Source organism: Hyperolius riggenbachi, chromosome 8, assembly GCF_040937935.1.
Source record: "Hyperolius riggenbachi isolate aHypRig1 chromosome 8, aHypRig1.pri, whole genome shotgun sequence".
NCBI lineage: Eukaryota > Metazoa > Chordata > Amphibia > Anura > Hyperoliidae > Hyperolius > Hyperolius riggenbachi.
In genome coordinates this window covers 284,870,363-284,942,451 of record NC_090653.1, presented here as the reverse complement: position 1 = coordinate 284,942,451, position 72,089 = coordinate 284,870,363, and the positions used below count along the sequence as shown (strand labels likewise).

General features: G+C 46.5%; 1 protein-coding gene across 2 annotated transcripts; it reads left to right on the top strand.

Annotated features, from left to right (window-relative positions):
• Window positions 1-23,946: 23,946 nt before the first annotated feature.
• Window positions 23,947-58,934, top strand: WDR5 (WD repeat domain 5). 2 transcript variants are annotated; one of them, XM_068249939.1, is made up of 14 exons: window positions 23,947-24,093; window positions 35,154-35,295; window positions 36,297-36,405; window positions 42,018-42,091; window positions 42,347-42,436; window positions 43,192-43,281; window positions 45,589-45,672; window positions 47,000-47,055; window positions 48,937-48,983; window positions 49,086-49,161; window positions 51,478-51,511; window positions 52,493-52,567; window positions 54,657-54,744; window positions 57,668-58,934. In XM_068249939.1, exons 2-14 carry the CDS (start codon window positions 35,215-35,217, stop codon window positions 57,766-57,768), a joined length of 1,005 nt encoding a protein of 334 aa, XP_068106040.1. In that variant the 5' UTR covers window positions 23,947-24,093; window positions 35,154-35,214; the 3' UTR covers window positions 57,769-58,934. The 2 variants fall into 2 exon arrangements, with proteins under 2 accessions (XP_068106040.1, XP_068106039.1); XM_068249938.1 differs by having other exon boundaries at window positions 35,151-35,295.
• Window positions 58,935-72,089: the final 13,155 nt, after the last annotated feature.

The window sequence follows — 72,089 nt, the reverse complement described above, 5'->3', positions numbered from 1 at the left end:
GATAAGGAGATGGATGATGGGATTCTAGATAAGGAGATGGATGATGGGATTCTAGATAAGGAGATGGATGATGGGATTCTAGATAAGGAGATGGATGATGGGATTCTAGATAAGTAGATGGATGATGGGATTCTAGATAAGGAGAAGGATGATGGGATTCTAGATAAGGAGATGGATGATGGGATTCTAGATAAGGAGATGGATGATGGGATTCTAGATAAGGAGATGGATGATGGGATTCTAGATAAGGAGATGGATGATGGGATTCTAGATAAGGAGATGGATGATGGGATTCTAGATAAGGAGATGGATGATGGGATTCTAGATAAGGAGATGGATGATGGGATTCTAGATAAGGAGATGGATGATGGGATTCTAGATAAGGAGATGGATGATGGGATTCTAGATAAGGAGATGGATGATGGGATTCTAGATAAGGAGATGGATGATGGGATTCTAGAGATGGAGATGGATGATGGGATGATTCTAGATAAGGAGATGGATGATGGGATTCTAGATAAGTAGCAAAATAGTAGCATAGAAAAGAGTCTCATATTGGCCTCGATTCATAAAAGTGCCTGCGAGCGGGGAAAGTCGAGCGGGGAAACACCGCTGTCGGTATTTCCGCCTTCAGGGTGGTAATTCATAAAAATGTTGCCTGTTGTGACAGGCGTGTGGAGATACTCCGCTGTAGGCAGGCGTTAGGCTGTCAGGAGACATGCGGAAGCCAGAGAAGCAGGCGGAATCCCTCCGTGCGGTGTTCTCTCTGCAGCTGCTTGGGAGGTCTGTCCCATTCACTGCAACGGATTCCGCACGCTTCTCGCCACATCAGAGGTAGCGGTAATACCCGTCTGCATACCGCTACCTCTAATTTTTATGAATTGACCACTTGTTACTTTTGCTGTGATAATCACCGCGCAAGGCGGTGATTTATCACTTTGCTCGCGAATGTCGGCTTTTCATGCGGAAAAGCCTTTATGAATACAGATCTTGCTGTGTGGTCGGTAAAGTGTGCCGTTTTCTGCATTCCCGCATGCGGGAATGCTTTATGAATCGAGGCCATTGTTTTCCAGTACAGGAAGAGTTAAAGCACCCCTGAAGTGAGAGGGATATGTAGGCTGCCATATTTATTTCCTTTTAAACAATACCAGTTGCCTGGCTATCCTGCTGATACTCTGCCTCTAATTCTTTTTAGCCATAGACCCTGAACAAGCATGCAGCAGATCAGGTGGTGCTGACATTATTGTCAGATCTGACGAGATTAGCCGCATGCTTATTTATGGTGTAATTCAGACACTACTGCAGCCAAATAGATCAGCCCGACTACCAGGCAACTGGTATTGTTGCCGCTTTTGTCGCTCCCGATGATCTTGCCGATGTCTCCTCGCCACAGCTCATTCGCTCTGCCGTCTCTATAGCTTATCAGGAGCAGATTTCATTGGCTCCAGACCCTGTATATCAATGTAAGCCGCTCCAAATGGCTTACATTGAAAGACAAGTTTAGGAGCCAATGAAAGCAGCTCCTGACCGGCTCACAGGAACTCTGCTGTCATAGAGACGGCAGAGTGGGTGGCCCAGGTTCCCGACGTGCGATGGTGGCGACAATTGCGGCTGGTATGTGTGGCTATTCGTTAGTATTCGTTACTATTCCACCGTTTTTTGGTACCAGCGGCCTCTGGTCCTTAAAGTGAACCAGAGATGAAGCACCCTCATGTATTTTACCATATATACCAGTGGGAACATTAGAGAAACACCTACCCTGCTCTCTGTTTCATCCTTCACTGCTCAGCCTGCTTGTAATCAGCCTTGATAATATCCCCGACTGAGCATTCAGTCTGGCTTTGCTCAGGGATCATTATAGCCAAGTTTGTCTTCTCTGATGTCTTTTCAAGCCCAAACCTGCCCTCTTCTGGCTCTGCTATAATGACTCAGCTATAATGATTCCTGAGCAAAGCCAGACTGTATGCTCAGTGGGGGATTTTACCAGGGCTGATAACAAGCAGGCCGAGCAGTGAAGGATGAAACAGAGAGCAAGGTGGGTGTTTTCTCTAATGTTCCCACTGATATATATGGTAAAATACATGAGGGTGCTTAGTTTCTGGTTCACTTTAACCTCCTTAGTGGTAAGGAGAAAATCTGTAGCTCAGTGTGGTAGCTCCGTGCCTGAGTGAGTTATATGTAGGAGTTGCTGCAAATCTCTCTGTGGTACTTTTTTTCTCTTGTTTTTAGAGTATAATAGCTTGTGAAAAGACTGCATGGCTTTTAGACCCTAAATCTGGAAATAATTATAACGCCAGGAAGGTTAAACTGCCTTATTCTTTACGGCATTCCTCAGAGCTTTCAGTTCACATTGACATGATAGCATTACACAGTTTCTGCAGATTTATTGTTTGCACCTCCATGATGTGTATCTCCAATTTCACCACATCATGAAGGAAACACTGTTTTTTTATGTGTGTGGGGAACGTTGTCCAACTACCTTTAAGGCAGCCATACACTGGTCGATGTGCCATCAGATCGACCAGCTGACAGATCCCTATCTGATCGAATCTGATCAGATAGGGATCGTATGGCTGCCTTTACTGCAAACAGATTGTGAATCGATTTCAGCCTGAAACCGATCACAATCTGTTCAGCTGCTCCTGCCGCCTGTCCTCCCCCCGCGCATACATTACCTGACGCTGGCTCCCGGGCATCTTCTCCACGCTGCACCGCTCTGTTCTTGCTCCATCTCGGCGCTTCCTGTGTCACTCCGTGACCAGGAAGTTCAAATAGAGCGCCCTCTATTTGAACTTCCTGGTCACTGCAGTGACCCAGGAAGCGCCTGGGATGGAGCGGGTGCAGCGCTGAGAAGATGCGGAGAAGACGCCCGGGAGCCCGCATCAGGTAATGTATATTTCATCGGATCGGCCGCCGCTAGCGACGCGCACTTTACCCGCGGGCGATCGAGGGTAATTTCCCGCACGGCGCGATCGACGGACCGATCCGATTTCGGGAGGAAATCGGATCGTCGGCGGCGTTTACCGCGAACGATTGGCAGCAGATTCGATCCCAGGATCGAATCTGCTGTCGAAATGGCCGGGAATCGGGCCAGTGTATGGCCACCTTTAGGGTAACTTTGCCTGTGTTTTGGGAGAAAACTTGGGACACTGCCTTAACGTTAGACTTCTGGAGTTATTTTAAGGATTGAAGAGTTAACTTAAAGACAGGAGAGTTAACTTTAGGTTTGCCTGAGGTAAAATGTTTCCTGAATACTACATGCCTTGTCGCCATGGTGACAGCTCTAGAAACATTATTAAAGACAGGAGATAAGCTTAGTGAATTGAGGCCAATGTGTGCTGATAAGTGCTCTCTTGCCTTATTATCTTATTATCAGCATGATCTTAGTGAATTGAGCCCTATGTATTTGGTAAAATTGTACAATCAAGATTGAATCATTGGTGAGAACCTTAAAGGATATGTCCGAGAAAAAAAAGAAAAACAAGATCTACTTAACTGGGGCTTCCTCCAGCCCCTAGCAGCCTATCCAGTGGCGGACACAGCCAGCAGCGGGCCCCTGACAGGCAGCTAAAAGTGGGTGTGGCCATAAATTGGGTGTGGTTACACATTGTATATATTTAGCAATACAGCCTATGGCAACCTTCCCTGAGGCCCAGAAATATTTCTTGATGCATACATGTAACATCTGCATTATACTGGTTACTGAACAAAAGCAAAACGTAACCCCAATCCTGCATCAGACAGGGCATGACATGACAGCTCTGTCTTTTATACTTGAAAACACACCTGAGGTGAGAGGGATAGGGAGGCTGACATATTGATTTCCTTTTAAACAATGCACATTGCCCGGCTGTCCTGCTTATTCTCTACCTCTAATACATTTAGCCATAGACCCTGAACAAGCATGCAAATTATATGTTTCTGACTGAAGTGTGGAGTTGACTGGAGAAAATGCAAATCAGTCTAGTGGTGGCCATACATGGTACAATTTTTTCATCCAATCTTACCATTTCTATGTAATATAAGGGAACTGCCTAAATTATTCTTTCAGTATATTCACTTAATTTACCCTTATACTACATAGAAATGGTAAGATTGGATGAAAAAATTGTACCATGTATGGCCACCATAAGACTGACTAGCCAAAGATGGTGCAGTCTGCAGTGGCAGTGTGGAATCTAGACTACCTGGCTGGAACCCAGTACAGAGGGTGAGTGAGCTAGGAGGCAGGAGGTGCACTGGGAAGACAGGACTGTGGATTGTAAACAGGGGTGGCTCCAAGATGTTTTCTTTGTGGTTGCTATGCAAGTGCTAGATCCACTGCAGGGGTAGCTGACCCGCGGCACGCGTAGCTTGTCCGTGCACTGGAAAGTGGGCGCAGTAATGACGGGTCTTGAGCAGGGCCAAATGTTCATTAACTTAGCAGCAGTTAGTAATTCACTGACAGTGGACATCAACAGGAAACTTCGAATGATCCCTCTCTCCTAATAAAAAAATGATGTCCTACTTAATATACATATAGCAGAGATTAGATTGTAAGATCCTCTGAGGACAGTCAGTGACATGACTATGTACTCTGTAATGTGCTGCAGAAGATGTCAGTGCTATATAAATACATAATAATAATATGGTAGGACATTAGACTATGACTATGGTAGGATTAGATTGTGAGCTCCTCTGAGGACAGTAGGTGACATGACTATGTACTCTGTAATGTGCTGCAGAAGATGTCAGTGGCTGTGCTATATAAATACATAATAATAATATGGTAGGACATTAGACTATGACTATAGTAGGATTAGAGTGTGAGCTCCTCTGAGGACAGTCAGTGACATGACTATGTACTCTGTAATGTGCTGCAGAAGATGTCAGTGCTATATAAATACATAATAATAATATGGTAGGACATAAGACTATGACTATGGTAGGATTAGATTGTGAGCCCCTCTGAGGACAGTCAGTGACATGACTATGTACTCTGTAATGTGCTGCAGAAGATGTCAGGGCTATATAAATACATAATAATAATATGGATTAGAGTGTGAGCTCCTCTGAGGACAGTCAGTGACATGACTATGTACTCTGTAATGTGCTGCAGAAGATGTCAGTGCTATATAAATACATAATAATAATATGGTAGGACATAAGACTATGACTATGGTAGGATTAGATTGTGAGCCCCTCTGAGGACAGTCAGTGACATGACTATGTACTCTGTAATGTGCTGCAGAAGATGTCAGGGCTATATAAATACATAATAATAATATGGTAGGACATTAGACTATGACTATGGCAGGATTAGATTGTGAGCTCCTCTGAGGACAGTCAGTGACATGACTATGTACTCTGTACAGTGCTGCAGGAGATGTCAGTGCTATATAAATACATAATAATAATATGGATTAGAGTGTGAGCTCCTCTGAGGACAGTCAGTGACATGACTATGTACTCTGTAATGTGCTGCAGAAGATGTCAGTGCTATATAAATACATAATAATAATATGGTAGGACATTAGACTATGACTATAGTAGGATTAGAGTGTGAGCTCCTCTGAGGACAGTCAGTGACATGACTATGTACTCTGTAATGTGCTGCAGAAGATGTCAGTGGCAGTGCTATATAAATACATAATAATAATATGGTAGGACATTAGACTATGACTATAGTAGGATTAGAGTGTGAGCTCCTCTGAGGACAGTCAGTGACATGACTATGTACTCTGTAATGTGCTGCAGAAGATGTCAGGGCTATATAAATACATAATAATAATATGGTAGGACATTAGACTATGACTATGGCAGGATTAGATTGTGAGCTCCTCTGAGGACAGTCAGTGACATGACTATGTACTCTGTACAGTGCTGCAGGAGATGTCAGTGCTATATAAATACATAATAATAATATGGTAGGACATTAGACTATGACTATAGTAGGATTAGAGTGTGAGCTCCTCTGAGGACAGTCAGTGACATGACTATGTACTCTGTAATGTGCTGCAGAAGATGTCAGTGCTATATAAATACATAATAATAATATGGTAGGACATAAGACTATGACTATGGTAGGATTAGATTGTGAGCCCCTCTGAGGACAGTCAGTGACATGACTATGTACTCTGTAATGTGCTGCAGAAGATGTCAGGGCTATATAAATACATAATAATAATATGGATTAGAGTGTGAGCTCCTCTGAGGACAGTCAGTGACATGACTATGTACTCTGTAATGTGCTGCAGAAGATGTCAGTGCTATATAAATACATAATAATAATATGGTAGGACATAAGACTATGACTATGGTAGGATTAGATTGTGAGCCCCTCTGAGGACAGTCAGTGACATGACTATGTACTCTGTAATGTGCTGCAGAAGATGTCAGGGCTATATAAATACATAATAATAATATGGTAGGACATTAGACTATGACTATGGCAGGATTAGATTGTGAGCTCCTCTGAGGACAGTCAGTGACATGACTATGTACTCTGTACAGTGCTGCAGGAGATGTCAGTGCTATATAAATACATAATAATAATATGGTTGGCAGGGCCGGCCTTAGGTTTTACAGCTCCCTGAGCGAAACCAGATTTTGGTGCCCCCCCCCCCCCATTCATCCCATTTGTGCACACACAGGGCCATTTGCAATTACCCTTTTCTCCTGAGTTATCTCCTAGGAGATAATTTTCATCTTTACTTTAAAATAACTTTTCAGCATTTTACAATTGAAAAAGTACATCAAAGTTGGTGAAACAGTGCTATAAAGACCCCCCTCCTTTAGTGTATATAGGCAGATTCCCCCCTTCAGTGTCTATAGTCAGATCCTCCCTTTAGTGTATATAGGTAGATCCCCCCTTTAGTGTATATAGGTATATCCCCCCTTTAGTGTATACAGGCGGATTCCCCCTTTAGTGTATGTAGGCGGTGTCAGGAATATAGCAGCTAGTTATGATGTTAGGGATAATACAGTAGTATATTTTCATTTTCCCATTTTTATGTCTGCTGTGTACTACTGTATCGTATGGGATTGTCTGCTAGCCAGTCTGGCTTTGAAGGCTGGCAGCTAGCTTCCTGGAGTTCCTTATATAATGGAAATTAACTCTGCATTCAATGGCCAGCAGGGGGAAGCCACTGTCTGCTCCTAATTGGGAAAGAGGTAATTAGATAACGAGCCCCTCTTTTGTCTTTTGTTGCCGTGCTTTGATCATTGTGCATATGTCAACAAGCCAAAATTACAACCCAGACTGGACAGTGGAAGCTAACACAGGAATGTTTGAAGTTTTCAGGTGACAACCTACCTGGAAGCGGGTGAAGTGGTTTGAAGTCCTTTTGATACAATTTTACCTGTGGTCTGAATTGCTTTGAAGTCTGCAAGGTGTGACAGGAAAAGCCTTGAAATTCGCATGTCACAGCTAGCCCAGATGTGACAAGTGGCTCGGCAGACCGTGATGTCACAAATGGGGAAATTGCGTTAGTTTTGGGGATGGAACATTCAATGCCCCAGGCCCCAAATGGGCCTATAAGAACCTGCACAGGTCCTTCACAACTGGTAGCTCTTTGGAGATAGCAAACACTAGGGCTATCCTGGTCTGACCAGAAGTTGCGTTCTCCCGCAAAACGACGTTTAGACCTTCAAGTTGGTAACGTTTTGATTCCCGTTTATTTTTATGCAAATATTCTTGTGTGTATCATTGTAATTTTTACTTTGCTTTTGTAAATCTTTTGTATATATTATTTTCTGCATTGTTCCACTTTCTTCCTGGAATGTTAAATCGTTATTTAATAAGTTTGACTTCTGCTGTACTAAACTAACACTCATAGCCTAGAAGAGACTGAAGTGTAACTGTGTATAAGTCCATGCCTGATTGTATGATTGAGCAATCCTACCATATAAGATTGTAATTGCATTGTGTGTATGGGGCACTTCTGTGCTCGACAGCAGAGTGGGAAGTCCCGGAGTGGCTAATAGTATCGTTCGGAACGACTGTTAGTGGTTTTGCTTCACTACAGTGTAAGATTGCAATTGTGCGTGTGTGTGGGGGCGTTTGTCATACGTTGGCCTAAAGCGCGCAGCTGACCCAATGTACGAAAACGCCAGTGCGAGTAGAAGTGTCTAGCAACAGCTAGTGGTGGCAGTGAGAAGTGTTCTGAGGGGTCACAGCCTTGTTTTAGCTTGACTAAGGCTGCTTCCCCTCTCGATCTGGTCAAACCCGCAGTCAGGAAACGTATACGCAGACGTGCCGCGGGCTGGTTCCTGACAGGCGGATCCCCCCTTCAGTGTATAAAGGTGGATCCCCCCTTCAGTGTCTATAGGTAGATCCCCCCTTCAGTGTATATATAGGCACCCTTGACTGCCCCCCCTCCCCAACCGGGAGGCAGTTGGGGAACCTTACTTTTCTGACTTGTCCACTGTGTAGCTGGGGACAGAAGATGGCCAGGACTGACAAGTATCTGATTTGAGCAGCCTGCATCCCCCACTGAAGCAGGCTGAGCCATCCAATCAGACATCGCCTGTGAGCGAGGGCGGCACGGCTCACACACGCTCCACAAGAGGCAGAAGGAGGTTCCTGGAGTCTTCTCCCCCATCACCCTTAGCGGACAAAGGGAGGGGGGGCAGAGGTGGAGCTACAGCAGCCACAGATGGAATTGGAGCCCACAGCCAGGTAGAAATGCGGTCAGGGCCAGTCCAGAGTAGATGAATGCATGTGCGCCCCCTGGAAGCCGGCGCCCTGAGCGACCGCCCCGGTCTCTCAGGTCAAAGGCCGGCCATGATGGTTGGACATTAGACTATGACTATGGTAGGATTAGATTGTGAACTCACTTGAGGACAGTCAGTGACATGACTATGTACTCTGTAAGGTGCTGCAGAAGATGTCAGTGCTTACCGATACGTCCGACTATGGTGCTTGCTTGATCTGTCCGGATCAATGTCCTCCAGTCTGTCCGCGTGCCTGAACACTTAAAGGATACCCAAAGTGACATGTGACATGATGAGATAGACATGTGTATGTACAGTGCCTAGCACACAAATAACTATGCTGTGTTCCTTTTTTTCTTTCTCTGCTTGAAAGAGTTAAATATCAGGTATGTAAGTGGCTGACTCAGTCCTGACTCTGAAAGGAAGTGACTACAGTGTAACCCTCACTGATAAGATGTTCCCATTTTTATCTCTTTCTTGCTCTCAGAAGCCATTTTCTGCTAAGAAAGTGCTTTATAGTTGGAATTTCTTATCAGTGAGGGTCACACTGTAGTCACTTCCTGTCTGAATCAGGACTGAGTCAGCCACTTACATACCTGATATTTAACTCTTTCAGGCAGAGAAAGAAAAAAAGGAGCAGGGCATAGTTATTTGTGTGCTAGGCATTGTATATGCACATGTCTATCTCATCATTAGAGATGGCTCGAACCTCCGATTTTCGGTTCGCAAACCTTGAACGTGAACCTCCACAAAAAGTTTGGTTCACGCGAACTTCCGCGAACCGCAATAGACTTCAATGGGCAGGCGAACTTCAAAAATTAGAAACATTTATGCTGGCCACAAAAGTGATGGAAAAGATGTTTCAAGGGGTCTAACATCTGAGTTTTTGCATGGGGGAGTGGGATACATGCCAAAAGTCCCGGGGAAAAATCTGGATTTGATGCACAGCAGCGTTTTAAGGGGAGAAATCACATTGAATGCTAAATTGGAGGCCTAAAGTGCTTTAAAACATCTTGCATGTGTATACATCAATCCGGTAGTGTAATTAGAGTACTGCTTCACACTGACAGACTAAACTCACTGTGTAACGCACCGCAAGCAGCTGTTTGTGTAGTGACGGCCGTGCTGGACTGGTGCGCACCATGGCCAGAGTGCAGGCCATGGTGGTTTTCAAGCCCATATGGTCGCCGGGCTGTGGTAGCTCAATTATAGAACAACAGTGACTGTCCAGCTGATCGAATTTAGTCTGTCCACAAAGAAGCAACGACCTTATTATCTTAGGTGTTCCCCCCCCCCCCCCCCCCGAGACACTCATATAGCCATCAGTCATCGCTTCATTGTGATACGCAAGCCCCTTCACCGCGGCAAGGTAATGATCACGAAGGGGAATTGACACATGTACAGTAGTGTGAAAAACTATTTGCCCCCTTCCTGATTTCTTATTCTTTTGCATGTTTGTCACAATTAAATGTTTCTGCTCATCAAAAACCGTTAACTATTAGTCAAAGATAACATAACTGAACACAAAATGCAGTTTTAAATGATGGTTTTTATTATTTAGTGAGAAAAAAAACTCCAAATCTACATGGCCCTGTGTGAAAAAGTGATTGCCCCCCTTGTTAAAAAGTAACTTAACTGTGGTTTATCACACCCAAGTTCAATTTCTGTAGTCACCCCCAGGCCTGATTACTGCCACACCTGTTTCAATCAAGAAATCACTTAAATAGGAGCTATGTGACACGGGGAAGTAGACCAAAAGCACCTCAAAAGCTAGACATCATGCCAAGATCCAAAGAAATTCAGGAACAAATGAGTACAAAAGTACTGTATTTGAGATCTATCAGTCTGGAAAAGGTTATAAAGCCATTTCTAAAGCTTTGGGACTCCAGCGAACCACAGTGAGAGCCATTATCTACAAATGGCAAAAACATGGAACAGTGATGAACCTTCCCAGGAGTGGCCGGCCGACCAATATTACCCCAAGAGCACAGAGAAAACTCATCCGAGAGGCCACAAAAGACCCCAGGACAACATCTAAAGAACTGCAGGCCTCACTTGCCTCAATTAAGGTCAGTGTTCACGACTCCACCATAAGAAAGAGACTGGGCAAAAACGGCCTGCATGGCAGATATCCAAGGCGCAAACCACTTTTAAGCAAAAAGAACATTAAGGCTCGTCTCAATTTTGCTAAAAAACATCTCAATGATTGCCAAGACTTGGGAAAATACCTTATGGACAGACGAGACAAAAGTTGAACTTTTTGGAAGGTACGTGTCCCGTTACATCTGGCGTAGAAGTAACACAGCATGTCAGTAAAAGAACATCATACCAACAGTAAAATATAGTGGCGGTAGTGTGATGGTCTGGGGTTGTTTTGCTGCTTCAGGACCTGGAAGGCTTCCTGTGATAGATGGAACCATAAATTTTACTGTCTACCAAAAAATCCTGAAGGAGTATGTCCGGCCATCTGTTCGTCAACTCAAGCTGAAGCGATCTTGGGTGCTGCAGCAGGACAATGACCCAAAACACACCAGCAAATCCACCTCTGAATGGCTGAAGAAAAACAAAATGAAGACTTTGGAGTGGCCTAGTCAAAGCCCTGACCTAAATCCTATTGAGATGTTGTGGCATGACCTTAAAAAGGTGGTTCATGCTAGAAAACCCTCAAATAAAGCTGAATTACAACAATTCTGCAAAGATGAGTGGGCCAAAATTACTCCAGAGCGCTGTAAAAGACTCGTTGCAAGTTATCGCAAACGCTTGATTACAGTTATTGCTGCTAAGGGTGGCCCAACCAGTTATTAGGTTTAGGGGGCAATTTCTTTTTCACACAGCTCCATGTAGGTTTTGTGTTTTTTTTCTTACTAAATAATAAAAACCATCATTTAAAACTGCATTTTGTGTTCAATTATGTTATCTTTGACTAATAGTTAACGGTTTTTGATGAGCAGAAACATTTAAGTGTGACAAACATGCAAAAGAATAAGAAATCAGGAAGGGGGCAAATCGTTTTTCACACCACTGTACATGCCTTTTGTTTTGTTGTTGCAGCTGCAGTGCAGCCGGAAAAATTAGGCAGGCCGGCGCTAACATAGAGGCAAAGGAGGCAGCTGCCCCAGAGCTTGTAGGGGCCCCCAGCGGCTACAAGAGGAAAAAAATTTTTTTCAAATCGACCTTATAGTTTTTGAGAAAATCGATTTTAAAGTTTCAAAGGAAAAAAAATACACATTTAAAAACCAGCCGACTTTAATGGTTAATAGCAAATCCACCTTAAATTCTAGAAACCCTAAATTTGCAGGATATGTTAAGGAGACCATTGGGAATAAGAGGAAAAAACAATTTTTCAAAAAGACCTTATAGTTTTTGAGAAAATCGATTTTAACGTTTCGAAGGAAAAAAGTATACTTTTAAATGCGGTAAATGTCACTTTTAGTACCTAACGGTAGTGTAATTTTACATGTATCCAAAAAAAACCCTTCCTCATCATCTGAGTCTGACTCCTCTTCCCCACACGATTCTTCCTCCTCCTCCCCCCTCTGTGCTGCCGCAGGTGTTGAGGAAACATCTTGTTCTGATGAGAATTGATCCCACAACTCTTCCTCTTCCTCCTCTTCCTCCTGTTCACGCTCGTCCACAGCTTGATCCACCACTATACGCATGGCACGCTCCAGGAAGAAAGCATACGGGATCAAGTCACTGATGGCGCCTTCACTGCGACTCACCATGTTTGTCACCTTGTCAAACGGCCGCTTGGTCCTGCAGGCATTTTGCATGAGTGTGCAGTTCTTGGGCCAGAACATCCCCATCTCCCCAGAGTGTGTCCTTCTACTGTAGTTGTAGGGATACTGGGTGACGGCTCACCCTGTTGTAGCAGGCGGTCGAACATCAGCAGGGTCGAATTCCAGCGAGTCGGGCTATCGCAAATCAAGCGCCTCACCAGCAAGTTGTTTCTCCGCTGAATATCGGCAAAGTGTGCCATAGCCGTGTAAGACCGCCTGAAATGCCCACACACCTTCCTGGACTGCTTCAGGACGTCCTGTAAGCCTGGGTACTTAGACACAAATCTCTGAGTTATGAGATTCAGCACATGTGCCATGCAGGGTACATGTGTCAACTTTCCCAAATTCAAAGCCGAAATGAGATTGCTGCCATTGTCACACACCACGTTGCCAATCTCCAGTTGGTGCGGGGTCAGCCACTTATCCACCTGTTTGTTAAGAGCAGCCAGGAGAGCTGCTCCAGTGTGACTCTCCGCTTTGAGGCAAGACATGTCTAAGATGACGGGACACCGTAGTACCTGGCATGCAGCGTAGGCCCTGGGGAGCTGGGGCTATGTAGCTGGAGAGGAGATCGCAGCACCAGTAGAGTTAAACTGCGACTCAGCCAAGGAGGAGGAGGATGACGACAGCGAAGAGGATGTAGCAGGAGGAGAGGGCTGCCTGCAAGCCGTGGAGGTGTCACAACTAGGTCCGCTGCACAGCCATGTACTCCCTGCTTGCCAGCGGTCACCAGGTTGACCCAATGTGCTTTATAAGTAATGTACCTGCCCTGACCGTGCTTTCAGACCAGGCGTCCGTGGTCAGATGGACTCTTGACCCAACGCTGTGTGCCAGAGATGACACCACTTGCCTCTCAACTTCATGGTACAGTTTGGGTATCGCCTTTTTGGAGAAATAATTGCGGCCTGGTATCTTCCGCTGCGGTGTCCCAATGGCCACACATTTTCGGAAGGCCTCAGAGTCCACCAGTAGGGATGGTCGGAAATACCAATTTCCAATTCCGCGGAATATCCGCATTCTGCCATTGCCAATTACCGCTACTGCTACAGATTTCGCTTTCCGCTACCAATTTCCGCATTCCGATTTCCGCCGAAAATCCCGGAAATTTCTGCCAAATTTAACATCAATTTACTCAAAAACTATAAGGTATTTTTGAAAACGTTTTCTTTCATCTTGTTCACAAGATTTCGTTTAATAAACCCTTAAAATGTGGTGTTTCTAGGTCTTACGGGGGCTTTGCTATTTACGGCTAAAATCAGCAGATTTTTACTGTAATGCAAAATGCAGAAAATCCGCATTATCCGATATGCGGTAATTTTAAACCAATCATAAGACTCGGAATGAATAAGCCAATCAGAGAATGCGCAAAATTCCACCTAAATCCTCATTCTCTGATTGGTTTATTCATTTTGCGTCTTCTGATTGGCTTAAAATTACCGCATATCGGATAATGCAGATTTTCTGCTTTTTACATTACAGGAAAAAGCCACCGACTTTAGTGGTTAATAGCAAAGCTCCTGTAAGTCCTAGAAGCACCAAATTTTCAGAGATTATTAAACTGAATCTTGTAAACAAGGTGCAAAAAAAGGTTTTCAAAAAGACCTTATAGTTTTTGAGTAAATCGATGTTAAACTTGGCGGAAAGTTCAGCGATTTCCGACGGAAATCCACGAAAATCCGCCTACCGCACTTATATTACCAATTTCCGCATTCCGATACAGCTGGCAAGCTAACAGTTCCGCCAAGCCAGCTGTCAGACACTGGGTAAGGGGGTGACTGGCAGACATTGGCTTTTTCCGCTCAAAGATTTCCCTCACGGACACCTGGCTGCTGCTGTGGGCAGAGGAGCAGGAGCCGCTCGAGGTGAGAAGCGGAGTGGAGGAGGTTGACTGTGATTGTGAAGGTGCAAGGGAGAAAGCGGGTGAAGATGATGCACCTGAAGGAGGAAGAGGAGAAGGAGGGTGGATTTGCTTTTGTGTGCTGCTTTTCCTCAGGTGCTCTTCCCATTGCAGTTTGTGCCTTTTCTCCATGTGCCTTCGTAAGGCAGTTGTCTCTACGTGGCTGTTGGCCTTTCCACGGCCCAATTTTTGGTGGCAGAGAGAACAGATAGCATTGCTCTGATCTAAGGCAGACACAAAAAAAATTTCTAAATCGCTGAGCCCCCTGGGGTGATGGCACTATGGTGGCCTCAGCAGCTGACGTTGAAGGCCATGTTGGCTTGCTGTCAATAGGTGGCGGTATATGGCGCCGGACACTGCCACCAGCTGTTTCTGAAGACGAGCTCCCCCTGCTTTTTTTCAGCAACTCGTCTTCTCCTAGTCCTCTCTGACTCCCCCTCTGAACTGTCCCCTTGGTCATCTTGTCTCTTAGGAACCCACGTGGCATCCGTATCATCATAATCATCATAATCATCCTTCCCAACTTCACTTGCCTCAGACACCTCATAAACTGCACCAACAGCAGGTACTTTATCATCCTCCTTCTCACACGTTACGTCCATAGTGTCGCCTAACTCAGACATATGAGGTGCTGTAACTTGTTTAGCGCCTTCATCTTGTTGTAACATAATGTCTGTGAATCAGTTAATTTCCCACCAAAGAACTCCTGCGAAGTGTCAAATGCAGCGGATGTGGTGCTTGTAGTAGTGCTGGCTACGGAAGATGAGGTGTTCTGTGTTAAATAGTCAACCATGTCCTGACAATCTTGGGAGTGTAACGTTTGCGGAATCGTTTTCGTGGTCAGCGCACAAGATGCGCACTGACACAGCGGAAACCCTCCACAAGCGTATAATTAGGTGAACCCAGGCTAGGTGCAATGCACCAGCAGAGGGCGATTCCCACCGGCAGATGGCGCTGTGGAGTGCAGACGAGCACAGCCTCTGCACAGCCACAGATGCCAGATGGGAATTGTACAGATCTAAAGCAATGCAAGGCTGAACAGCCCTTAAAGAGAAGAGCACAGAGATAGACTAAATGTGTTCCCCAAACTAGTCGCCACCCAGCGACGGTGAACACACATCAGCAGAAGCAAAGCAAGAACGCAATCGCAGAGAATGGCGATTGCCAAAAGATACCAGACAGAGAAGGACAGAGCACGAGAGTAGCAAAGGCACAGCAAACAACAATGAGAAAATAATGAAAATAACAAACGCTAGCTAAACGCGAACATCGCACTCATTCGCAACAGCGAACGCGTTAACGGCGCGGTCTCCGCACGGAAAGCGCAACAGAGACAAGCACGCCACCCTGACTAAACAATGACAGACAAACACAAAAATAGAGAACGTGAACGCTTGCTAAACGGTTACCTCACCGAGCCTACAGCAAGCGTTCGTATCAGACAAGAGACAAACGGAAAACAGGAATATGAGAGATAAGATCCACCGCTCTTCCGCCAGAGCGAGTGCGATCCGGGTTCAGGAACAGGATAGGAAAGATCCACTGCTCTTTCCGCCAGAGCGAGTGCGATCCGGGTTCAGGAACAGGATAGGAAAGATCCACTGCTCTTTCCGCCAGAGCGAGTGCGATCCGGGTTCAGGAACAGGATAGGAAAGATCCACTGCTCTTTCCGCCAGAGCGAGTGCGATCCGGGTTCAGGAACAGGATAGGAAAGATCCACTGCTCTTTCCGCCAGAGCGAGTGCGATCCGGGTTCAGGAACAGGATCACAGATCAGAAGGATCCACAGCCGCTACCGCTAGAGGTTAGTGCGATCCAAAACAGATGAACAGAAGGGGCTACCAGTAGCAACTGCTGCTCTGGTTAGCACCCCCAGACAGACAGAATGATTTCCTGACAACCACCGCTGGCAACAGGACAATCGCAGCAGAGAGGCAATACAGACAAAACAGATAAGCAAGCTAACTGCACTAGAGGAGCTGCCTAGTGCAGTCCCAAGAATTACTCTAAGACAGAAGTGCCCACACTTTTTCGGCTCACGAGCTACTTTAAAATGTGCCAAGTCCAGGAGATCTACCAACATTTAAAGTGTTGCAGACCCCCCCCCCCCCAGGGGCAAACCCAGGATTTTTAAGGGGGGGGGATTCCTGAAAGGTCTCCCTCAGCCACGCACAATACAGTATAATTATATGGTAGGGCATCATCATGCTGGGTACACATAATGCAATTTCTTGTCCGACTGACAGAATCTAAGGATTACTTTAGACATGTCCGATCTGCTCCCAATCAACAACGGGATCAATCAGGAGCAGTATGAATACAAATAATAATGAGGACAGGCAACATTGCTAATGAAGGGGAAAGTGAAGCATTCACACAGCAGGGCACAGGGCTGTGCTCATACCTAGCTTTGTTAAGTGCCCCAGAGCTGCTCCATGCTCTGTACATCCAAAGTCAACTGTAGCAGGGAAAGAAAGGGGGCGGTGCTGTGAGCTGCAGGATGCCTGCAGATATTCTGGTGTCTCAACTTTTGCCTGTCCCCAGACACTACACCAGACCTGGTCTGAGGGGGGATTCTGGGCACCTGTAATCCCCCCCTGCATTTGCCTATGCCCCCCCCCCCCATCACGAATAACCCCCAGGTACAAGTGCCTCCAGTATAGGTAGCTAAGTATAGGTTCCTTCAGCAAAGGTAGCTGGGTACAGGTGCCTTTAGCATAGGTGGGTGGGGATAGGTACCTTCAGCATAGGTAGGTGGGGATGGGTCCCTTTAGCATAGGTAGGTGGGGATGGGTCCCTTTAGCATAGGTAGGTGGGGATAGGTGCCTTCAGCATAGGTAGGTGGGGATGGGTCCCTTTAGCATAGGTAGGTGGGGATGGGTCCCTTTAGCATAGGTAGGTGGGGATGGGTCCCTTTAGTATAGGTAGGTGGGGATGGGTCCCTTTAGCATAGGTAGGTGGGGATGGGTCCCTTTAGCATAGGTAGGTGGGGATGGGTGCCATTAGCATAGGTAGGTGGGGATAGGTGCCATTAGCATAGGTAGGTGGGGATAGGTGCCTTTAGCATAGGTAGGTGGGGATAGGTGCCTTTAGCATAGGTAGGTGGGGATAGGTACCTTCAGCATAGGTAGGTGGGGATAGGTCCCTTTAGCATAGGTAGGTGGGGATAGGTGCCTTTAGCATAGGTAGGTGGGGATGGGTCCCTTTAGTATAGGTAGGTGGGGATGGGTCCCTTTAGCATAGGTAAGTAGGTGGGGATGAGTCCCTTTAGCGTAGGTAGGTGGGGATAGGTGCCTTTAGCATAGGTAGGTGGGGATGGGTCCCTTTAGCATAGGTAGGTGGGGATGGGTCCCTTTAGCATAGGTAGGTGGGGATGGGTCCCTTTAGTATAGGTAGGTGGGGATGGGTCCCTTTAGCATAGGTAGGTGGGGATGGGTCCCTTTAGCATAGGTAGGTGGGGATGGGTCCCTTTAGCATAGGTAGGTGGGGATGGGTCCCTTTAGCATAGGTAGGTGGGGATGGGTGCCATTAGCATAGGTAGGTGGGGATGGGTCCCTTTAGTATAGGTAGGTGGGGATGGGTCCCTTTAGCATAGGTAGGTGGGGATGGGTGCCTCTAGCATAGGTAGGTGGGGATGGGTCCCTTTAGTATAAGTAGGTGGGGATGGGTCCCTTTAGTATAGGTAGGTGGGGATGGGTCCCTTTAGCATAGGTAGGTGGGGATGGGTCCCTTTAGCATAGGTAGGTGGGGATGGGTCCCTTTAGCATAGGTAGGTGGGGATGGGTCCCTTTAGCATAGGTAGGTGGGGATGGGTGCCATTAGCATAGGTAGGTGGGGATGGGTGCCTTTAGCATAGGTAGGTGGGGATAGGTGCCTTTAGCATAGGTAGGTGGGGATGGGTCCCTTTAGCATAGGTAGGTGGGGATGGGTCCCTTTAGCATAGGTAGGTGGGGATGGGTCCCTTTAGCATAGGTAGGTGGGGATGGGTCCCTTTAGCATAGGTAGGTGGGGATGGGTCCCTTTAGCATAGGTAGGTGGGGATGGGTGCCTTTAGCATAGGTGGGCGGGGATAGGTACCTTCAGCATAGGTAGGTGGGGATAGGTCCCTTTAGCATAGGTAGGTGGGGATAGGTGCCTTTAGCATAGGTAGGTGGGGATGGGTCCCTTTAGCATAGGTAGGTGGGGATAGGTGCCTTTAGCATAGGTAGGTGGGGATGGGTCCCTTTAGTATAGGTAGGTGGGGATGGGTCCCTTTAGCATAGGTAAGTAGGTGGGGATGGGTCCCTTTAGCATAGGTAGGTAGGTGGGGATGGGTCCCTTTAGCATAGGTAGGTAGGTGGGGGATGGGTCCCTTTAGCATAGGTAGGTAGGTGGGGATGGGTCCCTTTAGCATAGGTAGGTAGGTGGGGATGGGTCCCTTCAGCATAGGTAGGTGGGGATGGGTCCCTTTAGCATAGGTAGGTGGGGATGGGTCCCTTTAGCATAGGTAGGTGGGGATGGGTCCCTTTAGCATAGGTAGGTGGGGATGGGTCCCTTTAGCATAGGTAGGTGGGGATGGGTCCCTTTAGCATAGGTAGGTGGGGATGGGTCCCTTTAGCATAGGTAGGTGGGGATGGGTCCCTGTCACTGGAGCCCTCGTGGCTGACCGCACTTAGCCTTCTAAACGGTGCCAGCGCACAGATCGTGCGAACTCTGGTCGCAGTCAATGCGCAGGAACCGTTAAGAATTAGCCGCAGACAACTCAGAAGGAAGCCTGTGAGACACGGGTGATTACCACTTCACCCACTGGTTCAGAGTAAACTGCCACCACCGCGGTTATCATGGGACCGTGGGGCCCACTAACTGACTGACTAATCCTGCGAATAAAACGGTTAAACACACGATATTCTGTCTAGCCAACAACAAACAAACAGTAGCGTATCTTCAGAGACCCGGGATCATTTCTGTGTGTGCTGATAAGCAGGGTAGCGAAACAGTGAATGACTTGGAGGAAGTCTTTTATTCACAGCAATATAAATAATTAATATATACCGACAATTATTAAAATCAACAATTATTAAAACAGTAATAGCCAGTATGAAAAATAAAAGAAGGGAGAAAAATACTTAGTTCCTGGAAAGATGTCCTTATTGTGGGAAGAATCATAAAGTTCTTGGTTTCAAAGTCCAGAGTTCAGAGTTCAGACCAGGTGGATCTACCAAATAGGCGGTCGCGATCTACCGGTAGATCGCGATCGACCTATTGGGCATTCCCGCTCTAAGATAACCTCAACAAACCAACAGGGAAGGCTGACACTCAAGGAGTGTTTCTCAGTAACAAACCATGAAAGGATGACCAGCCAAGGATTCTGGGAAAACATGGCTTTTATACTGCCAGCCTTCAAAGGAGGCAGCTAGGTGATTTGCATAACAAATGTATGCAAATTCCTCAGCAGCAGAGCAGGTCAGAAAGTTGCAAAGGAAAGACAGGTCTCTCTTCCAGAGACCTGCAGCCCACAGACTAGAGGAATGGTCAAACAGCTGTCTGCCTGTGCAGCCAGCTGAGCGGATCATTACAGGGAGTTGATGGGACATGCCTTCTTCTGAGCACTGTACTTTGGGCCAGGGCCGCACGAAATCACGTCAGCACGACCTCGAACAGACCTGTCCGGTGGCCTGCCTCTGAGTCTGCCCCTGCCTCTACCTGTTTTGTCCATATCAGGGGGGAAGTGAAAGGTATGCACTGACTTGACTAATACAATGTGCAGTCACACAGGTGCAGTAAAAGGTATGCAATGACTGGTATTACAATACAATGTGCAATTCTGTGCGTCATCTGTGCTCCACATCGTGGGTCACATGGTCCGTCTGACGTTATCAGGACGGTACTGCGCAGTACCGTCCTGATGACGTAGGCCGAACCACGTGACCCGCGCGGTGGAGCGCAGAAGACGCCGACCCGGAACCCGACCTGGTGAGGTCAGCATCTGCAGCGGAGAAGCCCGGGAGCCACCGGTGTTGCGGCTAGGGCAAAGGACGGCTGCCACGGGCTGGAGGAAGCCCCAGGTTTGGATCTTTTTTTTTCTTGGACCTTTACTTTAAGCCCCATCTACACCATACAATTTTTTGTCTGATTCGAATCAATTCGATTCATTGATTCGATTCAATTCGACATGTCCGATCGGGATGTCGGATTGAATCAAATCAATGAATCAAATTGAATTGAATCGAATCGGACAAAAAATGGTATGGTGTAGATGGGGCTTTAAGGTGGCCACACACCATACAATTAAAAGATGCAATTTTTCAACAATTCAATAATTACGATCGGTTGTCCTGAAAAATCGAGAGCTTTTCTTTGTTTTCGATTGGATTTCCCATTTTATTTTTGGAGAATTGTATGGTGTGTGTGATGGATTGTCAGTTATTTGATGTATAGTTCCAATCAATTTTTTTCTGAGCATTCAATAATTTTATTAATGATTGGAGAAAATTTGAGCGAAATTGATTGCCATTCTTGAATTGAACAGATATTTAAAAATTGTATGGTGTGTGGCCCCCTTAGGCCTCTTTTTCACAGACAGTTGATAGTAGTGATGGGTCGTTCGCAAACGAGCCGGCTCTAAGAGCTGGCTCTTTGCTGCGAACGATAAGAGCCGGTTCTCGGTCTTGAAAGAGCCGATGCCTCAGCCGCCCCACACAGCTCTGACTTGCTGTGTACTGAGGCATGCTGGGAGATGTAGTCCTCCTCTTGCAGCTTGTAGGAGTGTATGGGTTGGAGCAAAGCAGTAGCAGGAGGGATTGCCCCAGTCAGAGAGGCAGTCTGGAGTTGTCATGGAGACGGGGCAGGGCTTTTACTCCGATTCTGAGTGGCGTCTAGTGATATTTAATGAAGAGCCGATTCAGAGCCGGCTCTTTAACGGGAGCCGATTCAGAAGAGCCGATTCTCCGAGAAGAGCCGGAATTCCCATCACTAGTCTATAGGCAATGACATGCCTCTTACAACTGCTTGCTGCTGCCTGGTAACTGCTTATTGCTGCCTGGTAACTGCTAGCTGAGTGAGCACACAGTTCAACTGCTCGGGGAAAAGAGGCCTAAGGGCCTGTACACACTGCTGCGCTTTTAAAATCGCATGCCTTCATGAGAATAGAAAAAGCACATTGCACCAGTGTGTACAGGTCTTCACGATTTTCATTATTTTTCAAAAGACCTTGCGATTAAAAAGCGCAGCAGTGTGTACAGGCCCTAAGGCCTTCTTTCCACTGACTGTTGAGCTGTGTGCTCAGCAGGCAGTAGTGAGCAGTTACCAGGCAGCAACAAGCAGTTACCAAGCAGCAGTCACCAGGCAGTAGTGAGCAGTTACCAGGCAGCAACAAGCAGTTACCAGGCAGCAGTGAGCAGTTGAGAGGCATTTCACTGCCTATAAACAGTTCGTGGAAAAGAGGCCTTACACCCTAGCTTAGAAATTCTGATGACGTCTGACGTCCTCTGTCACTACATTACTTTCAGTTAATACTGAGAGAACAAATTCACTGACTGACACCCGACAACCCGCCAAAACTAGTGTTGTCCGGATCATGAACGATTCGGATCTTTGATCCGAATCTATTTTATGAGTCGATCATCCGAATCATCAAAATGAGTGATTCGGATCGCAAAAGGGGCGGGGCCAGGAGCGACACGCCCCCTCTCAGCGGGCAGCGGGGTCCTGGAAGCAGAGCAGAGATGGAACGCTCTGTTGGAGGGGACTCAGGGGAGCCAGCCTTGCACAGGGACAGGTAGAGGGGACATGGGTGCCACTGCCAGATATGTGTAGAGCACACATACTGGCTATAACGTGCTGCTCATTACAGGCTGGCTGTTCCGTAGTGCTGCACAGTGAACACATGGGAAGCTTTTGGCTCAGCACAGCTCAGTAACTTTGCAGACAGTGTGATTGAAAGGCAATATGATCCTCCTGCACTCGGCACAGCTGCACTTATCTTCTGGGAATGCTTTCTTTCACTGTGCGACCTTTTCTTTCAAACTGTACAGATGAGCATATAGGTGAAATATATGTAAAGCATATGATTGCAGCATGTGGGTATTACGTGCAAACATTTCGTGCTACCATTGGGAAAACTAATCCAAAAACATGGCCTGACATACCACTGCTACGCAGACGACACCCAACTATATCTTTCCTTCAAGCCTGGTGTGACAGACCCAACTCTAACTATAAACGCCTGCTTACGTGAACTACAGCAATGGATGAATGACAACTGGCTGAAACTAAATGCAGACAAAACTGAAGTCCTTCTGATTGGAGGGCAGAGCATGATAACAAAACAACTTAACTTGCAGTCTTCACCACTGGGAATAGGAGGCACGGATCTACGCAGCTCTGATCATGTGCGTAGCCTGGGAGTTCTAATTGATGGGGATTTAAACTTCAGAACTCAAATCTCTGCGGTGGTGAAATCATCCTATTTTCACCTGAAGAACATTGCAAAAATCAAGCACCTCATACCCCCAGAAGATCTGCCAACCTTAGTCCACGCCTTCATCACATCCCGACTGGACTACTGCAATGCTCTCTACACTGGCCTTCCAAAAAAGGTCTTGTACCGACTACAGCTGATACAGAATACTGCTGCCAGACTGCTAACCAACCAACCCCGTCACTGCCACATAATGCCAGTCCTGCATTCCCTTCACTGGCTACCTATAGAATGGAGGGTCCTATTCAAGATCGGCCTACTGACATTTAAATCCCTGAATAATCTAGGCCCTGGATACTTGAAAGATATGTCACAGCTGCGTAGCAATCCCCGCATTCTCAGATCCACAGGTTCTAATAATCTAGTCATACCCAGAGTCCACTTGGAAACTTTTGGTCCCAGAGCCTTCTGTCATGCTGCCCCTATGTTTTGGAACTCCTTACCTCAACAGATCAGGACAGCCCCATCCCTGGATGTGTTTAAATCCAGACTGAAAACCCACCTGTTCAGTCTGGCATTTGCAGAAATATAACTTTTGTTGTGTGAATACTTCATCCTACTAACTACTGAATCTGAGAGAGCCTAAGCGCTTTGAGTCCTATGGGAGAAAAGCGCTATAGAAATGTTTATGTATTGTATTGTATAAACATTTCTGCTCTCTGCTCGTCCCTCCTCCCTTCTCTGTCCACCCCCTGCCCTCTGTCCATCTTCTCCCCTTCTCTGTGTGTCTACTCCCTCCCCTTCTCCTGTCCACAGACCTGTCCTGCTGTTCATTTCACCCCCGAATGCTTCCGGTAGTAAAATGATCCGAGATTCGAATCAAAGATCCGGATCTCTTCAATGATCCGATTCGAATCATCCGGATCATTGAAAAGATCCGAACTTCCCATCTCTAGCCAAAACCAGTAGCCGAGCCGCATGCGCATTATGCTAGGGAACGTATTGTACTGCGCAAGCGCAGTGGGTGGCCGAATCTGGGGAATACGCAGACGCAGTGGGTGCCGCGTCTGAGCATTACGCAGGCGCAGTGGGTAGCCGGGTCTAGGGAGTACGCAGGCGCAATGGGTGACTGGGTCTGGGGGAACACGCATGCGCAGCAAGTGGCCGGGTCTGGGCAGTACGCAGGCGCCTGTCTGGAAGCACTGCACATGCGCAGTCGGTGCTCCGCTCCCTGGCCTGGCGCGCTGCCTCCTTGCTTGTGGTTGCGGCGGATTCAATGAGCGGCCGGCGGGGGAGCTGAGAGCGAGGCCTGAGCACGAGGAACAGGTAACCGTGGAGCCTACCATTTCCGGCGGGGCCCTGGGTGGCTCCTGTATGCTTGTTCCGGGGCCCCTGTGTAGCCCTGTAGATATCCGGGGCCCATTCTGTGCAGCATGGGGGATCCTGACCCCCCTCCATGGCTGCCTGTTGTCCCCTGTGTATAAAGGCTGGGAGCCTCTCATCCCCCTATAGCTTCCTCGTGTCCCCTGGGTGTGCATGCCGGGCCCTGGTCTCCTCCTCTAGCTGCATGTGGTCCCTTGTGTGTGCATGCTGGGCCTTGCCCCCCCCTTCATAGCTTTACTGGGGTCTTTATGTATACATGGTGGGCACCCCTCTCCACAGCTGCCTAGTATCTCTCTCTATTTATATTATTTCCTGATCCTTTCTATATCTGCCTGGTGTTTCCTATGGATACATGCTGGGACCCTGATGTCCCTCTGTTGCTGCCTTCTTTCTCCTTTGTATGCATTCTGGCTGCATAATCTCTGTCTGTAGGTGTATGGTGTCCCCATGTACACATTCCAGGGCCCTGACCCTTCTCTATAGCTGCTTAGTATCCCCTATACTCTGATCTTTTCCCTATTTGCCTGGTGTCCCCCATGGATACATGCTAGGGCCCTGATGTCCCTCTGTTGCTGCCTTGTCTCTCCTTTGTATGCATTCTGGGGACATAATCCCCGTCTGTAGGTGTATGGTGTCCCCTATGTACACATTCTAGGGCCCTGACCCTTCTCCATAGCTGCCTGGTATCCCCTATACTCTGATCTTTTCCCTATCTGCCTGGTGTCCCCCCACGGATACATGCTAGGGCCCTGATGTCCCTCTGTTGCTGCCTTGTCTCTCCTTTGTATGCATTCTGGGGACATAATCCCCGTCTGTAGGTGTATGGTGTCCCCATGTACACATTCCAGGGCCCTGACCCTTCTCTATAGCTGCCTAGTATCCCCTATACTCTGATCTTATCCCTATCTGCCTGGTGTCCCCCACGGATACATACTAGGGCCCTGATGTCCCTCTGTTGCTGCCTTGTCTCTCCTTTGTATGCATTGTGGGGGCATAATCCCCGTCTGTAGGTGTATGGTGTCCCCTATGTACACATTCCAGGGCCCTGACACTTCTCTATAAAGTTGCCTGGTATCCCCTATACCCTGATCTTTTCCCTATCTGCCTGGTGTCCCCCACGGATACATGCTAGGGCCCTGATGTCCCTCTGTTGCTGCCTTGTCTCTCCTTTGTATGCATTCTGGCTGCATAATCCCCGTCTGTAGGTGTATGGTGTCCCCTATGTATACATTCCAGGGCCCTGACCCTTCTCTATAGCTTCCTGATATTCCCTCATACCCTGATCCTTTCCATATCTGCCTGGTGTCTCCTATGGATACATGCTGGGGTCCTGATGGAGTACATTTGAAATCGGCAGCGGTAGACTTGGGCGCAGGATACAGCGGTATATGGCTGATCCTGGTTCTGCACAAGTCCGGGCCGTTTTAATTACTATTCCCCCTCCAGGCCGCCATGGATAGTGGGGGAATGAAATAATTCGGCTTCCAGCGATTGCTGGAGGCCGAATTATTGTGTTTTTTTTTAAGCAACTTCGGCTCCGTCTTCTGACGAAGCCGACGTTACTCACTGAGCGCCGCTATAGACTGATTCCCATTACAGTCTATGACGGCGCTGGCTGCGCCCAAATCTAGCAGTGCTGAAAAGCACTGCTCCGCCTGATGACCCTCTGTTGCTGCCTCTTTTGTATGCATTCTGGCTGCATAATCCCCGTCTGTAGGTGTATGGTGTCCCCTATGTATACATTCAAGGGCCCTGACCCTTCTCTATAGCTGCCTGATATTCCCTCATACCCTGATCCTTTCCATAACTGCCTGGTGTCTCCTATGGATACATGCTGGGGTCCTGATGACCCTCTGTTGCTGCCTTGTGTCTCTTTTGTACGCATTGTGGGGGCATAATCCCCATCTGTAGGTGTATGGTATCCCCTATGTGTATATTCCGGGGCCCTGACCCTTCTCTATAGTTGCCTGGTATACCCCATACCCCCTATTTATTCTTAATCTGCCTTGTGTTCCCCTCTGTATACTTGCTGGGGCCCTGACCCCACTTAGTAGCTGCCTGGAGGCTGTTTTTGGATTAATCGTCGTGGGCGCTAGTCTTGTTTAGGGGACCCAGCAGGTAATCTCATATGCAACAGCTCTCCAATCACAGTACTCTCTTATAGCACAAAGTGTTGTGATTGGTGAATAGTGTGGGCATAGTTTACTACAACCTATTGGAAACCTAGCAGGCCGAGAGGGTGCCGCCCACCCAATCATGTTAGCTGGATTTCGCTATGATGTTTCCTGCTGGGTCCTCCTAAAGTAGACTAACACCGCAATGTGACCCTTCTCCATAGCTGTATGCAGTCCCTTTATGGATACATGCTGGGCCATAACCTGACATTGTGGCTGCATGTGTCTCCTGCGTATACTAGATGGCACTTCACTTGCCTCCACAGCTCTTTATGGTTCCCTATCCTTTCATGACGACTATTGACCTCAGCCCCCCTTCCCCATCTCCCCCCATGTAGCTTCCCGGGGTGTATACATGCTGGCCTGTTACCACAGCTGACTAAGGTCATGTGAATGTAGCTAAGAGCAGTGCTGGTCGTAATGGAAAAATCTACGCTTACGGGTCATTACGCGTAATCCTACGCATTACGCAATTACGGTTACGGCGTACTAAATTATCTACGGGTCATCACTGTAATTACGCGTAAACTTACGCAGTTACGCGTAAGGATATTGTAATGTAGGCACTTACGCTACGATGTTACGCGTAGTGCCGTAATACCCATTAATGCGTATTTTTTTACGCATACGGATGATGTGTACGCAATAGCCGTCAATGTACGCTTATATACTGAAGGCGGGAGAAGATACTATTGGTTGCTTAGGATGTTGCCTGATTGGCTACTCTTAGAAAAGGGGAGTTTTTACATTAGTAATTACGCGTAAGTCTTCGTAAAATTACGCGTAAATTTGCATTGAATTACGGTGCGTAATTACGCTCATGCGTAATTTCGGCCCAGCACTGGCTAAGAGTCCAGAAGGGCCCTTGTCTGCACTATGGGTCCCCTGACCCCATCTACTTACTAAAGGTCCCCCGGCTCACAAAGTATGCAGTGTTCTCCCCAGGCTCTTTTAGCCGGGTGCTCCACCCGGCTAGTTTTGGTGAGCACCCGGCTGTCATCAGCTCACCTCCTCCCCTGCTGTAAGCAGAGTTGAGCAGAGGAGGGCCGGCCCTGTATTCTCTCATCTTGCCCGACCCCCGCTACTTTATCATGCCACCCGGCTGGAAACATTTTCTAGGGAAAACACTGGTATGGATTTACATGGCTCTTTGCTGAGATGAAAAACTGCACTTAAAGTGGATCCGAGATACTTTTACTCATTGCATAATTGTGTTCCTTTCTTATAGTTTATAGGGCGTTCCTCAAGCCAAATACTTTTTTGTTTTAATACTCCAATTCCCTATAAACTAAACAAGGTAAGCCCACAGGTTTTCACAGTGCCTTGGCAGTGTAGCAAGGGCTTATGGGAGCTCAGTCTGGGGAGGAGGAGGAGGCTACTAGCCAGAAATTTCAGAGGCAGAGGGGAGGAGGAGAGGGGACTGAATTTACACACAGGCAAGCTCATAGCATCTCCAGCCCTCAGCCTGTGACAATCAGAACATGACTGCCCTCTTTGGCCTCAATTCACTAAGCTTTATCAAACACTTTATCAAACGTTTGATAATTTACCTCATGGGTAAAATCTAATTTTGAATTCACTAAAGTGTTATAGATTTATTGAACGTTTTATCAATAAAACATTCAGGCAGGGAACACACTTGACTTTCAGTTTTCCGCGCGCGTTTTCCTGCATACTTTTTCTGCACACCAAGTGTGTTTCCATGCAGGAAAACGCGCACGTTTTTTCACAGCAGCTGATGTAATTGATACAGAAAACTGCCAAAATGTGCAGAATCAGGATGCAGAATGTCAGTTTTTTTCCTGCGTGCGAACAACACAGTAAGTGTGTACTAGCCCATTGATTAACATGAGTTCTCGGTTTTTCTGTGCAGAAAACGCGTACGAAAACTGTCAAGTGTGTTCCCTGCCTCAATAAACCTATAACACCTTAGTGATTTCAAAATTAGATTTTACCCATGAGATAAATTATCAAACATTTGATAAAGTGTTTGATAAAGCTTAGTGAATTGAGGCCATTGTATCACAGGAAGAAATAATTATATACTGTTGAAGCTGTATGCAGCTAGATATGCTGTGTAAACCATCTAAACTTTAGATAAGATATATGGACAAGTTACTTGTTATAGTTCGTTTTTCATCTCGGATCCACTTAAAGGTATTTTCTTTGTACAGAGCAAAGCGCTAGTTTACTGTACTTAGAGGTTGGATAACACAATGGCGTAGTGGTTAGCGCTCTCGCCTTGCAGCGCTGGGTTCTCAGTTCGTATCCCAGCCAGGGCACTATCTGCATGGAGTTTGTATGTTCTTCCCGTGTCTGCGTGGGGTTCCTTCAGCAACTCTGGTTTCCTCCCACATCCCAAAAACATTCAGATAAGTTATCTGGCTTTTCCCTAAACTGTTCCTAGACCAGTGATCTGCAAACTCGGCTCTCCAGCTATTAAGGAACTACAAGTCCCACAATGCATTGCAGGAGTCTGACAGTCATAATTAATTATAAAGGCAAATGCATTGTGGGACTATTAGTTCCTTAAAGGGGAACTTCAGCCTAAACAAACATACTGTCATTAAGTTACATTAGTTATGTTAATTAGAATAGATAGGTAATATAATTTTTTACCCACCCTGTTTTAAAAGAACAGGCAAATGTTTGTGATTCACGGGGGCTGCCATCTTTGTCATGGGGGCAGCCATCTTTTTGGTTGAAAGGAGGTGACAAGGAGCAGGAGACACAGTTCCAACTGTCCTGTGTCCTGATTACCCCTCCCAGCTGCACACGCTAGGAAATGTAAAAAAAGAAAACTTTGCACCAAAACAGCAGAACGAGGGCAACAACATCAGAAATCCCATCATGCTTTGCACAGCATCAGGGGAAAAAAGCCCGGGCAGTTTTCTTCTATGCAGCTAAAAATGAGGCTTGAAACAAAGTTCTGATGCTGTGAAACTGTTAAAGAAACACCAGGCCTTTTCAGTGCTGCTTAGTCGATTTTTAGTCCGGACGTTTACTTTAACCTCCCTGGCAGTTAATTTTTTTTTCAACTCTGCAAAAAACCTTTTTTTTAATTAATTTTTTTTTGTTTCATGTTAAGCTACCAGAGTGGTAGCTACATGAAACACCACTAGAGGGCGCATGTGGCCCTCTAGTGCGATCGTCGCCGGCATCAATAGCAAACAGGGGAGCGCGTATATAACGCGTTCCCCTGTTTGGCTTCTCCTGTCGCCATGGCGACGATCGGCATGACGTCAGGCGCACTCGATCCAGCCCATAGCGCTGCCCGGAACTCATTGGTCCGGGCAGCGCAGGGCTCTGGCAGGGGGGGCCCTCTTCTGCCGCTGCGTGCGGGCGATCGTCGCAGAGCGGCGGCGATCAAGCTGTGCGCGCAGCTGGCAAAGTGCTAGCTGCGCGCACAGCACTTTACATGGTCAAAATCGCCCCACCAGGGGCTGAGATATCTCCCTGTGCGGCATAGCCCGAGCTCAGCTCGGGCTTACCGCCAGGGAGGTTAACAGCTGGAGAGCCAAGTTTACAGACCACTGCCCTAGACTATGATACATACATTGACATATGACTATGGTAGGGAGTAGATTGTGAGCTCCTCTGAGGGACAGTTAGTGACAAGGCAATATATAATTTGAACAGCACTGCGGAAGATGTCGGCGCTATATATATACTAAATAATAATAATGAAGGGGACCCAACAGCAAGACTCGTAGGGAAATTATGCTAACATAATTGGGCGGCACCCTCTCAAGCTGCTAGGTTTCTGATAGGTTATAGTAAGCTACGCCCAGTCGCCCACACTATTCATCCAATCAGACCGCTTCATGCTGTGGAGGGTGCTGTGATTGGATTACTGTTTACTAGCGTCCAAAGCTGATGTGATGCAGACACAACCATTTCACTGAGTAGGTCTCCAGGGCTCATGTTGTCTTCTATTTGCTCTATATATCCCCAGACCCCCTTCATAGCTTCCTCAGGTTCTCATGTGTCAGTGCTGGAGCTCACTAAAGGGGCCCATACACCTAACGATTTTCCCGCCGATATAAGCAGATTCGATCACTGTGATCGAATTTGCTGTAAAATCGTTGCGCAAACGCTGACAGAACGATCGATTTCCGTTCGAAATCAATCGTTTTCGTTGATCCGCCCGTGCGGAAGATTTCGGTCGATCGCCCGCGGGTCAGGAGTGCGTCCATAGCGGCGTTAGAATGCCCGACAACCGACGCTAGTGGCAATACATTACCTGATCCGCCGGCGCGTGTCCTCGCTCCCTCCGCAGTCACTTCTCCGTTCTCGGCTCCTCAATGCAATGCAATCACCCCTGAAACGCTGCATGCAGTGCGTTTGCGATTGATCGAAATCGCAACCGCTGCAGTGTGAACGCGTCTATAGGGATACATTAGTAGCAGCGCTTTGCTGATCACTGGCGATCAGCGTTACATCAGCAAAGTGCTGAAGAATCGCCAAGTGCTAACCAGCTCTAAGCGCGTTTCTGAGCGCTTTTTGACCAACAGAGCTTCCTGAGAGCTTTTTAAAAAACGCTCCCATTGGCTTACAGTAAAATCCCAAGCGTGAATTACCGCAATTTTTATGTAAGTCAATTGGAGCGTATTTTAAAGCGCTCTCAGAAAGCTCTGATGGCCAAAAAGCGCTTATAGTGTATCTGGGCCCTTAGTATGGTTGAGGTGAGCAAGCGTGAAAGTCCAATCGCACCAACGTCTACAACTTGAATTTTAATTGGTCGGATAATGTGAGGGCGTATTATTACTGAGAGGGGTGTTCGAGAGGGTGCTGTCCACCAATCACGTTAGTGGAATTTGCTGGCTCACTCAAATTGTAGTAGTGCCTCAGTTTAAAGAGAACCTGAACTGAAAATAAATAGTCAAAATAACCATTCACAGGTCATGCTTGCCTCAAGTGTAGTCTACTCCTCAATCTCTTTCTCCTCTCCTGCGTCCTGTTTGCCCACTCTGATCAATGGAATTCTCCGTCCTCCATTTTAGAAATGGCCATTATACCATAACAGCTTCCTCGTCAGCACACTGTTAAACTGTAATATCACCCACTTGAGCCGTAGGGAAACATGGACATTACCTTGCATATTCAGTTGTAACTGACAGCTGCTGATATATAACTGACAGCAACTGGTATATTTCAGTTCTGCCAGAACTGTAAGGGATCACTGTAAGAAGAAAATGGTGAGGTTCTGAGAGGAACTGACGGTGAAGTTAGTATGTAATATTCATTTGCAGCTACGTCATGTTTATTTTACATAATTTTACTCACTTCAGGTTCCCTTTTTAAACCTGTAAGAAGCAGTGGGGATAGCTTCTAAGGACGTTAAACAGTTCAGCATAGAAATATTTATTTCCTTTTAAACAATACCACTTGCCCAGCATTCCTGCTGTTCTATTTGGCCGCAGTAGTGTCTGAATCATACACCAGAAACAAGCATGCAGCTAATCATGTCAGATCTGACAATAATGTCAGAAACACCTGATCTGCTGCATGCTTGTTCAGGGTCTGTGGGTAGAAGTATTAGAGGCAGACGATAGGCAGGGTAGCCAGGCAACTGGTATTACATAAAAGAAAATAAATATGGCAGCCTCTGTATCCCTCTCATTACAGTTGTCTTCTAATGGTTGCCACATTTTGAAATCCCATCTTATTGAGAGGTGAACAATGCCTTTAGTAAAGGGTATTTCTAAATGCGTGTCTGGTATATTTGAATTCAAACACCCGGCTACTCCACGCTGCTCCGAACAGACTGTCGAGACTGGGAGTGTCAGAGCTTCCTGCCAGTCAGTTTGTGCAGATGTGGAAAATAAGCTGTAGCTCAATGCAACCGATTGCTCATGAGGGAAAGAGAATGGCCCATATGCAATTCACTTTTTCACCTGAGTTTTCACCTAGGAGATAATTTTTAATCTTCAATTTAAAATAGCTTTCCAGCACTTTTTTAACTATAAAAGTACCAAAAAGTAGGTGAAAAAGGACTATCAAACTTATTTTGAGTATTTTCTTGCATGCTGGTGGCTTAGCATGCATTTTATTGACAAGTTTAAAATGATCACCTAGGAGAAAACTCAGGTGAAAAAGTGAATTGCATATGGCCCATATGTCTTATGACTAAACTGAAAAGCAGCACAGAGGCCATGTTCACATTGCGTTCCGTTCGCGTAGCGGTTTTTTTTGCCATTACCTGCACGTTTTTTTTTAAGCGGTTTTGCAGAGTGATTGCGGTTTTTTACTTCCTGACGTTAGTCAGGAAGTGAACTCTTTGAACCGGAAAATAATAAATACAATGTATTTATTCTTAAAAACGCAATTTTGTGAGCGTTTTGCGTCTCTCCTGTACCTTCTATTTTAGGCGAAATCGCCACAAAAATGGTCCAGGCACCGCTTTACTGACCGCACAGCGCACGACCCGCGCTGATAGGAACCTTCTCATAGACATTCATTGCACAAGCGTTTGTGGGGTGATTTTAAAAATCGTCTGTGCGTGAAAAAAGGATGAAAACGCCTCCAGTGTGAACGAACCCAGCGTACGGATTCTAGACTAGAAAAGTAATCCAACTACGGGTTTACAGCCAGTTACAGCCAGGTGCTTTTTAAAAAGACAAAATCGTAAAAAACTTTTTTTTGTGTGTGTGTGTGTGTATATAGCAAATTAGTAAAAGTGGAAACTCGCCTTTTAACTTCCTTGCCGGTTATCCCGAACTCAGTTCGGGGTAACCTGCGCAGGAGGATTTCTCAGGCCCCGCTGGGCCGATTTGCATAATTTTTTTTTTGTTACAAGCAGCTAGCACTTTGCTAGCTGCTTGTAGCTTCCGATCGCCGCCGCAATCCGCCGCGCCGAGTCGCAACCCCCCCCCCCCCCCCACCCCAGACCCCTGCACTGCCTGGCCAATCAGTGCCAGGCAGCGTTGAGGGGCGGATCGGGATTCCCCATGACGTCGGTGACGTCATCCCGCCCGGTCGCCATGGCGACCGGGGAAGCCCTGCAGGAAATCCCGTTCTGAACGGGATTTCCTGCTTACTCTGATCGCCGAAGGCGATCGGAGTGGGTGGGGGGATGCCGCCGCTCAGCGGCTATTATGTAGCGAGCCCTAGGCTCGCTACATGATTTAAAAAAAAAAAACCTCCTGCGTTGCCTCCTTGCCGGAGGAATTGAACCGGCAAGGAGGTTAAAGTGAGCCCGAGGTGAGAGGGATATGGAGGCTGACCTGTTTATTTCCATTTAAATAAAACACATTGCCTGGCTGTCCTGCTAATCAACTCTGCCTTTAATACTTTAACCCACAGATCCTAAACAAGCATGCAGAAGATCAGATGTCTATGACAAATCTGACAAGATTAGCTGCATGCTTGTTTCAGGTGTGTGATTTAGACCCAACTGACCAGAAAGATCAGCAGCACTGCCGGGCAACTGGTATTGTTTGAAAGGAAATAAATATGGCAGCTTCCATAAGTTTCACACCTCAGGTTCCTTTTACTTTGCCAGGGAAGAAAACCTATATATATGTCGATAAATACTTGATCTACTTACATAACACATGTATTGTACTGTCCACGTTTTGATTTCAGTGAATTTTATATAGTAAATGAAGAGAATACTATTCTTGGTCTTTTGCCCACAGTTTTAGGCTAAATCCTGATGTCATTTCTTCCCTTAACTTTTTTCTTTTCTCCTCCAATCGCTGAGTCACCTCAGCCTTGCTTGTATACACAAGTGAGCAGAGGATTATCTTTCAGCTAGGCAGGGAAATAAAGGGAAAGGGAAGAGGAGGAATAGACTAGGGCTAGTTCACACTGGGTGATTTTTCAGCGATTTGCTGATCACTGGCGTCCAGCAAAGCACTGCTGCTAATGCAAGTCAATGGTAGTGTTCACACTGCAGCGATCGCCAGTGATTAGTGATTTGCTGATGGCGCATGCAGCCTTTTTGGAGCGATTGCGTTTCAGTGTAATAGAATCACAAAACCCAATCACTCCTAAATCACTTTCCTGTACAGTGAAAAAACAGCTTTTTGCTGATCACCGGCGAACAGCAAAACGCGACTAAAGCACTCAGTGTGAGCTAGCCCTTATAGATAAAAAGAACCCCCAGCATGCAACTGTTTGGCAATGGCTATTAAAGAGAACCAGAGCTCTGGATGAAAAAAATGTTATACATACCTGGGGCTTCCTCCAGCCCCATAAGCCTGGATTGCTCCCACGCCGCCGTCCTCCGCTACCTCTATCTGCCGGTACCAGGTCCCGTAGTTTCGGCCAGTTGACGTACGCGTAGTGCGGCACTGCCGGCAGGGGCGGCCAATTTTCCGCATCACAAGGGCTCCCTCCATATACTTACGCATGCACCTCCATACTACGCAGACGCATGCGTAAGGATATGGAGGGAGCCCCTGTTTATGCGGAAAATTGGCCGCGTCCGCCGGAAGTGACGGGACCCGGTACCGGCGATAGAGGCAGTGGAGGATAGTGGCGTGGGAGCGATCCAGGCTTATGGGGCTGGAGGAAAGCCCAGGTATGTATAAAAACGTATCCTTTTTTTACATATAGGTCGTCTCTGGTTCCCTTTAAAGGGCCAGTGCTCCTAAAGCATATGATAACTCCAAACCATAACAGCAGAAAAAGTTTTGAATGCAGGATTAGCATCTTTATCACTTAATACACTCAGACCAGTTGCTGTTGAAATTTGATTTTTATGGTGACGATACTGCTTTAAACTTCCAGCTCAGTTTATCTAGGGGTGCCTTCTGGTTCATACAGTAAGATTTTCTGACTTGTGTGCTGGATGTAATTCTTGTGATTCTGTTTTTGCAGCAGCAGCCTGCGCAAAGGGAGATAACACTACTGTGCGCGACGTGACGTGTCCCCTTTATGTACCATGGCGACCGAAGAGAAGAAACCAGAGACAGAAGCTTCCAAAACCCAGTCCACTCCGTCTTCCTCCACAAACCAGAGCAAGGTCTGTCCTGCCTGCTATTGCTCTGAAACGGTCATGTTATTATAGAACAGTACTCAAGAGTTAGACGTCCTTAAAGAACACCCGAGGTGACATGATGAGATAGACATGTGTATGTACAGTGCCTAGCACACTAATTACTATCCTGTGTTCCTTTTTTACTTTCTCTGCCTGAAAGCTAAAAATCAGTTTCTGTCCGGGTCGGACTATAGCATAACCCTCACTGATAAGGAATTAAAACCATAAATGCTTTCCTGTCAGAAAATGGCTTCTGAGAGCAGAAAAGAGATACAACGGGGCAACTGTTCATAGATTTTACCTCTGGCATACTTCAATGAGCGTGTCATTAAGAGGCCATGAAACAGTAAAAACTTAAAGGATACAGCATTTAAAAAAAAAAAAGATCAACCTGCCTGGGGCTTCCTCCAGCCCGTGGCAGCCGTCCTGTGCCCTCGCCGCAGCTCCGGAGGCTCCCGGTCTTCTTCGCTGGCTTGGATCACTCCTTTAGTAATTAGATGTATTTTATATTTACAACTGTGGGATAGCTAAGAGAGTCATTTTTTAGGATGAGGAGGAAAGATGCAATTGTTTATCTCATCATTTTAATTTTTATATATATATATATATATATATATATATATATATATATATATATATATATATATATATATATATATATATATATATATATATATATATATATATATATATATATATATATATATATATATATATATTTTTTTTTTTCACCTCGGATGTTCTTTAATGGGAATGATAATCCCATTGGCGATCCAATGGTTTGTTATTAATTGGCACCATCCATAGTATCGATCTGATTCTATCGATTGGAAGGTAAAATTGGGTCATTAGTGGGCACCTGCCATGGGGGAGGGGGGGGGGGGTCAAATCAGAATGGCATGTAAAATCGTGTCAGATTGGAATGGCATGTAGTTCGCAAGATAACTGACACACATTCACTCCCGATCTCTTTATCTTTCTTGCAGCCCGCTCCTGTCAAGCCTAATTATACTCTAAAGTTCACATTAGCCGGGCATACCAAGGCTGTGTCGTCTGTCAAGTTCAGCCCTAACGGGGAGTGGCTAGCCAGCTCATGTGAGTACTGCACTGAAAGCTACAATAACCAACGTGGATTACATTTCAGAATGTGTGACATTTATACACCTCAATTTAATATTATAGGACCGCTATGGTGAAAAATCATAAAATTTAAAACACATGCGTATGCACTTGCCTAAAATGTACGTTTCCTAGAGAAAGATGAAGTATAAATTTGTTTACCTGTAAAGATATGACAGATCTAACGGTATTGGACTAGTCCATTTCCTCATGGGTGATCCTTGGGTTTTCTTTGTTCAGAAGCCCTTATTGAATGCTGGTTGTGCCAGTCCAACTGCCAGAATAGTGTGCAAGTGATTACGGAGACTGGCTAGCATCGTTGTATAGATCCATTTCTTAAAGAGCTTTTGTAATGAATAAAGGAAATACCGTATACACTCGCATATAAGCCTAATTTTTTAGCACAAAAAATGTGCTCAAAAGTCCCCCTCTCGGCCTATATGCGAGTCACCAACTTTGTATGACCATTTTCACATTGGGCTGGAGCTCCTCCACTTGCAGTGGTGATGCTGTATGCTGTATGCAGGCTGTGCGGTCAGGAGGGGATGCCGGTGCCCGAAGGATCGGAAGTCTGCAAAGCGGGACAAGAGCTCCTCCACTTTCAGCCACTTGTGTGTCCTACTTTCCCTGCACAGGGGGTGGCCATATTGTCTTACCGATCAGGGCATCTGGTGCTGGCAGTGACATGTGACAGAGCCTGCACCATCATCAGTGTAATTATCGGGGATTCCCTCTTCCGTCTAGTGCTCGCTGTGTCTCATACTGATGATGCCATCAACGAGTACTGGACGGAAGAGGGAATAGAGGACCTCTTGTCCCGCTTTGCAGACATCCGATCCTGCGGACACCGGCATCCTCTCCTGACCGCACACCCTGCATACAACATCACCGCTGCAAGTGGAGGAGCTCCTGTCCCACGTCACTGCCAGCACCGGACACCCCGCTCGTTACCACATTCTGCTGCAGGGACTCTCCCCCATCCAGGACGTCAGTTTTCTTCAAACAATACAGACTCCCTGTACAGCATGTCTCATCCGTATTCCCGCGGCACTCCCGCCCTCTCCTCCTTCACTCCACAGCTGACAAACTCTCCCTGGCAGCCTCATTCCAGGTATTAGAATCTAAAAGTTGCTATATGTGACATGAGGGGGGAGGATGAGGTTTCCTACTGGGTGCACATTTGGCTATGGGGATGGGACTGCCTCACACTGGGAGCACATCTGGTTATTTCTATTGGGGGGAGGCCTTATATGCGACAATTTTTCCTGATTTCTGAGGTAAAAGTGGGTACCTCGGCTTATATGCGGGTCGGCTGATATGCAAGTATATATGGTGCTGAGAATCCTGCATGAGGAGTTGGGCTACTCCAAAACCTGTCGGATCTTTCACATTTTTACTGCCTAGCGTAAGTGTCCATCCTGCACCAATTTTTAGTGATCATCATCTCCTTAGCAATGTCCAGCTATCTGCTCACGTCCTCTTATGATGGTTGACCATTCACTGGTGAGGGGCGTGGCTACAACTGACAGCAACCACTCCCCCTGCCTCACGCTTATGTGACTACAGGCATGTGAAAATAATTTGTGTGATGCATAGCTAGAAAGTTAGAGCCCTTCTTGATAAGGAACCTGAAGCAAGAGGAACATGGAGACGGACATATTTATTTTCTGTCAATAAATGACAATGCCAGTTGCCTGGCAGCCCTGCTGCTCATTCTTGCATCGGTAGTGTCTGAATCGCACAAACAAGCATGCAGCTAATCTTGTCAGAAACACGTGGTCGGCATGCTTGTTTAGAGTCTATGGATAGAGGTATTAGGGCCTATTTCAACTAGCCGCCAAACACACTCGTTTTCCACATGCAATTTCGGATTCGGGTCACGTGCGGGTGAAAAAAAAAAGATACATGCCGCAGTTTTCCACAGGACACATCCAAGTTACCATAGCCGTGCATGGCGCAGCAAAGGGATGCTGATGCCAATCCGCATTACCATGGGTGCTGCGTCCATTTCCGGAAGCCCGGGGAAATGGGCCCTAAGAGGGATAAACGGCACTGCCCGGCATCTGGTAATGTTTAACCACTTGATGACCCACCCTTTACCCCCCCTTAAGGACCAGCGCTGTGTTTAGTGATCTGTGCTGGGTGGGCTGTGCAGCCCCCAGCACAGATCAGGTAGCAGGCAGAGAGATCAGATTGGCCCCCTTTTTTCCCCACTAGGGGGATGATGTGCTGGGGGGGGTCTGATCACTTCTGCCTGCTGGGTGATGCGGGGGGGGGGGGGGGGGCACCTCAAAGCCCCCCTCCGCGGCGAAATTCCCCCCTCCCTCTCCTACCTGCTGCCCCCCCCCCCGGCGATCGAGGCTGCACAGGACGCTATCCGTCCTGTGCAGCCAGTGACAGGACGTCCCCTGTCACATGGCGGCGATCCCCGGCCGCTGATTGGCCGGGGATCGCCGATCTGCCTTACGGCGCTGCTGCGCAGCAGCGCCGTACAAATGTAAACAAAGCGGATTATTTCCGCTTGTGTTTACATTTAGCCTGCGAGCCGCCATCGGCTTTGTGTCCCTGCTTGTCCTCTGTGTCCTCCTTTGTGTCCCTGCTTGTCCCCTCTGTCCTCCTTTGTGTCCGTTTGTCCCGTGTCCTCCTTTGTGTGTCCCCATTGTCCCAATCACACGTTCAGAATCTATGGATCATCCTGATTTCACTACACTAAAGGGCATTCTTTTATCATGTAGAATTGTAGATGACCCATTCTAGGCTGTTTTGGGGAAGTGGAGGTGCTGAGATTCCCATATTTAGGGCTTTTTTATACAAAGGTGGCATGTTGCGATCTGTTTGCGTAGTCTGGAAAAACGCAAGAGAAACAAAAAGGAATAGAAAACCAAGGCTGTGGAGTCAGTCGGAGTCGAGGAGTCGGAGCAGTTTTGGGTCCCTGGAGTCGGAGGATTTGTAAACTGTACTGTCTCCACAGCCCTGTAGAAAACGCAGGGCATATTGCTATACTGGGGCGATCTGTTTGTGATCCAATTTTGACTGTCCGTTTCTCCTTATATCCCTAGTCTCCGGTAAAATTTGCAGAACTCAATTGCAGTAAAACTCATAATGTAAAATTGCGGAGAGATTGGGGTTTGTGATTTGCAGTGTAAAACATTCCTTAGCCATAGACCCTGAACAAGCATGCAGATCAGGTGCTGTGACTTAAAGGGGGAACTGAAGTAAGAGGTATATGGAGGCTGCCATATTTATTTCCTTTTAATCAATACCAGTTGCCTGGCAGCCCTGCTGGTCTATTTCTCTGCAGTAGTATCTGAATAACACCAGGAACAAGCATGCAGCTAGTCTTGTCAGATCTGACTTTAAAGTCTGAAACATCTGATCTGCTGCATGCTTGTTCAGGGGCTACGGCTAATAGTATTAGAGGCAGAGGATCAGCAGGGCTGCCAGGCAACTGGTATTGATTGAAAGGAAATAAACATGGCAGCCTCTGTATACCTCTCTCTTCAGTTCCCCTTGAAGTGTGACTGGATTAGCTGCATGCTGGTTCCAGGTGTGTGATTCAGACACTACTGCAGCCAATGAGATCAGCAGGACTGCCAGGCAACTGGGATTGCTGAAAAGGAAATGCATATGGCAGTCTCCATATCCCTCTCGCTTCATGTGCCGTTTAAAGGACAGGTGCGAGGTCTAAAAGTAGAAACCAAAAAACACAAGATCTACTTACCTGGTCCTTCCTTCCGGCCCCTGGCAGCCTATCTGTCCCTCGCCGCAGCTCCAGTGTCCTGGGCTCCCCTTTGTTGCAGATGCCGACCTCGCCAGGTCAGCATGCTCTGCTCCTGCAAGCGGCCGTGATCACGCTCACGTGGACTGGAGCATTCTGCACAGAAGTACTGAGCCTGTGCAGAACGCTCCAGTCCACACGAGCGGCCTGCTTACGCAGGAGCAGAACATGCTGACTTGGCGAGGTCGCCATCTGCAACGGAGGGGATCTGCGGACACGAGCTGCGGCGAGGGACAGATAGGTTGCCTGGGCCTTTTTTTATAACTGCATCATTTTCTAATATTTGCAGTTTACACAATACTCTGCATTCTAAATGATTTCACAGAGCAGGCTAATGACCTTTTGAACTTTCCTCTGCAGAAAAAACAAAATACAGTGACACACTTGAGATAATAAGCTTCAGAAGATAGAGCTCTCTGCAACTTTGAAAGTGGAGAGATCAGTGAAACTCTTTTGCATAGATAACTGGAGTTTCTTAACCTCCTGTACTGGAAACAATATTAGACTTATATCTCTGCTCCTAATGTTTTATTTCTTAGCTGTACTACACAAACAAATCATTATCATACGTTTATTTTCACTTCAGATTCCCTTTAAAGAGAACCTGAAGCGAGGAAAATTATTTAAAATAAACGCATGACGTAGCTGCAAATGAATATTACATCCTAACCTCACCGTCAGTTCCTCTCAGAAGGTCACCATTTTCTTCTTATAGTGATCCCTTCCAGTTCTGACAATATTTTGTCAGAAATGAAATATACCAGTTGCTGTCAGTTATATATCAGGAGCTGTATGTGCAAGGTAATGTCCATGTTTCCCTATGGCTCAAGTGGGCGATAATACAGTGTAACAGTGTGCTGACCAGGAAGCTGTTATGGGGTAATGGCCATTTTTAGTGTAGGAGATTCATAAAATGGTATAGCAGGCATCTTCCTTTTTTTTTTTTTTGTAATTTAAGAATACAATCTATCTCTTCCCAACTTTTTTTTTTTTTTTTTGCACAATTTTTTTTAAACTGAAAAGCAAAACTATCCTTGAGCGCGGGATTTGGGCTTCTTTTACACTGTAAATCGCAATTCCAATTTGTGATTCAACTGGATAGCAACTAGCAACACGGAGAAAAAAGCAGGACTTTTTTTTTTTTTTTAAATCACATGTAAAGTCGTAACAAAATCAGAATCGCTTGTAAAGTTTCATCGGAATCGCATGTAGTGTAAGGGCTGGTGCACACCAAAACCCGCAAGCAGATCCGCAAAACGCTAGCAGATTTTTAAACGCTTTTTTTTATTTTTATGAGGCGTTTTGCTAGCGTTTTGCGGATTGCTGCTGCGGTTTTCAGTATAGTAGATTTCATATATTGGTACAGTAAAGCTGTTACTGAACAGCTTCTGTAACAAAAACGCCTGCAAAACCGCTCTGAACAGGCGTTTTTCAGAGCGGTTTGCGTTTTTCCTATACTTAACATTGAGGCAGAAACGCATCCGAAATCCAAAAAATGCCTCACCCCGGGAGTATGCGTTTCTGCAAAACGCCTGCCGCTCTGGTGTGCACCACCCCATTGAGATACATTGACCAAGCAGATCCGCAGCCGCAAGCGGATCTGAAAACGCCCAAAAAGCCGCTCGGTGTGCACCAGCCCTCAAAGAGCCTTTCAACTTAGTATTGTGCTACTATGAATTAACGTAGGTGTCTGCAGGTATTTATACATCTTTATATTCCCATTGTTGGTACATGAAGCGGGGTTTATTTTAGATCAGCCATCCTTGCATGTATTTGTAAAGTTATGTTGTTTTTTTGTTTTTTTTTAAAGCGGCGGACAAACTTATCAAAATCTGGGGAGCGTACGATGGAAAGTTTGAGAAGACCATATCAGGGCACAAGCTGGTAAGTGTCCCCCCCCCATCCCCCTGCTTGTGTTGTAGAAGCCCATTTAGGCAAGGTTTCATTACAATGCAGGGATAGGAGTCAGGGGGATTCTTCTTCATGTAAATAATCATTTTAATGTTTAGAGCTGTATTCCCCACCAGACCACCAATTACAGGTTGGGCTTCCCCCGGAGACCCCCTGAGCTTAGCTTGTGGATAAATGAGTAATGGTTGTTTTGTTTCGCCGGATGACGTGTCTTTGTGTTTATTTCAGGGCATATCGGATGTCGCCTGGTCCTCCGACTCCAACCTCCTGGTATCCGCATCTGATGATAAAACGCTAAAGATCTGGGACGTCAGTTCGGTGGGTCCCTTCACTCTGTGTTTTGGGTCTGCGCAGAAATACGATTAATGATCAGCCCACCACGCAGCCCCCACCCACGTCTGATAATGCAGTTCTGTTGTCGCAGCTCTTATTAGTTGGCAGTTTGTGATTATTCTAGAAAGACTGGTAACAACGCTGGACCTAAAACCTCATTCGCATGCTTGAGGAAACGCGGGCGATAAGATCCGCCGCAGTATCCAATCGATAAGATCACACACCAGTGTGATTGAGCGGTTGCAGGTGTGGAAACCCAATTGGCAGTGGTATTAGTCGATTGTGAAGAAGGTTCCGCACACAGGCAATTTTGTTGTCTCATCCAATACAAATGACAGTATCTGGATTATCGCAAATTCTTTCTGTTTTAAGAAAGCAAACCTTTGTTTTTCTTAGGCATACTCCGTAACTGTGTGCGAAGGCTCGCCGTACATTCCCTTGCACTTTTAATCAACAAAAAATTACTTGTTTCAGTTTAATATGTAACTTAATTTTTAGTCTCCAAAACTTACTATAATTGACTGGTACAAGTTCATGCGCTCCAGAAGCCGGCTTCAGTAGCCCCCGGGGTACGCATGCCGCATGTTGTGCAGAGGAGGGAGGAGTTGGCACCGGAGACAGACTCCCCCGGGGCTGTACGGCTGGTTTGGGGCCTGATTTATTATTATATTCCATTATACAGCCATGTTCTGTGTTAGATGCTCTGCAATCTCTGGTGACTCTTCCGCTTCTCCCTGCAGGGGAAATGTCTGAAAACGCTGAAGGGCCACAGCAACTACGTCTTCTGCTGCAACTTCAACCCACAATCCAACCTCATCGTGTCCGGCTCTGTAAGTCTCCTCTTAAAAATCCTTTAGCAGCCAATTTAATTAGAGGCTTGCAAGTGCTCTGGGTCAATTTATTATTTCTTGTTCGTTACATTTCCCTGCTTCTAATTAGTGCTGCTGTAATGTGTATTTATGAGCACTTGTCACTCTGGGGCAGTGTGAGACAATAACAGATGACTTCTGCTTTCTATAGTTTCTGCTAATAGAGAGAGATCAAAGCATTCCAAGAAGTTACAGCACAAGTTCTGCCGGCTGAGGTCAAAAGCAGCACACTTATCTCATACGAGATAACGCTATTGAAGCTGCTAATGTGTTAATGCTATGTTTAGACTAAAGCTGGCCATACACTGGCCCGATTTGCCGCCGTTTCGACAGCAGATTAGATCACTGGGATCGAATCTGCTGCCAATCGTTCGCGCTACACGCCGAATTTCGATCCATTCCGTCCGATCCCGCCGATCGCGCCGTGCGGAAAATAACCGTCGCTCGCCCGCGGGTAAAGAGCGCATCGCTAGCGGCGTTCGAGTGCCCGACGACCGACGCAATAGAGCCGCATACATTACCTGCTCCGCCGGCGAGACTCCCGGGTCTCCGCTCTTCATTCCCTGCTCTGCTCTGGTCTGGTCTCCGGCATGCTTCCCTTCTGTCCCGGCAGGAAGTTTAAACAGTAGAGGGCACTCTACTGTTTAAACTTCATCCAGACAGGAAGAAGGGAAGCCTGCCGGAGACCAGAGCAGACCAGAGCGGAGAAGAAGAGCGGAGATCCGGGAGTCTCGCCGGCGGAGCAGGTAATGTATGCGGGATGGGGGGAAGCGGCGGCAGCACCACCACCACCACAGATTGTGAACGGTTTCAGGCTGAAATCGGTTCACAATCTGTTTGCAGTAAAGGTGGCCATACGATCCCTCTCTGATCAGATTCGATCAGATAGGGATCTGTCTGTTGGTCGAATCTGATGGCAAATCGACCAGTGTATGGCTACCTTAAAGACATGGTTGTAAAGTCAACCTGAAGTGCAAATAAAATAATTTTACCAACATAAATAAGCAAAAGACCGGACTTTCCTGGAGTCCCACATTCTTGTTTTGGTTGTGTTAAAACATTCGGGATTAAAGCGTTCCATTGCACTTCATGTTTATTCAGCACCCGTACAGAGTAATTATTGCCTGATAGAGGCACTGTAGTGACACATAGTAGAGTGCAGTAAATTAGGATCAGGATAGCCTCTTTTATGATAATTTTCCAGGTTTCTGCATCAGAAAAACTTCCAATATGTATATAAGCTGTATGTAGCCCCACCCTCCCACTGATGCTTAGCCTAGGCTGATTAGTTATGCAGAATTCTCTCCCCTCTTGTCTAGTGCATTCTGGGAGCTCAGGTGCCAACAAACAGCTAATTGGTAGCCTTACAGGGAATGGGCGTCTTGAGCAGGAAAGGCACTCCTTTCGAACGCCTCTACCCTGCTTCTCCATGCTGCTGTCTGCCCTGCCCCCCTCTCTCTCCATCTCTCCATGCCCCTGTACCACCTCTTCCCGCCCCTACTGAGCTTCTCCCCTGCCTTTCCATGCCCCTGTACTGCCTCTCCCCTATGTCAGCTTTGCCCCTCTCCCTCCATCTTTCCATGCCCCTGTACCACTTCTTCCCGGCCCCCCCTGAGGCTCTCCATGCCCCTGTACCGCCTCTCCATGCCCCTTTACTGCCTCTCCCCTCTGTCTGCCCTGCCCCTCTCTCTCCATCTCTCCATGCCCCTGTACTACCTCTTCCCGCCCCTACTGAGCCTCTCCCCTGCCTTTCCACGCCCCTGTACTGCCTCTCCCCTATGTCAGCTTTGCCCCTCTCCCTCCATCTTTCCATGCCCCTGTACCACTTCTTCCCGCCCCCCTGAGGCTCTCCATGCCCCTGTACCGCCTCTCCCCCGCCTCTCCATGCCCCTTTACTGCCTCTCCCCTATGTCTGCCCTGCCCCTCTCTCTTCATCTCTCCATGCCCCTGTACCACTTCTTTCCGCCCCCCCCCCTGAGGCTCTCCATGCCCCTGTTCCGCCTCTCCCCTTTGTCTGCCCTGCCCCTCTCTACCCTGCTTTTCCATGCCCCTGTACCACTTCTCCCCCGCCTCTCTGTGCTATCAGGGGAGACTTGCTCTAGGTGTGATTTTTTTTTTTTTTTTTTTTTTTTTTTTTTATATATATATATAAAGGCGGGAATGCTGGGGTGTAGGGGAGGTAGATGTACCATGTGATGTACCATGTGTTCTTGACGTGAGTCGGCAGGGCTGGGATAATGACGTGTTTCTCATGCCGTGTGTCTGCAGTTTGATGAGAGCGTGCGGATATGGGACGTAAAGACCGGGAAGTGCTTGAAGACGTTGCCGGCCCACTCGGACCCAGTCTCTGCTGTAAGTCCCTTCACCTTTCTCTTTACCCTTATCTATCATAGTGTCATTAGGCAAAATATTCTGTTTATTAAATACTACCTCCTGTTTAATTCAGGTCAATCTTAGTTATTATAAATCTGTTCTTTATTGTACCCTATCGGGATCAGACGGGTAACTCTCTCATTGGCCGTAAAATGTTTATTTATTGTAAACCCCGCCTCTATCACTTGCCTGAAGCCTCGTCAAGAAGCTCTGAGGCTACCACCATCCGTGTTGCCGTAGCCCGCCTTAAAGGAGAACTGTAGTGAGAGGTATATAAAGGCTGCCATATTTATTTCCTTTTAAGCAATACCAGTTGCCTGGCTATCCTGCTGATCCTCTGCCTCCAATACTTTTTGCCCTAGACACTGAACAAGCATGCCACAGATCAGGTGTTTCTGACATTTTTGTCAGATCTGACAAGATTAGCCCCATGCTTGTTTCTGGTGTGATTCTGCAGGCCGATAGCTCAGCAGGGCTGCCAGGTAACCAGTATTGTTTAAAAGGAAATCAATATGGCAGCCTCCATATTCATCTCACTACAGTTCTCCTTTAAGCTTGGCGGCCACCTGTCTGGCTTCCCGGATTTTTTTTTCAGCAGGTGTCGGGGTGGAAAATTAACAAAAGGATGAGCTCTTCACATGCTGTTGGGGGCACAATACCGCTAAGATCGATTGGGAAAGGCCATAGCTTTTAAAGGAAACCGTCTGGCTCCTCCTCGCCATTCCTCCACTGTCGCTTCCAAAAAAAGCTTGTTGACGGCTTGTGCAGTAGCAGGAACCCAAGAGGCCTTCCTTAGAAAACGCTGAGCCTGATCAGGTCTGTGCCAGTGCGCGAGCCGCCTGTGCAGTAGCACAGACCCAATCGGGCTCAGCCTTTAAGCCTGTACGGGTCCATGGTACTGGCAGCGCCCCGTGGAGGCGCTGCTCTCTAAAGGCTTTGTGGAGGAAGACAAGGGAAGCCTCTCGGGGATCTGAAGGCTTTCCCCTCCTGAAGTAAGGATCTCTTTTTCCCCTCCCCACACCTCAGGTTTACCAGTTTTCTTTTTATTGAATTGAACATCTAACCTGTAGCTTGGGGTGGTATTACTCCATGTGCAGAGACTGGATCCAGGCATCTCTGGGTGTTTACTCTGCGCCGGGCGAGGTTGCATCAGGTGGTGACATTGGGGAGAGCTGACTGATCCGTGACATGTTCTCATGTTTCCCCATCTGGGAATCTCTGCCGATGGACGTGTCACACAATAGCTGCCGCCAGCATCTGTCATCTTCCTTTGTTTTGGTTTTGTGACTCCGCCCTTCTTTTGCAGGTACATTTTAACCGTGACGGCTCCCTCATTGTGTCCAGCAGCTACGACGGACTCTGGTGAGTTTCCTGTTGTCCTGCCAGTTGCTCCATTGAAGTAGTAACACTGGTCTGTCTGATACTATATGGCTATAGCAGAACCGAGGGGAAAGTGTGAAAAATTAGGTTAATAGTAATGTGGTTGTGTATAAAGGGACAAACCTACCTATAAAGGATAAAGTAACAGTCATGTGACACTGCTGTCACATATAGCCCTGGACTGACCTGTATGGCTATGCATGCTGTCAGTCTGGGACACGCCCCCTGTCCTATGTCCACTGCAACAATATGATTGTGTAGCATCATCAGCAAGGATGCAGCATCCTTTTCCCAACGTGTGTGTGTGTGTGTGTGTGTGTGTACAGTGTGTGTGTGTGTGTGTGTGTGTGTGTGTGTAGAAATGTTATGTTTACGCCGTCTCGCTGCGGCCAAATTTATGACAACTTGCTTAATTTAATGAAATATAGCCGTCGGCAATGTAATAGATGAAGCCGCCGGCTTTCGCACTGCCTCTCTCCTCCCCCCCGCCTCTCTCCTCTCCCCGCTTCCCATACAATATACGTAGCAGCTGGGGACATGCAGCCGGAGAGTCGTTCGTCGCAGCAGGGGCAGCAGAGCGGGGAGGCTGCAGACATTGCTTCTGCCAGCACCCGCTCTGCAGGAACGGCATAAACATAACTTTTCTAACATTGGCCGCTGCGCTGCGGCCACTTCGCACATTGGCCGGCCAGAACCCGAAGTGGCTGGCCAGAACGCGAAGTGGCCACACTACGGGTTCTGGCCGTAACATACATAATGATTGTAAAAATGAAGCATTTTTTTTTATTACATTATTTACACTGGAGTTCCTCTTTAAGCCATAGACCCTGAACAAGCATGCAGCAGATCAGATGTCTATGACAAATCTGACAAGATTAGCTGCATGCTGGTTTCAGGTGTGGTATTTAGAACCTATTAACCAGAAAGATCAGCAGGACAGCCAGGCAACTGGTATTGTTTAAGAGGAAATAAGTATGGCAGCTTCCATAGGTCTCACATTTCGGGTTCCTTTTCAAGAGAAAAATGCAGACATTATTTTCATACCATCAAAAAAGTATAGAAACATGCCTTTTCTGGACAGTGTATATGGGTTTCTTTTAGATGCATTGCGCTGCTTCTGAAACTGCACAGGTTTTTGTGCATACATACAGGCAAGTTGTACATGCATGCTAATGCACTACCGTGTCATAGAACCTTACTACTATCACCAATAGGACCATTATTGGGAACGATTGTAAAATATACCAGTATGTATAAAATGTATATTTGTTCCAGATGAAAATGAACTATAAATGATCTTTTTTTTTAAATTAATTTATTTTTCTACTTATGTTACTGTGATAGGTTGTAAAAATCTGACAGGTTTTGGACTAGTCCATCTCCTTATGAGGGCTTTTTAGGTTCCATTATTTTGAAAAGCACTTACTGATGGCGGTTGCTCAGTTCAACTGCTAAAATAGTGTGTAAGCCAGTATGGAGGGTGGCATCTTTGTAAAGATCCTTTTCACAGAGTGCTTGTATAAAGAATGAAGGAAATGCAGAGAATCCCCCATGAGGAGATGGACTAGTACAAAACCTGTCAGATTTTTACTTCCTATTGTAAGCGACAGCGACATAGGAAAAAGTAATTTATAGTTCATTTTACTCCGTGGCTAATGTAATTTTTACATGTATGCGCACCCATGTATTTTAAATGTTAGGTGATAGTGGTCCTTTACCTTTATCAACCCCTGTAAAACACGTTTTAATAAGTAGCTCATTTGTGGGTGGTAATTTATGCCGCATGTCACTATTTTCTGGGTGACACTTTGTACCCTTTTACCCCGCCTCTATTTATGCCTGTTTGTTTTTCTCGCCATTTAGTCGGATCTGGGACACGGCATCTGGCCAGTGCTTAAAAACGCTCATCGGTAAGAAAAATCACCTTTTTTTGGGGAGGCGTTCAGCGTATTTTTCCCTCTTTGCAGGTATAGTAATTTTTTGTGTGTGTTTTTGTTTGTTTTTTATTTCAGATGACGACAACCCTCCAGTGTCCTTCGTGAAATTCTCTCCTAACGGCAAATACATCCTAGCAGCCACTCTAGACAAGTAAGGAGCGGCCCACCTGCTGATCGTAGTTTTTACTTAACTTCTTTTGCTTTAGATCTTTTAAATTTGTAATTTTGACTTTGGTAGTTTATGGGCTTGTCAATTAATATAAGATGTTTGCTGCTGGCCACACACAGGTCACTAGCAGAGATGGTTACACAACCGCTTGATTCCTCTCAACAGATGTACTTTTCTAGCTGTAGCAAATGATAAGTTTGTCTGTGCAGGTGTGTTTTCAGAGCACGTTTTGAAGGTTTCCAGGCTTGGAGAATCACGCAAAGACTGTGGTTCCAAAAGAAAGGTGACGCTCGTGAGAAGTCTTGGAGAAGCCCTTATCTCATGCTCCGATTACTGCAACACCCTTCTGTCAGGCACTATATTGCCCCTCCCACCCAGTCCATCATGAATGTGGCAGCCAGACACCTTCATTTTCCCATTGCTCTGCCTCCATGACTCCGCCCCCAGCCCATAAATCCCTCCACTGGCTTCCCTACCGCTTCAAGATCCTGTGTCTGGCTACAAAACCTGCCTGGCCTCCATTCTGAACTCATTCGCAGATAAGCATCTGTCCGCCCTCTCTGATTCTCCAATGACCTACTTTTAACCTCCCCACGCATCACCAACTCCCATGCTCGACTTCAGGACTTCTCTAGAGCTGCACACACTCTCTGGAATTCCCACCTGCTAAAAGGCTCGCTCCCTTTTTCACTGGTTTCAAGCACACCCTCCATGCCCTGGTGTTTGCGGTCTGTTATGATAAAAATGCTGCAGATTGGGACTGCATTCTGTTTACTGCAATGCAGTAAATGGATCCATTTTTAAAAGGAAGGGAAAGCAGACCGCGTGTCTTACATAGGATCTGTTTGTTGCATTTCTATGCGCTGCAGAAAACCTACCAAGCGTGTTAAAGAGACTCTGTAACATTAAAAAGATCCCCTGGGGGGTACTCACCTCGGGTGGGGGAAGCCTCCGGATCCTAATGAGGCTTCCCACGCCGTCCTCTGTCCCACGGGGGTCTCGCTGCAGCCCTCCGAACAGCCGGCGACTGTGCCGACTGTAGCTTCAATATTTACCTTTGCTGGCTCCAGCGGGGGCTCTGTGGCGGCTTTCCGTTCCGAACTACACGGAAATACCCGATCTCATTCGGGTCCGCTCTACTGCGCAGGCGCCGGAAACTTGCGCCTGCGCAGTAGAGCAGATCCGACGGCGATCGGGTATTTCCGTGTAGTTCGGAGCCGACAGCTGTCAGAGCGCCTGCGCAGGAGCCAGGAAGGTAAATATTGACGTCACCGCTGCAGGGACTCCATGGAGGGCTGCAGCGAGACCCCTGACGGATGGAGGACGGCGTGGGAAGCCTCATTAGGATCCGGAGGCTTCCCCCACCCGAGGTGAGTACCCCCCAGGGGATCTTTTCATGTTACAGATCCTCTTTAAGACTTTGGCCTCCATACAGAAGGAATTACCGCATGCTGTACCAAAGTTACCAACCAAAGTATGACTATTTTAACATTCACAATGTTAACATTCGCGCAGTTTTTTACGCCACATCCAATTGCATGTAGTCTAGAGCCTTTTGTGCTGTTTGCTGGTCTTTGGAATTTTTTCACAGAATATCTTACGCACTTTTAATGACGGGTTAACGACCTTTTATACTATTATCGCCTTGTTACCGCACTTTTTTTTTTACACCAACCTTTACTCGCAATCGGCAAAAAAAATTGTGTATGTGGATAAGAAAACTGTAATAACCGCTGTTGGTAATTTTCCATAAAAAATGTCCTTGCCCACGTGTATTGTGAATTAAAGACAAAGACAAAACTCCGACCAAGAATTGACCTTTATCCCAATCAGTAGCTGATACCCCCTTTTACATGAGAAATCTATTCCTTTTCACAAACAGACCATCAGGGGGCGCTGTATGACTGATATTGTAGTGAAACCCCTCCCACAAGAAACTCTGAGGACTGTGGTACTCCTGGCAGTTTCCTGTCTGAACCTTGTTGCATTGTGGGAAATAGCTGTTTACAGCTGTTTCCAACTGCCAAAAAAGAATGCAGCAGCTAAATCACCTGCCCACAGTAAAAATGTCATCATGTAATGTCAGAATGTAAATCAGCAATTTAAAAGATTTTACAATGGGCAAACACTGACTAAATCATTTATACGTAATTATTGTAAAAATGAAGCACTTTTATTTATTACATTATTTTCACTGGAGTTCCTCTTTAAGGCTATTAACTGATTAACCAGAAATGTCATTTTACTATCCGAGAATGACATTAGTTATTGTAACAGTTTTCCCTCTCCTCCTTGCAGCACGTTGAAGTTGTGGGACTACAGCAAAGGGAAGGTAGGTGTCGGCGAGATGTCAGATTGTGTTTGTGTCTCTGGCACTGTTGTGTCAATAGCATCTGTCATGTTTGTAACTCAATATCTCGGCAGTATTCCCAGCCCGCAGCCTATGGGAGGGATACATGGAGGGGCTGTTATTGTGCCCTGTTCCCATAATCACACACATTACTCCCGAGGACTCTGATTAGCGTGCAGAAATACCTACACGGGTTCCCAGGGGGCCACGTGACCCCCGCTGATAATTACAGCAGGTCTCTAGGTACCATTAAACACTAATTTGTCTGCAGCCTTGTGTATCGAGAATGGCGTGTAAACGGGGCTGCTTAAACTGGTTTTCATTTGAGAATTTTTATTTAATTGTTTTATTTGCCCAGAAATGTAATCCCGGGTTCTGGGACAGTAGTGGTTTCCGAGTACTTAAAGGACACACAAGGTGAACATTTTAAATCTATCGTTACCTACATGGGGCTTTTTCCAGCCCCTAGAACTCTTCTGGGTCCCTCGCCTCAGCTCCGGTGTCCCTCTGGCCCCCCGTAAGGCTTTCAGACCCGTCAGCGGTTCTGTGCATGAGTGCCGTCATTGGGCACAGTACACACTCTGTGATGTGGGCGTGTCTGCATGAGGCGCTCACCCACACATGTGTAGAAGGGTTGTCGAGCATTAGGGGAGGCCAGCAGGACACCGGAGCTGCGATGAGGGACCCAGAAGACTTCTAAGGACTGGAAGAAGCCCCAGGAATTTAAAGATAATTTACATTTTCCCCTCAGGAGTCCTTTAAAGGGAACATGAAATGACAGTAAGTTACCTGGGGCGTCTTCTAGCCCCCTGTAGTCGTTCTGGTCCTCGTTGTCTTTTCGATCTCCTTCAGCCACTGTGCCCTTCTGAAATCTGGTTCCTCTGAAAATCCTTTTTGAGTTATTCGGTGCTTGTTCTCTATGCTGCAGCATCCAACAACCATAATCATGTCTTTCATCCACAGTGCCTGAAAACCTACACATGTCACAAGAATGAGAAGTACTGCATATTCGCCAACTTCTCCGTCACCGGTGGGAAGGTACGTCCTGCTCGCATTATGAGAAACCTCTGTCTTCTGAGCCGGCCTCCTCTGTCTTCTGTGCCCGCCTCCTCTGTCTTCTGTGCCCGCCTCCTCTGTCTTCTGTGCCCGCCTCCTCTGTCTTCTGTGCCCGCCTCCTCTGTCTTCTGTGCCCGCCTCCTCTGTCTTCTGTGCCCGCCTCCTCTGTGCCCGCCTCCTCTGTCTTCTGTGCCGTGTGCCCACCTCTGTCTTCTGTGCCCTGTGCCCGCCTCCTCTGTCTTCTATGCCCACCTCCTCTGTTGATTAGAGACGGTCAATGAGATGCTAGTAATTCTGAGTTGATGCAAACTTTATGCAAATGTATGCAGCTTTGAAATGGACCAACCAAGTGCAGTAAGCTACTGCATTCAATTGGTCAATTTGCGATCTGCATAAAGTTTGCATCAGCTCTGAATAATTAGCATCTCATTAACCATCCCTGCACAGACATGACATAGAGATCTGACCGTTTTTTGGTTGTTTACAAAACATCTTTGTCTGATGCCCGTGTTGTTGCCCTTCGCCCTAGAGACAAGCAGATGCTCGTATTTACCATCCAGGCTTCATTCTTCCCCTTTCTGTAGCAATAAATGCAGCCTTTTCATCGCATCTCAAATTTGTGTAACTATTTGAATATACTGTATTTTTCGGACTATAAGACGCTCCTGATCATAAGACGCACCTAGGTTTACAGGACAAAAACCAGGGAAAAAATATACACTAAACCTGGTGCATCCATGGTGAAGGGGAATCGTGTGGATTATGCCCCCTTGTACCTCTTGTGTCCTCCTGTGCCCCCCTTGTGTCCTCCTCTGCATGGGCACAGTACAGGGAGTCCCCGACATTGCGGCGGTTCGGAGGTTCATATTGGCAGGCATTCACAAGTCAGGAACTCCCTGCATTTGGACTATAAGACGCAGTGACTACCCCCCCCCCCCCCAATTATCTTCTCATGGGACAGCACTGTAGAGGTGACACGTTGATACAATGTTACGCAGTCAGTGTACAGCTAGTATAACGGGGTAAACGGTGCCCCATCAATATAACTCAACACACAACCAGGGCTGGCACTTCCATAGAGGCAAAGGAGGCAGAACCTGTAGGGGCCCCCCTTTAACTGGGCTTCCCGGGTCCCCTGCAATGCCTTTGGCAGGGTAGCGTCTCACCTCTCACGGCGGGTGCACTCCTCTGTCAGTCTGGTGGCTCGGTGGACTCCCTGACTTCATCCTCACAGGGGCGACTCTCCTCCATGACCTGGCAGCTTAGTATTATGTGGAGGGGAGGCAAAACTCTGCCGAAGACATTGTGGGGGAGCACAGATTAAGAAAATCTAAAGTTCTGTGTTTTTTGTTTTTAATAAAGCACTTTAACTTACCCGGGCCCTCTTGCAGCCTCCCACTGTCATCCTGTGCCCGCGCCATCCTTCCAAGACCCTCCAACCAGCAGGTATGACCCCCCTCAAAGCGGTCCAGCCACGCCCCTTCTCGCTGTGTCCCTGTGCACAGTGGCGTTCTGAGCATGGCAGTACTGTTAAATGCGCAAAGCACTCCCGGCAGTGGGAGCACGACCAGGGTGCGCGTGGCTCGGGGCCACGTACGCGCAGTAGCCTACGACTGCCCACGACCAGCCAGCTTTGAGGGAGTCACCACTGCTGGCCGGAGGGTCTCGGAAGGACGGTGCGGGCCGAGGACCACTGCAAGGGTGCAGCAAGAAGCTCCAGGTAAGTTAAACTGCTGTTTTATTTTCACTTAAGTAACCCTTTAATTTGGGGAGTGATCTGGGAGGGAGGGGGTGGCATCTCAGAGGCCCAGGGAGAGAATTTGGCTGCAATACAGGGCCCCCCTAATGCTGTATGTTGGCTGGAGGGCGGGAAGTGTCAGGTGGGTCTCTGGTTTAATAGTGCACAGGGGCCCAATTGTTACTAAAACCTGCCTTGCACACAGCTATTAATGTCTAAACTTGGCTGGCAACAAAAGTGAGTACACCCCTAAGTGAAGAATTGCTTGTGTTATGAGCTGCCCCTCAGCCCTCTCCTACATTTGCTGAAGTTTTTGTTGCATCTGTTTTTTAGTGGATTGTCTCCGGCTCGGAGGATAATCTCGTCTACATCTGGAACCTTCAGACCAAGGAGGTGGTGCAGAAACTACAGGGGCACACAGGTAGGGGAGGAGTTCACTCTGTACAGCGCTGTAGACTATGTCAGAGTTATTTAAATGTAAAATAGTGTGTGACTGGGGTGAGGGGATTAGAGTGTAAGCTCCTCTGGTGCAGAGACTGATGGGAATGGATCAGGGATCTCTGTACAGCGCTGTGGAATATGTCACAGCTATATAAATGTATAATAATAATAATAGTGTGTGACTGTGGTGAGGACAGAGTGTAAGCTCCTCTGGTGCAGAGACTGATGGGAATGGATCAGTGATCTCTGTACAGCGCTGTGGAATATGTCAGAGCTATATACAGTGGCTTGCAAAAGTATTCGGCCCCCTTGAAGTTTTCCACATTTTGTCACATTACTGCCACAAACATGAATCAATTTTATTGGAATTCCACGTGAAAGACCAATACAAAGTGATGTACACCTGAGAAGTGGAAGGAAACTCATACATGATTCCAAACATTTTTTACAAATCAATAACTGCAAAGTGGGGTGTGCGTAATTATTCAGCCCTCTGAGTCAATACTTTGTAGAACCACCTTTTGCTGCGATTACAGCTGCCAGTCTTTTAGGGTATGTCTCTACCAGCTTTGCACATCTAGAGACTGAAATCCTTGCCCATTCTTCTTTGAAAAACGGCTCCACCTCAGTCAGATTAGATGGACAGCGTTTGTGAACAGCAGTTTTCAGATCTTGCTACAGATTCTTGATTGGATTTAGATCTGGACTTTGACTGGTCCATTCGAACACATGGATATGTTTTGTTTTAAACCATTCCATTGTTGCCCTGGCTTTATTTTTAGGGTCGTTGTCCTGCTGGAAGGTGAACCTCCGGCCCAGTCTCAAGTCTTTTGCAGACTCCAAGAGGTTTTCTTCCAAGATTGCCCTGTATTTGGCTCCATCCATCTTCCCATCAACTCTGACCAGCTTCCCTGTCCCTGCTGAAGAGAAGCACCCCCAAAGCATGATGCTGCCACCATCATATTTGACAGTGGGGATTGTGTGTTCAGAGTGATGTGCAGTGTTAGTTTTCCGCCATACATAGCGTTTTGCATTTTGGCCAAAAAGTTCAATTTTGGTCTCATCTGACCAGAGCACCTTCTTCCACATGTTTGCTGTGTCCCCCACATGGCTTGTGGCAAACTGCAAACAGGACTTCTTATGCTTTTCTGTTAACAATGGCTTTCTTCTTCCCACTCTTCCATAAAGGCCGACTTTGTGCAGTGCACGACTAATAGTTGTCCTATGGACAGATTCCCCCACCTGAGCTGTAGATCTCTGCAGCTCGTTCAGAGTCACCATGGGCCTCCTGCATTTCTGATCAGCGCTCTCCTTGTTTGGCCTGTGAGTTTAGATGGATGGCCTTGTCTTGGTAGGTTTACAGTTGTGCCATACTCCTTCCATTTCTGAATGATCGCTTGAACAGTGCTCCGTGGGATTTTCAAGGCTTTGGAAATCTTAAAGAGAATCTGTACTCTAATATTCTTACAATAAAAAGCATACCATTCTATTCATTATTTTCTCCTGTGCCCCTCTGTGCTGTTTCTGCCACTCTCTGCTGCAATCCTGGCTTGTAATTAACAGTTTTAGGCAGTGTTTACAAACAAACTAACCAGCTTCTAAGGGCTCTTTCACATCAGAGCTGGCGTTGGAGAACGCTCAAAGCATACGTTTTGTTGTATGCGTTTTAATATGCGTTGCACTGCAGTGAGTGTGCGTTTTTAATCCGTTTTCAATGCGTTACAGCACATAGGAAAACGCAGGTAATTTTTTTTTTCTTTTAGTTTTCAACTTTCTACATTGTTCCTCTGTTGCATTCTGGGACTGATTGCCTGCGTTAACGGATTAAAAACGCGCATAGTGTGCGTTTTACATTGACTAACATTGTAACGCATAAAGCTAGCGTCGGCCGAAAAACTGCGCCTGGGTGCAGTGTAACGCAACGCACAAAAAGGCTGCGTTATATGTGAAAGCTAAAATGAAAGTCTATGGACTTTCATTTCACCTTGGGTAACGCAAACTTTACCCTTTGCGTTGAAACGCAGAAAATCTGCCCTAATGTGAAAGAGCCCTAATAGGCTCAGCTAAGCATAGTGTGTGAGTCATTCACAGTGTGCAGGGGGCCTGCAGAGGGTGTGTATCGCTTCTATCCAATGACAAGCAGCCCTGCACATTCCACACAATCAAGCTTTAGCCTGACAAACAGGACAGAGGAAAGATACATTGATTTATTACAGAGACAGTGCAGTTAGGAAAGAGTGCAGTAAGCCAGAGCAGATTAGAACAGGCATAGGAACTTATAGGATAGAAGAACGAAGGCTGAAAAATTTGTTAGAGTCTCTTTAAGGTAGCCTAAGCCTGCTTTAAATTTCTCAATAACTTGATCCCTCACCTGTCTTGTGTGTTCTTTGGACCTCATGGTGTTGTTGCTCCCAATATTCTCTTGGACAACCTCTGAGGCCCTCACAGAGCAGCTGTATTTGTACTGACATTAGATTACACACAGGTGCACTCTATTTAGTCATTAGCACTCATCAGGCAATGTCTATAGGCAACTGACTGCACTCAGATCAAAGAAGGGCGGATAATTACGCACACCCCACTTTGTAGTTATTTATTTGAAAAAAAATGTTTGGAATCATGTAGGATTTGCGTTCCACTTCTCACGTGTACACCACTTTGTATTGGTCTTTCACGTGGAATTCCAATAAAATTGATTCATGTTTGTGGCAGTAATGTGACAAAATGTGGAAAACTTTAAGGGGGCCGAATACTTTTGCAAGCCACTGTACATGTATAATAAGAATAGTGTGTGACTGTGGTGAGGACATTTAGAGTGTAAGCTCCTCTGGTGCAGAGACTGGTGGGAATGGATCCCACTAGCAGTTGAAAGTCTATTTACTCTGTGTTTTTTCTCCCACCAGATGTCGTCATTTCTACAGCCTGTCACCCGACAGAGAACATCATTGCTTCAGCTGCACTAGAGAACGACAAGACCATCAAACTGTGGAAGAGCGATTGCTAAGCGCCCTCTTCCTCCCCCTTTTATTAGACTGTGTCCTCTGAGGCCTCTAGCCCCGCCCCCGGGATGTCATCCTGCACAGTGTGAATCCATCGGGAATCAGTCCGTTTATAAGGAGCGCCAATCTTTTCATCCAGCCAGAAACTTCAGTTTTAAAATTAGAAGAGGAGAAATCGGAGCCGCCTCCAGAGTTTTGCAGCGAATCAGCCGCCGTCTGAACTTGCCAACATTTTCCCCCATCTCCCCCCCTATTCCAAACCGACAGTCGCACCAAAGTTAGTTCGTCCTGTCCTCCCTCTCAGCATCAATTCTTCCTGCTCCAAAGATACTGACCAGCAGTGAGTGATCTTACCACGCGGGGTTATTCATCTTCACTTCCTTCGGTTTTTCCTACTTTATTTTAAATTATGAATTCCACCCATCTGTTTTTTTTACGGTGGGGAAAGTTTAGTTTGCTCGAATTTTAATTACCACTAATTTCAGAAATCCGTGAAGTCTCCGCCCTCTTATGAGGGGCGTTTATGGTGTCTCATGTGTGCTTGTGGTCCTGCAAGTATCACCGTAGAGGCTTATTTCCTGCTTTTTTGCCTCCCCAATCTTCTCCAATCCCGTCGATTTCAGTTCAGCTTTTTTGTGACCAAATGAGGGTGCTGGTTTTACCGTCGGGGTCCTTTCTTGTTGCCGGACAGAAACCGCCGTGCGTTCAGATACTACCCCTCTTCAGTTCTGTGTTTTGTATGGTTATGTGTTTTCGTTGCCGAGTGTCACGACTAGAAGTTACTTACAGAGCCAATTGCGGAGCAGCCTACTGCCCTGCCCCGCCCCCCTTACGGCCAGCGGAGTTTGGCTTCGGAGGGGCGTTTCCCGTCACCTCTGTCTCCGCCTTCACACCCTTCCCCCATTTCTCCATCTTGTTTATGCTGTGGATCACTTTGGGGACGGGAATGGGAGGGCGAAACGTCACCCATCCCATTGTACAAATCTTTTCAGTGTAAAAAGCAGCGCTGTTTTTGTATTTTGGAAATTCATAGTATTGTACTGCTTATGGCATGACTCTGTATTCAGAATTTTTTTTTTTTTATATTTTTGTCAAAATTTAGTTTTTTTGTTTTGTTTTTCTTTCTGACAACATACAGAACCATAAGCTGAAATAAAGAGGTGGGTTTTTACGTGACTTGTCGGAGGTGAAAATTTCTCTCACATGTGCTTTGCAGATCAGTCTTCCGATGGAATTTTACGGTTTTTCGTTATCGAGGTTGGCCTTGTCACAGTGATACAAATTTAAATTTAATTTAATTGATTTAAAGTGATATCCCACTTTTTTTTTAGTTTAAAGGACCATGATAACGAAAAAAATCGTAATATTCAAAATGTATTTTTATAAGAAGTGCTTTTTTTTCCAGAGTAAAATGCACCAAAAATGTTTTACCTCTTCATGTTACTGTCACTTACAAGTAAGCAGTTAAAACTGATCATCTCCTCACGGGGTATTCTCAGTTTTTCCTTTATTCTTTACTCTATGGACAGGATCTATGTAAAGATGTTGGCCAGACTTCCTACTTGTCCAACTGCTATTTTGGCAGTTGGGTTGAACAACTGACATTCAGTGAGGGCTGGAACCCACTAGGGCAATTTTTGCAGCGTTTTGGGATCACCGGCGATTCCTAAAAACGCTTTGCAAATGGTTGTGATTACGATTGGGGGTAATCGCAGGACATGTAGCATTTTCAGTGCGTTAGCACTCAATGCAAAGTATATAAAGAAAACAGGGACCCCCTTTAAATACGTATATTTCCACTATCTGAGAACAAAACAATCGGTGAAAAGGCCTAGAGTAAATGCAAAAAGTCATTATTAACCTCCCTGGCGTTCTATTAAGATCGCCAGGGCGGCTGCGGGAGGGTTTTTTTTTAATAAAAAAAAAACTATTTCATGCAGCCAACTGAAAGTTGGCTGCATGAAAGCCCACTAGAGGGCGCTCCTGAATCGTAATTCTGATCGCCTCCGGCGATCAGAATTAACAAGGAAGGCTGCAATGAGCAGCCTCCCTTGTTTCTTACCTCATCGCCATAGCGACGAGCGGAGTGACGTCATGGACGTCAGCCGCCTCCGATCCAGCCCTCAGCGCTGGCCAGAACTATTTGTTCCGGCTGCGCAGGGCTCGGGCGGCTGGGGGGACCCTCTTTCGCCGCTGCTCGCGGCGGCGATCAGGCAGCACACGCGGCTGGCAAAGTGCCGGCTGTGTGTGCTGCTTTTTATATGATAAAAAACGGCCCAGCAGGGCCTGAGCGGCACCCTCCGGCGGTAATGGACGTATATAGTCCATACCGCTAAGGAGGTTAATGCCAACTCCAAAAATGAAAAACAATACAGCCGTGCCTATGCCATAGGCCCTGGTATAATAAGTAAGACGCCTGAGCCCTGCATGAATAAAGGTCCACAAAATAAATATTTCAATTGTTACGTTTCTCTCAGGAGATCGCGGTCTCAAAATCTTCCAGTGTAAGGAAACCTATAATAAACTGCCACTGTGCCGCAATCAAATCAGGGGAGAAGCGCACAAAAACCTTTCCTATACACAATTTTGTCTTTCAGGCTTCCAGAGTCTGCACCCAAAATTAAAGTGCTATAAGTGCAATATCATTGTGCAATTGTGCATGCTCGTTTTGCTTTTGTTTCACAATGCAAAGTATATAAGCGGTGCATAAATCACTTATTAAAGCGTTTATGCAGCGCTTTGGGGGGCCGGACGATTAGCCTTTTAAAAAACTTTATTATAATTACCGGGTCCCTGTATTTCCTTCTTCCATCCATAGCTCCGCCCCCTAAAAAGGAAGACGTCACGTGCGCTTCTCCGATTGGTTATAGAGAAACCTATAACCTCTTCCTTTAGGGAGCAGGGCTATGGACAGAAGGAAGATGCCTGGCAAGTATAATAACATTTTACAAACGCAAATCGGAAGCGATGAACAGTTTACTGTCCAGCGCTTCCAAGCATCGGGTAATCGCGATCGCAAAGTCCCTAGGAATCGCACACGGCGCTATGGTGATTTTTAAACCGCTACAGCAATTTCTAGTGGGTTCCTAGGCTAAGTACTTATGAAAATAAAGACGACCCTGAGAATCCCCCATAAGGAGATGGATTAGTTTAAAACCTGTCAGATTTTTTTACTGCCTATTGTAAATCACAGCGACATAAGAAAAAAGTATTTCCAGTATAAGATGTTCTTCAAATTCATGCTTATTTTATACACATGCATACACAGGTATTTTAAATTGTACAATTTTTCACGATAGTGGGCCTATAAAGTAAACCAGAAATGGCGCAAGAAAAAAGTGAACTACTTAAAGTGGACCCAAATTAAAAATACAAGATTTCAGAATTAAAATATATTTTCTAAATTATAATAATAAATAGCAGCCTTTTTTCAGCTGCATGATGACAAATATAAAATATTTTACATTTATTGGAGGAACCCCTCCCTTCCTTTCAAATTGCCGGGACAGAATCCGGCAGACTGGTGGAGTAGATGGTGTCCGGCAATGGAGGAATTGCTAATGGCTGCCCCCAGTATAACCCTAGCTATGAAAAGAGAAGGGTGAAAAGCATGCACTGAAATGCTCATAGGCTTCAAGTAGTGTTTATTTATCTTTGTATGTGTCAGAGTGGTGCAACTAAATATTTTTAATTAAAAAAAAGTTTGGTTTGGGTCCGCTTTAAGAAGAGGGAGGATCTACATCACATAGAGCCTTTCTGATCCTTTCTCCTTCCGTCATTCCACCATCGTGCCCAAAACTTTACCACCTGCTTGGTCGAATACATATTTGTTCCTTTCTTGGGCAGTCCGAGGTGAGAGTGATACGGAGGCTGCCATATTTATTTCCTTTTCCTTTTAAAGCGTACCCTAGGCGACATGACCTAATGAGATAAACGTGTATGTACAGTGCAAAACATATTAATAACCAGGCTGTTTTACTTGCTTTATTTTACTGCCTGAAAGAGTTAAAGGGACACTGTAGGGAGGGGGGGGGGGGAATGAGTTGAACTTACCTGGGGCTTCTAATGGTCCCCTGCAGACATCCTGTGTTGGCGCAGCCACTCACCGATGATCCGGCCCCGCCTCCAGTTCACTTCTGGGATTTCCAACTTTAAAGTCTGAAAACCAATGCGCCGTGTCCTCGCTCCCACTGATGTCACCAGGAGCGTACTGCGCAGGCCTAGTATGGTCTGCGTCTGCACAGTACGCTCCTGGTGACATTAGTGGGAGCGAGTCATGGAGATCTGCGGGGGACCATTAGAAGCCCCGGGTAAGTTCAACTCATTTTCCCCCGACGCCCCCCTACAGTATTCCTTTAATCTTTAAGGATTTGGTCAGGAACCAGTCCGACGAAGGCTTTTTATAAGTCGAAAGCTCACTGTTTATCCATCTCTAAGTTAGCCAATAAATGGTATCATCCTGATTCAAAACTTCTTATCTTTAAGGATGGAAATGACAGCTTTTGTCTTGTCAGTAGCTTGTCGGGAATATAGTAAACATCACTGATCAGCAAATTACAGCCATAAAAGTTTTCCTGGCAGAATACATTTTTCTACATATTTTTGAGAGCAGAGGGAGAGAGAAAAGGGTCAATATAGTTCATGTATTTTCATTTAGGGACACTTAATAGACTGCAACTGAGCAGAGGCAAAAAAACACTCAATCTACTTTCTAAATGTTTAATTATAAAATCGTGGGATGTCTAAAAGTCATTTTTAGGAGTAGGAGGACAAATTTAATTGTTTATCTCATCAGTTTATTCTCACCTCGGGTTCACTTTAAGCAAATACCAGTTGCCTGGCTGTCCTGCTGATCCTCTTCCTCTAATATGTTCAGCCATAGCCCCTGACCAAACATGCAGCAGATCAGGGGTTTCTGACATTCTTGTCAGATCTGACAAGATTAGCTGCATGCTTTTTTTCTGGGTGTTATTCAGACACTACTGCAGCCAAATAGATCAGCAGGGCTGCCAGGCAACTGGTATCGTTTAACCTCCCTGGCGGTATGCAGATGCAGTTACTGCGTCCGCGGGAGGGATTTAATAAATGTTTTGCATTAGTTAGCTAGCACTAGGCTAGCTACCCATGTTCGCCAAGTCCCCCGGGCACCTCTTGGACCCTCCCGATCGCCGCCGGCAACACTCACCCGTCCACGATCCTACGAGAGCCGCAGCTTCCCAATTAGCTTCACTCGTTGCTATGGCGACGATCGGACATGACATCATGCGCAGTCCCGTTCCTCCCCATAGCGAAGCCGGGAGCTGATTGGGAGGCTGCGCCATTGCGGGATCCCTGGGGGGTATGTATACTGGCGGCGATCAGAGGGGACCGGAGGCACTTGGGGGGCATACTTAGCTAGCGAAGTGCTAGCTGAAGAATATAAATAACGTATAACCAAAACTCCTCCCGGGGCCATGCGATCCCCTGCGGCGGCTAGCCCCGACACTGTCGGGCTTACCGCCAGGGAGGTTAAAAGGAAATGAATATGGCAGCCTCCATAGCCCTCTCGCCCCGGGTTCACTTTAAAGGACAACTGATGTGAGAGGGATATGGAGGCTGCCATATTTATTTCCAAAGACAAGCAGATCCCTACTGCGCACGCGGAAGTCCAGGCTCAAGCATGCGCAGCACAGATTCATTCTTCTTTGGAAGATTGGAGAAGGGCCCCCCCAAAGGCATGGAACTTCACTGTGTGATAGCGGGGAACGCAGAGAGCACGGGTCAAGTTGTATGAGATCCAGAGCCTTCCCTCTCCATAGGTACATACAGTGGTGTGAAAAACTATTTGCCCCCTTCCTGATTTCTTATTCTTTTGCATGTTTGTCACACTTAAATGTTTCTGCTCATCAAAAACTGTTAACTATTAGTCAAAGATAACATAATTGAACACAAAATGCAGTTTTAAATGATGGTTTTTATTATTTAGGGAGAAAAAAAAACTCAATCTACATGGCCCTGTGTGAAAAAGTGATTGCCCCCCTTGTTAAAAAAATAACTTAAGGTGGTTTATTACACCTGAGTTCAATTTCTGTAGTCACCCCCAGGCCTGATTACTGCCACACCTGTTTCAATCAAGAAATCACTTAAATAGGAGCTATCTGACACAGAGAAGTAGACCAAAAGCGCCTCAAAAGCTAGACACCATGCCAAGATCCAAAGAAATTCAGGAACAAATGAAAACAAAAGTACTGTAATTGAGATATATCAGTCTGGTAAAGGTTATAAAGCCATTTCTAAAGCTTTGGGACTCCAGCGAACCACAGTGAGAGCCATTATCCACAAATGGCAAAAACATGGAGCAGTGATGAACCTTCCCAGGAGTGGCCGGCCAACCAAAATTACTCCAAGAACGCAGAGAAAACTCATCCGAGAGGCCACAAAAGACCCCAGGACAACATCTAAAGAACTGCAGGCCTCACTTGCCTCAATTGAGGTCAGTGTTCACGACTCCACCATAAGAAAGAGACTGGGCAAAAATGGCCTGCATGGCAGATATCCAAGGCGCAAACCACTTTTAAGCAAAAAGAACATTAAGGCTCGTCCCAATTTTGCTAAAAAAACATCTCCATGATTGCAAAGACTTTTGTCAAAATACCTTGTGGACCGACGAGACAAAAGTTGAACTTTTTGGAAGGTACGTGTCCCGTTACATCTGGCGTAGAAGTAACACAGCATTTCAGCAAAAGAACATCATACCAACAGTAAAATGTGGTGGTGGTGGTGTGATGGTCTGGGGTTGTTTTGCTGCTTCAGGACCTGGAAGACTTGCTGTGATAGATGGAACCATGAATTCTACTGTCTACCAAAAAATCCTGAAGGAGAATGTCCAGCCACCTGTTTGTCAACTCAAGCTGAAGCGATCTTGGGTGCTGCAGCAGGACAATGACCCAAAACACACCAGCAAATCCACCTCTGAATGGCTGAAGAAAAACAAAATGAAGACTTTGGAGTGGCCTAGTCAAAGTCCTGACCTGAATCCTATTGAGATGTTGTGGCATGACCTTAAAAAGGCGGTTCATGCTAGAAAACCCTCAAATAAAGCTGAATTACAACAATTCTGCAAAGATGAGTTGGCCAAAATTCCTCCAGAGCGCTGTAAAAGACTCATTGCAAGTTATCACAAACGCTTGATTGCAGTTATTGCTGCTAAGGGTGGCCAACCAGTTATTAGGTTCAGGGGGGCAATTTCTTTTTCACACAGGACCATGTAGGTTTTGAGTTATTTTTCTCACTAAATAATAAAAACCATCATTTGAAACTGCATTTTGTGTTCAATTATGTTATCTTTGACTAATAGTTAATGGTTTTTGATGAGCAGAAACATTTAAGTGTGACAAACATGCAAAAGAATAAGAAATCAGGAAGGGGGCAAATAGTTTTTCACACCACTGTATCTAACCTGAAGCTTTTAAATAGTTCAATTTAGATCTTTACATCAAATACAAAGTGGGACACTGCGCTCCGCACATACAATTTGCCCAAAGGGACTCATCCAAATCAAAACACTCAAACAATAAAATGTAACTGAGAGGTGCGCTATTGTGGAGATCACTGTATCCCCCTACTTCCCATATATACAAAATACAACAGCGCTACCTCAATGAGTCACTTTATGCCCAAAATGCAAATATCAACACAAGTAATGAAAGTCCATTATCATCAGTTCTTCTCAATAGGATTGCTCCACTGTTCCGACAATCTACTTCGCTTTACAATTGGTCTAAATCGCACTTGCCAAATCCCCTGACTCTTTTCACAGGAGTCAGTATGTGCAGTGAAGGGTCTAAGCCCCCTTCTGAGCTCAGTGACCTCCTCTCCACCTTGAGATGATGCTTCCAACCAGCGACTTACCACTTCACCTGATATCCCCCACTAGAAAGGTCTGTATCGTAGCTCTAGGAGATAATTCCCCCATTACAGAGGAAGGCTTCAATGGAAATGGATTCCATAGCGGAACTCGGTTTAATAAAAAAGGTATAAAAACTTTTAAAACACTCACAAGAGTAGCACTTGTATACAGCATAGAGTTTGGTCGGGCTTTCCCCCATGTGCTACTCTGGATTAGTGGGTCGTGTAAAGCCGGCCCCTCCACGCGGCAATCTCGGCTCACTCCACTGTTAGGCATTTAATGACAGCACGCACACACGTCCCCACGCCACTGATTAGTACTGATGTACGAAACGCGTAGGGCGGGGACCTGTGTGCTGAGGAGGAGTTACCGAACAGTGGAGTAAGCCGAGATTGCAGCGCATACTGACTCCTGTGATAAGTCGGGGGATTTGGGGAGTGTGATTTAAACCAATTTTAAAGCGACGTAGATTGAACAGTGGAGCAATCATTGAGAAGAACTGATGATAATGGACTTTCATTACTTGTCTTGAGGATATATGCATTTTGAGCATAGATTAAGTGACTCATTGAGGTAGTGCTGTTGTCTTTTTGTATATATAGATCACCCATTCTCAACCTTTCTACCCTGGAGGAACCCTGCAAATAACTTTGGGATATCAGGGAACCCCTGCAAACAAATTTTTGATCTCGAGGAAGCCCTGCATTTATTTTGGAGGAGGCGTGGTCTTTAAAAGTATGTGTGGCTGTTTATTTCACTACCCCTATTACACTGCCACTCATTATACTGTCTCCTAACCCCCCAATTTAGTGCTTCTTGTTGAAGTATCACCTATTATAATGTGCTCTATTATATTACCCCCACGATGGGGGAAAATACCAAGGAACCCTTGCAGAGTACTCGAGGAACCCTGGTTGAGAAAGCCTGATATAGATATTTACATCACAAGGGGTTTTCCACACTTTATTCCAGCTTTATCTGCAGAGATGGCCTCATGGAACTCCGCCTTGCTGCCAGCTTAGTGACCGTTGACTGTTTTCTGATTAGTCCAGCTAATGACTGCAGTGCATCCTGCTCTGTGCAGCAACACATGCAGGAGGAAGGGAGTTATTCAGAGCTGGCTGCTCGTATGTACTTTCAGCACTAAAATATACAGATTTTATGCTGGGAAAAATTGCTATTTGAGCACCCAGGCCCTTTAAGACCCACACAGGAGGCTTTTTTTTACGAAGGTGGAATTTATTTGACTTTTCACGCTGAAGACAGTTTACCAGATTTTTCGCACATCATCTTTTCCAAAATTTAATAAATCCATTTTTCTATACTCCATAATACTTGTCATGTGAACTTTGGCCCTACTCTTTTTTTTCTATTATAAATATAGTCAGGTCCATAGATATTGGAACATCGACACAATTCTAACATTTTTGGTTCTATACACAACCACAATGGATTTGAAATGAAACAAACACGATATACTTTGAAGAGAACCTGAGGCGGCATGGAAATAAAAAAAAAATAAAAAAAAAACTTTTTACACTATTTGCATTTGGAATATGTTGCTGTCAACTCTCAAGATGAAATCCAAAGAGCTGTCACTATCAATGAAGCAAGCCATCATTAGGCTGAAAAGACAAAACAAACCCATCAGAGTGATAGCAAAAACATTAATCCTCCTGGCGGTCAATTAAAACTGCCAGGGGGCAGCGCAGCACTATTTTAAAAAACTACATGACAGCCGCTGAACTGCGGCATCCCCCTACCCCCTCCGATCGCCTCAGGCCTCAGGTCCGTCAGGAAATCCCGTTCTAAACGGGATGACGTCGTGACGTCAAAGGGAGTCCTGATCCACCCCTCAGCGCTGCCTGGCACTGATTGGGCAGGTAGCGCACGGGGGGTGGGGGCGGATTGGCGAGGAGCGGCGGCGATCGAGCACTGCACTGGTGAGCTCAGCAACGCCAAAAGACCTGAAACACAACCAAAAGAAAAGTGGTGGATGGCTGAAGAATTATTTCCCTGGTGAGGAAGACACCATTCACAACAGTGGGCCAGATCAAGAAAACTCTCCAGGAGGTAGTTCTATGTGTGTCAAAGTCAACAATCAAGAGAAGACTTCAGCAGAGTGAATATAGAGGGTTCACCACTAGGGATGACCCTGCTTAGGAGAACTCATGGGGAAGCATGTGATCAGTATGATCAGCTGATAGATTTGTAAGGTTCTGATTTGCTGGTCCTGATCACGTATTAAACCAGGAAGTCACAGCAAATCAGGACCTTACAAATCTATCAGCTGATCACATGCTTCTCCATGAGTTCTCCTAAGCCAGACCATCCCTATTCACCACAAGATGTAAACCATTGGTGAGCCTCAAAAACAGGAAGGCCAGATAAGTTTGCCAAACTACATCTAAAAAAGCCTTCACAGTTCTGGAACAACATCCTATGGACAGATGAGACAAATATCAACTTGTTCCAGAGTGATGGGAAGAAAGGATCATGAGCAGTTCCTTTCCTGCTCCATACTCTTAAGTACACCACCTGATCACTGAAGCATGGTGATGGTATTGTCATGGTCTGGGCACGCATGGCTGCCAATGGAACTGGTTCTCTTGTATTTACTGTTTTTTTTTTTTTGTTTTTTTTTTTAAAAAGAAGGCAAGTGTTTACCTTTGTAAAGGGGGGTGACTGCACAACTACCTAAAGGCCGAGTTGTGACGGTACTTCCCCACAAATTGGGGAACCAGTAAAGTGTGAGTATTCAATCTATCTGCTTACTGACACTTGTATGTTATATGAATAACTAGTGACCTAAGCCCATTTGAAAATGGACTGTTTGGGTCCTTTCCTGTGTTTGGAGGACTGAGATATGGAGGCTGCCATGTTTATTTCCTGTTAAACAATACCAGTTGCCCGGCAGCCCTGCTCATCTCTTTGGCTGCAGTAGTGTCTGAATAACACCAGAAACAAGCATAGAGCTAATCCAGTCATGCTTCAGGCTTGCGTTAAGGCGCCAGATAATGATACAATTTTAGTGAACAATCGACTTTCCGATCTAATTGCGATCCAAAGAAATTGGCTGGAAAAAACTGATGGGGCCCATTATGTGATGAAATATTTAAACAATCTGATCATATGGAATGAAAAAGGACAGATCGATCCTTTGTTGATTGGCAACATCAACACTGTCCAATCTGAAGGCCGGAAAGGTCGATTATTCAATAAATCGTTAATGAGCACCTTCATTCTAAAGCTTGGTACACATACAATTTTGATTGGCCAAGTGTACCTGAAGCGACATGAGATAAATATAAGTACTTCCAGCATATAAGACGACTGGGCGTATAAGACGACCCCCCAACTTTTCCAGTTAAAATATAGAGTTTGGGATATACTCGCCATATAAGACTACCCCTCTTCTAACACACACCAAATAAAAATTAAAATACATCATATACTGGTGCTATGTATGAATAGATACCGGTGCTGTACTGTATGTGTTACCCAGTATATAGCAGTATATAGGGGATTGGCTGGTTGGATTGGTCTACTCTCCCTAAGCGGATTGGTCAGTTCTCCATCTCCCTGTTTATCAGAGCGGTATGGAAGAATAGATTGCGCTGTGCCCATAAAACACGCCTCTTTCACCCGTCTGGCCCCGCCCTTGTATCCTACCTCCTTCTCTGCCTCTCAGATCTCGCACATGTGCACCTGCGCCGCTTCACTACAGTCCTCAGCAGCGAGATCTGAGAGCGGGTAACAGGATAGGATCTCACACATGTGCGCCTGCGCCGCTTCAATACAGTCCTCAGCAGCGAGATCTGAGAGGCGGTAACAGGATAGGATCTCACACATGTGCGCCTGCGCCGCTTCACTACAGTCCTCAGCAGCGAGATCTGAGAGGCGGTAACAGGATAGGATCACACACATGTGCGCCTGTGCCGCTTCACTACAGTCCTCAGCAGCGAGATCTGAGAGGCGGTAACAGGACAGGATCTCACACATGTGCACCTGCGCCGCTTCACTACAGTCCTCAGCAGCGAGATCTGAGAGGCGGTAACAGGATAGGATCTCACACATGTGCGCCTGCGCCGCTTCACTACAGTCCTCAGCAGCGAGATCTGAGAGGCGGTAACAGGATAGGATCTCGCACATGTGCGCCTGCGCCGCTTCACTACAGTCCTCAGCAGCGAGATCTGAGAAGCGGTAACAGGATAGGATCTCACACATGTGCGCCTGCGCCGCTTCACTACAGTCCTCAGCAGCGAGATCTGAGAGGCGGTAACAGGATAGGATCTCGCACATGTGCGCCTGCGCCGCCTCACTACAGTCCTCAGCAGCGAGATCTGAGAAGCGGTAACAGGATAGGATCACACATGTGCGCCTGCGCCGCTTCACTACAGTCCTCAGCAGCGAGATCTGAGAGGCGGTAACAGGACAGGATCTCACACATGTGCGCCTGTGCCGCTTCACTACAGTCCTCAGCAGCGAGATCTGAGAGGCGGTAACAGGACAGGATCTCACACATGTGCACCTGCGCCGCTTCACTACAGTCCTCAGCAGCGAGATCTGTGAGGCGGTAACAGGATAGGATCTCACACATGTGCGCCTGCGCCACTTCACTACAGTCCTCAGCAGCGAGATCTGAGAGGCGGTAACAGGATAGGATCTCGCACATGTGCGCCTGCGCCGCTTCACTACAGTCCTCAGCAGCGAGATCTGAGAAGCGGTAATAGGACAGGATCTCACACATGTGCGCCTGCGCCGCCTCACTACAGTCCTCAGCAGCGAGATCTGAGAAGCGGTAACAGGATAGGATCACACATGTGCGCCTGCACCGCTTCACTACAGTCCTCAGCAGCGAGATCTGAGAGGCGGTAACAGGATAGGATCTTGCACATGTGCGCCTGCGCCGCTTCACTACAGTCCTCAGCAGCGAGATCTGAGAAGCGGTAACAGGATAGGATCACACACATGTGGGCCTGCACCGCTTCACTACTGTCCTCAGCAGCGAGATCTGAGAGGAGGTAACAAGATAGGATCTCACACATGTGCGACTGCGCCGCTTCACTACAGTCCTCAGCAGCGAGATCTGAGAGGCGGTAACAGGATAGGATCTCACACATGTGCGCCTGCGCCGCTTCACTACAGTCCTCAGCAGCGAGATCTGAGAGGCGGTAACAGGATAGGGCGTATCACCCGGCATCAATGACATCCAGCGTAGAAGACAACTGACTTTTCAGAAGATTTTCAAGGGGTAAAATGTAGTCTTATACGCCAGAATATACAGTACACTGGTAAATTTTAAGCCTTAAAATTTACCAGTGTTCTTTTTTTTTTTTTAATTGCAAGGTTTAATAAGCCAGTGCTTTATCTGTAATGTCAGATATGTTAAACTTCAGCGGCAGCTCTCCTGAATAGGAATGGGCAATGACATGCAAATAATTTTGAGTTGATGCAGTATAATGTAAATTTTGTATACAGCTTGAAAATGAACCAATCAAATCCTGCTGAGGTAAAATTCGATTGGTTCATTTTCAAGCTGCATACAAATGTGCATACAAAATTTGCACAGTGCTGCATCAACTCAAATTTATTTGCATCTGATTGACCATCCCTACTCCTGAAAACTATTGAGAGTCTAAAACGACACTTCTGGAAAGTTCAAAAGCTCAATATTTCTCTGTAGGAGCTGAATGAAGCAGATTTTACATCACCCTGAAATGGCTGCTATTTACACTTCACATAAGAATTGCAGTCCTTAAATGTAACCATTAGGCCTCTTTCACAGTAGGATGTTGCATTTTGATACGACGTTAAAGTCGCAATGCAAATTACAACGCAACACCCCCAAAAAAGGTGCAACGAACTTAAAGTGAACCTTAAGGCAGAAAAAAAATGAGTTTTACTCACCTGGGGCTTCTACCAGCCCCCTGCAGCAGTCCTGCACCCTCACAGCCACTCACTAATCCTCTGGTCCTCCGCTGCCAGCTAGTTTAGTTTTTGCCGACAGGACTGGCCACGCGTAGCTTTTTCCGCATTCCCGACTGCAATTAGCGCTATTGCGGGCCGCAACGCGTACAAAAATACGCGTTGCTGCATTAAGAACTCATAGATATGCGGCAACGCATATTTTTGTACACATTGTGGCCTGCACTAGCGCTAATTGCAGTCGTGAATGCGGAGAAAGCTACGCGTGGCCAGTCCTGACGGGCCTATCGGCAAAAATGAAACTAGCTGGCAGTGGGGCTGTACTGCGCAGGCTCAGAACTACTGAGCCTGCGCAGTACAGCCCGGAGAACGTCCGATGACGTCAGCGCGCACCAGTGAGACGCCAATTGGAGTGCAGAAGAAGCCCGACCTGGCAGCCGGCCTGGCCAGGTCGGGCGCGCCACCGGAGACCACCGGGAGCCTGCGGAGCGGTGCCGAGGGCACGTCCTG

Bases quoted from the DNA above. Each gene is read 5' to 3' on its own strand.
- WDR5 (XM_068249939.1), top strand. From the start codon at position 35,215: ATGGCGACCGAAGAGAAGAAACCAGAGACAGAAGCTTCCAAAACCCAG. The intron at 42,092-42,346 runs GTAAGTGTCCCC...TGTTTATTTCAG, and splicing joins CCATATCAGGGCACAAGCTG to GGCATATCGGATGTCGCCTG. The intron at 48,984-49,085 runs GTAAGAAAAATC...TTTTTATTTCAG, and splicing joins GTGCTTAAAAACGCTCATCG to ATGACGACAACCCTCCAGTG.